Raw genomic sequence first — 72,089 nt, forward strand, 5'->3', positions numbered from 1 at the left:
CAAGAGCAATACACAGACAACGATATTGAATTCGTTCCAATTTTATTAGGTGACATTTTCTTGCCGAGAGAAAGCAGAAAGAGCCGTACTCTAGAACAGAGAGAATAGTTGTTTTTTAAAGCGTTATGAGGTCTCCCGGATGAGAACCCCACCATGTGCCGCAAATTGAACGGAGAAAGTTGATCCTCTGCTGACATTTTTGCTTCAAATACGTAATATGGGTATTCCAAGTGCACTTTGAATCAAACCAGACCCCAAGGTACTTGAAAAACAATGATTGAGTAATGTTTCTGCCAAAAAGATTAAGATGCATTTGGGCTGGGTACCGCTTTCGAGTAAACACTACCAGTTCAGTTTTCTGCGGCGAGAATTCGATCCCTAGATTCCTAGCCCAAGAAGACAAGTTATCTAAGGAACTTTGCAATGGTCCTTGCAAGTCCACGGCATGTGGACCTCTTACGGAAACCACACCGTCATCTGCAAGTTGTCTTAGCGTGCATTGTTCTGCCAAACAGTTGTCGATATCTTTGACATAAAAGTTATAAAGAAGACGGCTGAGACATGAGCCTTGGGGCAGGCCCATGTAGCTAATTCTGGAAGTTGTCAGTTGTCCAAGGGAAAAGTTCATTTGCTTTTCTGACAACAAATTGTACAAGAAATTATTTAAAATTCCGGAAAGTCCACATCTGTGCAGATTGTCTGACAGAATTTCAATGGAAACTGAATCAAAAGCCCCCTTAATGTCCAAGAATACTGAAGCCAATTGCTCCTTGTGCGCAAAGGCCAGTTGAATATCTGTGGAAAGCAGCGCTAGACAATCGTTTGTTCCTTTGCTCTTGCGGAACCCAAACTGTGTATTTGATAGCAAGTTATTTGTTTCGACCCACTGATCGAGTCTCCGAAGGATCATTTTCTCCAACAATTTCCTAATGCACGAAAGCATCGCAATCGGGCGGTATGAGTTATGGTCAGACGCTGGTTTGCCAGGTTTTCGAATGGCTATTACTTTGACCTGTCTCCATTCAGGCGGTATAATGTTGTTTTCTAGTAAGGAATTGAATAAGTCTAGCAAGCGTCTTTTAGCGATATCTGGGAGATTTTTCAGAAGATTGAATTTAATCATATCGCTTCCCGGTGAGGAGTTGTTCGATGAAAGAAGAGCCATAGAGAAATCCAGCATTGAGAATGGTCTATCCAGAGAGCCGCCGCTAGGAGACGCTTCTCGAAGAATATTTTGTGCTGGAACTGAGTCCGGACAGACCTTTTTAGCGAAATCGAATATCCATCGGTTGGAGTATTCTTCACTCTCATTGAAAGATGAGCGGTTACGCATGTTGCGAGCCACCCTCCACAAGGTGTTCATTGAGGTTTCTCGTGAGAGTCCCTCGACGAAATTGCGCCAATAACCGCGTTTTTTTGCTTTGATTAATTGTTTCAGCTTTGTCTCAAGCTTTGAATATTCCTCGAAGTAAGTGGAGGTTTTGTGTCTACGAAAAGCTTTGAAAGCATCAGATTTTTCTACATACAATTTTGTGCATTCTTCGTCCCAACCAGGTGTGGCTGGTCTCCTTTTAAAGGGTGCACTTGGAACTTTTCTTTTTTGTGCTTCCAGTGAGCTTTTGTATATCAAATCGGCTAGGAATCGATATTCTTCCAATGGTGGAAGCGCATCTATTGATTCGACACCGATTGTCACCGCCGTTGCATATTTCTGCCAGTCGATGTTCCTTGTAAGATCAAATGGAACCCGAGATGGTTCTGCAGAGTGAGGGCCACACTTTATTGAAATGATGATTGGCAAATGATCGCTACCATGGGGATCATTGATAACCTTCCACTGACAATCCAATGATAGCGATCTTGAACACAAAGATAGGTCGAGTCAGCTTTCTCGAGCCGGAGGTTTTGCTATACGTGTCGCTTCACCAGTGTTCAAAATAGTCAAATTGAAATCGTCACATAAATCGTAAAAAATAGCCGCTCTATTGTCGTCATATAGATCGCCCCACCCAGTACCATGGGAGTTCATATCACCCAGAATTAATACTGGGGATGGAAGAATCGAAACTAGATTCCAGAGTTGACTACGGCTAATGGAGGTTCTTGGTGGAACGTATACTGAAGCTATGCAAAGATCTTTGTTCTTCACATTTATTTGGCAAGCAACGATTTCGACGCCGGATAGAGCAGGAAGGGAAATTTTGTAGAAAGGGTAGCACTTTTTGATCCCTAAAAGTACTCCTCCATAAGAATCGTCTCTATCCAGGCCTATAATGTTAAAATCGTGGAAGTTGAGTTCTTTATCGGAAGAAAGCCATGTTTCACAGAGAGCAAATATATCACAATCAGAATTGTGAAGTAAAAATTTGAACGAGTCTAGTTTAGGCACTAGACTACGGCAGTTCCACTGTAGCACAGTGATCATATCTTCAACCTCGTTCGACGAATTATCCATCGAAAGATATGATTGATGCAAGGAGGGGCCATGAAACAGTCAATTGCTTAAGATATGATTCTAACGTTGGAAGCAAGGCAGAAACTAAGCTTCTTAGAGGGTCTTGTATGTTGAACATGTTTAATATGAATTCCACAATGTCCGAAAAAGCTAGCAAACCTCGTTCGGACTTGGATTTCTTTTGAGAAGTTTGAGGAGCAGCTTTTTTATTTTTTTTATCTTTGTTGGGCAATGGCGGAAAATTCTTGCTGCATCCAGGGATTGGATCAACAGGAGCCTTCGGTTTTGTTTTTTCATCCCCATTACCCTGGGAATTTGGCAATCGTCTGGAGGTGACTTTAGTTTTCTTACGGCGCACTTTCGGGGAGGGGCATTTTCTTTTTGAGGAACCGTCTATTTTTGAAGGTGCGTGTACCACCGTAGAATCACCTTCATCGGATGAGTCAGAGTCCGATTCTTCAACTGACAAAACCGAAAATTGGTTTGCATCTTGGACGGCTGATGCAGCCTTCAACATTTGAGCATATGTCTGCTTGGAGCGTCCAGAGATTGAACGCTGCACTTTATCGGAGTGCTGTTTGTACATCGGGCACTCCTGCAAGGGGTGAGGATTCTCGCCACAGTAAGCGCATTTTACTGATTCTTTGTGGCAAGAATCCTCTTTGTGGTTTTCACCACATTTGCCACAACGAGTTTTGTTGCCGCAATGGCTGGCCGAGTGTCCCAGCCTTTTGCAGTTGGTACAATTATATACCCTCTGTACAAAAAGTCGCACCGGAAAAAAAGCACCATCAATTTTAACAAAGTTTGGGAGAACTGAACCTGCGAAAGTCACCCGGAACGAGTCTGAATGCTGATAGACTTTCTTGCCATCTTGTAAAGATACTGAATGCAGTTGCCTAACATCCAGTATCTTTACAAGCTCGCTTGTGACTTTTCTGTTTTTAAAACAACCCGAGGCACGTTTCAAGTCCTCGACAGACAGACTCGCGTCGGAGACCACGCCTTCTATCTCCACATCTCGAGAAGGGATGTAGATGTTGTACTCAACGCTAAACAACTCGTGATCAGCAATTTTATTTGCTACATCATAATTCGGTGCTTCTACACGCAGTTTGTTGAATCTCTCCTTATGTACCAAGATTCCCGGATACTTACGCAGCAAGTCTCTCGAAATATCGAGAGTTTTCAAGGGTTTATTTTTAGGCCAAAAAAAGACATCCCATGGTCCTTTCGAAAGTGGTTGGTAATACCTGGTTCGCGCAACGTTGGCATCGGAAGATGCCATAAGTGTTGCGCAAAAGCGGTGCGCAACCGCTTAAGAAGGAAAAAAAAAAATAAAAACCTTCTCCAATTTATTAATTTTAATTACTAGTAATTAAATTTTTGCACGGCGTACAAGCAAATTAAAGCGAAAAAAAATCGAAAAAAAAACTTTTATCTAGTTGCAACAAGTTGTCTCACTATGAACCATACTCCCTTACCAGGGGTGAGAGACAGAACCACGCGCCACGAGGCAAAACAAAACTACAATAGGGAGGCAATGGACTTGCAAAATGTATTGTACTATACTTATGCCGGTTGTGTAAACAACCTATCAGCCGGTGCAGCTAGGTATTCCGTTTGCTGCTGCTACGCTGCGGCTATTGACGGAGATGATGCGATGATGATGGTGATGATTTGATGATGATCGATCACTGGGGTAAAGGTGAACAGTCTATACGTAAGACTCAGCTTACGATAGCTGCTTCCGAAAACCGTGCGCGATTCACCTGAACACTTTTTTTCTACAACGATAGCGATGGAAACGCGGTAAAAAACGAGTGTCGTATGAAGAGACCAGGACGCTGTTAACTGGCTCAGCGCTCGATACGGAATGGGGGATGATCTTGAAACAAGAAAAATTAGCTTGTTGGTCTTCATCTATGTGATTCCTAATCTTTTATTCGTTTTTCTCTAGTTTGAAGTGGTTAAAACTAGGGTTCTGATGCATGGTCATTATCGGTGTCATTCCTTAATTTTGTTCCTAAGGAATCCAATTTTGACTGACAAAGGGGGCGTGTCTTTGGAGGGTGTTCCAACACATTTACACCGAAGGGTATAAATAGCGGGACCTTTCAATTATAGTAGGACGCACTGCAGGACTCTTTGCTCGACTGTTGAGCTGTTCAGTTCGTTTTCTTTTTCGCTCGAGTTCTCGCTTTGATTCGGTTTGTACTGTCGCGTTGCGCCGTGAAAGCGTCGCCACCTTCGCGCGTTCTGGCAAGTTTACTGCAACTTGCCAACACGAAACAAATGGTGCGTAAACGTACCAATGATTCAGCAGCGGGCCCTTCAAAGAAGGTGGTAATCCAGCACAGCGCGTCGCAGGATGACGCTGGAAAACGGGTACTGCAAGCCAACCAGTTTGCGGTGCTCCCCGAAGAAAATGGCGATGGTGTCGTCGTTCCCATCGCTGCAAGAGAGCGGATTCCCTCGCTTTTCACGCCGGAGAAGGATGTTGCCAAGCTGTGTGCCGAACTTGCAAAACACAAGCTGCTGCCTCGCTTCAAGCTTTGCAGCATCGGCACCAAAATCATGTGCTCCAGCCTGGAGGAGTACAATCAAACAGGATGTTTCCTAAAGGAAAACAACGTTGACTTCTTCACGCACGATCTGCCATCGAGCAAGCCACTGAAGCTGGTATTGAGTGGATTACCGTCGTTCGAGGCGGCTGTGGTTAAATCCAAGCTGGAGCGGCTTGGGCTCAAACCTGAGGCGGTGTTCCCAATAAACCGGCGTTCCAACCACAACACCAGCTTCCGTGACCAGTTGTTCCTGGTGCACTTCACGAAGGGATCCACCAGTCTAGCGGCTCAGGTCATCATCAGTTGGGAGCATTACAAATCCCAACATCGTGATGTTACGCAGTGTATGAACTGCCTCTCCTACGGCCATGGCACCAAAAACTGCCATATGAAGACTATCTGCGGCAAGTGTGCTGGAACTCACTCGACTGCGTCCTGTGAGCAAGATGATGACATCGATCCAACGTGTGTCAACTGCGGTGGAAACCACCAAGCCTCCAATCGTGGATGTCCCAAGCGAGTGGAGTTCATCAATATCCGTCGGAAGGCTACGATCAATAATCAGCCCGGTCGCCTCCGTAATCATCGTTCGCCTCCTGCACACACGGAAGTCCAGTACCCAGCTCTCCAGCCCCGTCGACATGTTCCGAACTTAGAACCACTTCCGCTCAACAACCAACAAGTCAAGCATGTGAGTATTCCTAACAATCGAACAGTCCAGCATCGTCTCGCTGCTGCTGCTGCCCAGCCAATGCCAGGTCCCTCCACCGCCCCTGGTTTATCATACGCTGGTGCTGTCTCAGGTGAGCCTGTCGACGATTCTCCGTTCACCTCGGAGGAACTTGTGACGCTCGTGGCCGAGGTCATCATCATCTTGCGCACCTGCAAGACTCGATCTGAACAGCTACATGCTGCCCTGTCCCTTGTCACTAAGTATGGACCGTGAAGCCATCAAGATCGTAAATTGGAACGCTTGCTCCTTGAAGAGCAAAAACATCGAGTTTGTTGAGTTTCTCAATGAACGAAACATCGACATTGCCATCATAACTGAAACCCACCTGAAGCCTGAAACAAACGTCTACCTTCCCGATTTCCGGCTCGTGAGGCTAGATCGAACCAACTCTGGAGGAGGAGGAGTGGCTATTGTAATAAGGAGAAACATCTGCTGTCGACTGATGCCCAGCTTTCAGCTGAAGATCATCGAAGCCGTAGGGGTGGAAGTTTCTACTCCTATCGGCCCCATCACCATCGTCGCGGCTTACTGCCCCAAATAAGTCAACATCAGGGACGGATCGGCAGCAGATCTGCGACGAGATATTATCAAGCTAACACGACGACGGGAAAACTTTATCATCGCTGGCGACCTGAACGCCAAACATCAAGCTTGGGGCAACAATCGGCGTAATCAAAACGGAACCATCCTGTACAACGACCTGCAGGAAGCGCAGTACAACATCTTGAGTCCGGAAACTCCCACCCGGTTGAGTCGGTCCGGTGTTCACGCTACCATCGATATCTTCATCAGCAACATGGACAACAACATCGCTCAACCTATCACCTATCAGGAACTCAGCTCGGACCACTACCCGGTGGTGACTGAGGTGGGATCCTCCGTAAATCCATTCGAAGCTTTCCGGCGCAACTATCATCGTGTTGACTGGGGTCAGTTCCAACATTGCGTCGACACCGCTGTAGACTACGATGTCCAACCGGAATCGGCCGAAGATGTTGACCGGTGCCTGCGCTCCATCGATCAAGCAATTTCCCGGGCCAGGGAGCTACATGTGCCAGTATCCAGACAGGTGAGTAATACTCTGAACCTTGACAGGCCTACTAAAGACCTCATTAGACTCCGCAACACGATTCGTAGGCAGTACCAGCGTACTGGGCTGCCTAACCTGAAGACCAATTGCAACCGTTTGAACAAAATCATCCAAGCCAGGATGGTGGATCTCAGAAATATCGATTTTGCAAACAAGATTCGCTCTCTCCCAGATTGTGCTAAGCCATTCTGGAAAATGGCAAAGATTTTGAAAAATAAGCCGAGGCCCCTTTCCTCTCCTAACCAAAAATCGGACCCATCTTTACTTATAAACCCCATTTGAAAAGGCCAATGCTCTTGGACAACACTTTGTAAATTCACATAACCTTGGCCACGCCATGGTGAGTCCCCACGAGCCTGCAGTATCACAGGCAATGTCTAGAGTCGTTGCCACCCCCGTAGTTGTCCCTGACGAAAGTAGAATATCGGCTGATGAGGTGATAGCAGCGATTAAATCAACAAAGAACATGAAGGCCGCTGGTGTCGATGGAGTGGTCAACCTCGAGCTGAAAAACTTGAGTGTTGACTTCTTCAAGCACCTTGCAGTGGTCTTCAACAAGTGTTTAATGCTTGGCTACTTCCCTGCATGCTGGAAGTTAGCCAAAGTTATTCCAATTCACAAACCTGGCAAAGACCCTACCAGTGCCAAAAGCTATCGCCCCATCAGCCTCTTGTCATCCATCTCGAAGCTATTCGAAAAACTGATACTCAGCCGTCTGCTGGTGTTTTCAAATGATAATAACATCTTTCTCAAAGAACAATTCGGATTTAGGAAAGGCCACTCTACCATCCACCAACTCGCACGGGTTAGTAACATCATCAAGCGGAACAAGTCCGTTTCCAATACATCTGCCATGGCATTGTTGGACGTCGAGAAGGCGTTCGACAATGTCTGGCATGATGGCCTAGTGTACAAGCTGCATCGATACAACTTCCCGATCTTCGTCGTGAAGATCATCAAAAACTACTTGTCGGGCAGATCATTCCAGGTCTTCTTGAACAATTCTCCTTCTGATACGTTCAACGCTGATGCTGGAGTTCCCCAGGGTAGCCTCCTTGGTCCTATCCTCTTTAACATCTTCACGTCAGATGTTCCTCCCCTTCCGGGTGGTGGTATTTTGTCAATGTTTGCGGATGACACTGCCATCATCTATAAGGGTCGAGTGATCCGTGCTCTGACAAGAAAACTCCAATCAGGCCTGTATGTTCTGTCCGACTATTTTAAAAGCTGGAAGATTTGTATCAATGCAGCTAAAACACAGACCATCCTGTTTCCACACTCCAATTCACCCCGGCTTGTTCCGCCTGCTAACTCAAAAGTCCACGGTGATAACACTCCCATTGAATGGTCGAGTGAAGTCGTCACCCTTGACAGCAAGTTGCTATAACGGGCCCATGTGGACAAAACATCCACCAAGTGCAACATCTTGATTAGGTCGCTCTACCTACTTATCAACAGAAAGTCCACCCTTTCCCTTAAAAACAAGCTTGCCATCCACAAGCAAATCATCCTCCCCACCATTGAGTACGGAACGCCAATCTGGGAGAGTTGTGCTATGTGCCATCACCTCAAACTCCAAAGGATCCAGAACAAGATCCTTAGGATGATCCTAAACAGTCCTCCACGGACCCGCAATTCTGAGGTCCACCGCCTGGCTGGCCTTCAGCCTCTCGAAGAGCGACGAACGGTCCCCATGGAAAGGTTCAGAGACACCTGTCTGAGATCAGATCATCAGATCATACGTGATCTGGCACGTTAGGTTAAGTTAGAGCCGTAGTTAGGTAGGTTATCAAATTTTTCAATTAAAACAAAACACACTCCTTAAGGGGTATTCTGCTAACTAGATGAAATACGCAAATGGTAAATTATCCAATTATCCAAATATCCAATGAACAAAAATGAAGAGCCAGATAGGCTAATCAATTAACCTGTAAAATCAATGTATAAATCATAAACAACAGAAATAAACGAAAATTTTACTACTACCATTATAGTAGGATCCTTGCGATAAATGCAAATACTTCATCATTTCTCAATAGTGATATAGTGATACGACATGCACTAAACTAAGGACACGGGATATACTACAATAGATCAAATTACTGGTCGCAGTGGTGTTAGGTCCAACAGAGGAAAAAAAATTGTTTCCCTCTTCCTCTCACTCATTTGATTTAAATGGTGCACTTGTGTGCGCCGATTAATCGTCAAAAAGCTCCACACGGCAAGAGAAAAGTACCCAACGCATTGGTAAAAAAGTACCTAAAATTAGTTACACAGCTCATAGTACACTGTTGGGTAAAAACATACACGTTTATTTAACCCAAATTTGAGTTTATTCAAAACAATCTGATGTCTTTTTTTCGGTTTACCAACATAACATAAATCACATAAATCTAGAAACAATAGTTAGCGTACCATTCATTTTTCCCGTCCACCCTTTTACACTCATCTCACAAGCTACACAATTCTGAGTAATGAACACTCTCAAAACAAGTGAATCAAATGAGTACGAATCTGAACCCTACACCTCTACCTTTCTTTAAATGAAAAAGTTAGTAGAGCCCTTTCTCTTCAAATGACTTCTGTTGATCCTGGGTTTACAATGAGGAAGATTCTCATCTGTTCAATATGCTCTAGTTTAGCCTGCATTTGGACTTTGTTTACCTCACGGATTAAATAGAACAAAAATATGTTATACTATTCCTTGCAATACCACTTCGACGACCACTTTTAAGTATTCCCTTACTTCCACTAAACACATGACCACACTAGATCATACCTTCTTCTAATTCTTCTTCTTCTTGGCGGAAACCACACCTACCCTCAATCTAGAATTCAACGGGCAGTTGATATACCGAGTGCCCTCCATAGCCGCATCTGTACTCGCGTATTATATGGCAAGCAAGAATATCAATCCACGCTCTGAAAAACACGATAACAAAAACTGCAAAACCAAAAACCCGCATTATCATGATGATGTATTACTGTTAACTGAGCTAATGAAGGGTTTTAACATTCCTCTATCTACTATATATACACACTTAGAAATACCTAATTTTACACGTGACGGAATCCATCTTTGACATAAAGGATGAGACGTAAACAAACATGTCATGTAAAATTAAGTGCTCCGAGACTGAAAACTTCGGTACTCGACGAAAAGTACGTTTGATTGAGCTGAGTTTTGCGTCTATTACGACTCAATTTTATGTCAAAAATGACGCTCGTATATGTCAGTCTTAGAGCACCTAAATTTACATGATTTTTTTTAAGTGTGTATATATTTTTTTTCATGAACTATTCCTGGGAAACAGTGAAAACAACATGACATCAGAACACTCGTTTTCAAAATTCAAAACGCAAAATATAAATTAACTCAAAATCACAGCTCGTGTAACTTCAGAGAGATTAAGTTATTGGCTCTCAATTACTGCAAAAATCATACAGTTTTATGTCCATTTGTTCTAAAAGAGTTATACCAGATATTAGTGAGATAGCACGAAATGTATGCTTCTTTTTCGTTTCTTTTCTTTTTTTTACAAGGTGTGAATAGATTTTAGTATAATAATCTCAGTGGAAATCTACTCTTTTTTTTATCAAGATTCAATGTTTTTATTTTCTTATTGTGCTTTGTCGGCTCTCAAATTAGTAGTTGAATTACTTCCACCTCCATCAACCGAGAGCCCTCCATCCCAACCAACGCTTCAACCTACATACTGTGTGGCAAGCACAATTACACATATCCAGGGATGCCGAGAAAACTTCCAACCACCAGACTGCGAAGGAAACCCGCCGTATCCAGACTGGTAATGCCATTCCTTAACTGATAAGGCTATTTATCTGAGGTCTACTTTTTTTAAATCCACGTGTGCCTAATCCTTTACTAATACCTCCTACTTTAAGTCTTCATTTAATTTTTTTTAGATCCTGACTTTTGCTCAATCAAATTAAATCTTAACAAATTTACCTTTTCAACTTGCCATAACCAATCTTCTTCAGTATGCGCTATAAACTGAATTCTGTCAATAATACCTTGATCAATACCTGATGAATATAATTTCAAAACTAGTATCTTATGAAGAGAACTATTGTTTTTTTTTTCTTACATCATGCCTCCCAAATGAAAGTAGCGAGGAAAATAGTAAAATAAATCGAAATAATTTAATCAGAACGCAAGCTGTCGTTGAACCTCTGTTCAAAACTAACCAAGAACTCCTGAATAGCTACGTATATCGATTTTGTTTTGCAAGCCAATGGAAAACTGCTTGATTGTTTTTTAAAATTGTTTTGCTCTTGATTTCCGCCAAAAGCTCTGAGCCCCCATGACTCTATCAAAGTTTGTTTGCATACATGTATCGCCAACATATGTTTTACTACAATTGAAAACTCAACTGACCCAGAAAAATTATGCTTGTTTTGATACTTTCATCACTGAGCCTGTTGTTTTATTTTTCTTCATTTGAGCTTCAGATATGGTATGGAAACAAGTATGGAACTTTATTTTTATAAGCTTTCAATTCTTTACGATAGATAAGAACAGTAACTGCTTTTGTTGTCTTTCCAGAATCCCAAGCCATGGCGTTACTTGCTTTCCAGACATCTTGTCTGGAAATGCCAAGTTAAATAACTTTCCTCTCAGGCCTCTTAGGTGGACACTTTTCCTTGTTTGCACCTGCCTGCAAAAATTTTAACGTAAACAACTCTTATTTCAGGACCTATATCCATGAAACAACTTTACCTTGTTCCCAGACACTATGCCTGCCGGAACTACCAACGTAAAGTATTCTTCTTCAAGGCGCCCGCAAGCCATGGAAAACTTTACCTTGTTCCTTGCGTCATGCCTGCATCAACTGTCAAGTCAAACTATACTTCGTTAAAGTGCCCTCAAGCCATGGATCGCTCTACCTTGTTCCCAGGCACTATGCCTGCATGAACTGCCAAGTTAAACTACTGTTTGTCCAGGTGCCCTCAAGCCATGGATAGTGTTACTTCTCCTTCGACCGGCAACTCGCAACGGTCACAACATTCCTTGCCATTCAGGCTATCGAACGGCAACCCGCCACAGTCATAACTCTCCTCTTTCGACCGGCAACCCACCACGGTTATAAATCTCCTCCTTCTACCGGCAACCCGCCACGGTCATAACTCTTCTCCTTCGACCGGCAACCCACCACAGTCATAGCTCTCCTGCTTCGACCGGAAAACCCGCCACGGTCTCAACACTCCTTGCCATTCAGGCTATCGACCGGCAACCCGCCACGGTCATAATACTCCTCGTTCGACCGCCAACCCACAACGGTCACAACACTTCTACTTTGACCTGCAACCCGCCACAGTCACAACATTTTTTCTTTGACCGGCAAACTACCTAGATCAAAACATCCTGATATTCAGGTTTTCTTCCTCACATAAATCATACCACAAGCACAGCGTTTTTATTTTACATGTATGGAGGTAAGCTCCAACCGGTATTATCTACGAAACTATTGATCGAGAACGTCCGGCTTCTTTGATGTGGACATCAGAGTTAATCAATACTATTCTAAGCATCATTTTTCAGACTCAGATCCTGTGCAGATCAACCAATCAGAGTTGAATGAAGTTCACTGTCATTAGTCACTTCAAACTACCCTCACACACCATCACACGGAATGAAAATGACACGAAAAAACAATTGATTTTGATATGAAATTGCTGTATTAGAAAATCCTATTAAACGTGTCATTTTTTTCAGGTGGCAACTGTTCTCCAAAATATGTCTCTTAAATGATTTTTTTTTCCTTTGATTTGTTTTCCGTCGATCTTGTTTTCCGTGCTGAGCACCAATGCTACCAACGCCAGGGAGGCAGCTCCTACACCTGGACCCTACCTATCGACCCATCAACTCATGAACCGGGGACCAACGGCTTTACTTTCCTTCCAAAGGAAGGCGTGATCAGGGATGTTATGCCTCAGAACATCCCGGCGGTGCCGACTGGGATTGAACCCAGGCCTGCTGAGGTGAGAGGTAATCACGCTTACCACTACACCACCGGCCCCGCTGTCTCTTAAATGATGGTCATATGAAAATCATATGAAAAACAACCACTCCTGTCTAATGGTGGTTACAAACATCCAAATCAAAACAAATGTATAATTACCATAACACGGGTGGATCCCATCCTCGTCGCCAGTTGTAGGGGCTGGGTACCATACAGGTGCCCAACAGTTGTCCACTCGCTTTCCGATCTGTATTCCGGTTTTTCGACGTCGGAATCTTCCGTTCGCCACTCCGTCTTAAGCCGAGGGGGAAGACCGAGGATATGATCTTATTTGTGACGAAGGGCATATAGTTTTGGTATCTGACCATGAAAATGTCAGTTCGATAACGAAAAGAAAACAATGAATGAAGAAAATAAATGGATAGATATTAAAATAAGGAAATAATTTCGTTTGCTACCAGTTCATTGAAGTTTCGGTTATTTTCTTAAATTACTCTGATGATGGCTTTCTGCAGGGTACTTTTCTTTTTGCAATGGTAATTAAATTGACCACGATCATGCTACCGTAGTACAGGACATCCAGATGCTTAGAGCAAGCGAATGGATATTTCCTTCCGGCTTCCAGCTCCGGTGGGAACATGTACTTGAGGATGAATCCTGTGAGGGTCTCGGTTGCTAGGAAAATACAAACGTACAAAGTATTCCCACATGCGCCCCCCTAGCCCCATTTATTTTGTATCAAAACAGCAACGTTATTGCGTGATGTTTGTTTTGCCAGCAGGTTCTCCGATCAATTGAGTGTATTTTAAGGCATAGATCACCGGCTGAAAAAAACTAACGTTCCTTTACACCAAAAACATTGACAAAAAAGTAATTTTTGTAACCATGATAAATGGCTGTTAATGGCTATTCAATATGTAAATGTAAACAGTCAAATTAATAACTTAATCCAAAGCATTTGCGAGTCATCCTATCCTTAAATTGTTGTCCTTTGAGTCATGTATGTTTTACAGCCAATTTTCAAATAAATTGCATCCTTTATTTGGAGGACAGTCATATGGATGCTCATCAGTTGATGACAAATTCAACCATAAAGAAATCATCCGAAATTCGACAGCATATTGTTAAAGGGCTTGAGCAATACAATAATCAGTCGAAGTATTGCGGATGTTTTCGTTCAGTGTACTTTTCCGTTTCCCGTTTCCCGTCCAGACCTCTACACTCATCTCACAAGTTACTCAATTCTGAGTAATGAACACTCTCAACACAAATGAATCAAATGAGTACGAATCTGAACCCTACAGGGTCGTTCTCATTCGCCCCGTTGAGCATGAGCATGAGCATGATTGACCGCCCACGGTTGCTACTCTGTTATTGCCAGACCAGCTGTAATTACACAGAGAACCAATAGACGATGCTTGCGACTAGCAATCATCCTCAATGTGTAAAAACTGGTGATCTCAAACTAGGCAAAACCAGCGCCGGCCACGCCCGAACACAGGTCAAGAAAGGAAGGGGTAGGAATGTGTTGACGTGTCACTCGCTTTGATGGAAGCCGAGAACACCTCTGCACTTCCACGAGGAATCACTGGGATATTGGGTAATAGGGTTGGGTTTGCAGCAGGGTTCGTTTTGGTAAACGATAAGCTGAATTGATGTCCTAACAATCATATAACGCGAAGGAGCTTGGGATTGAACCCACGGTCTTCTGCTCAGTAAGCAAAAACGTTTGCCACTAGGCAGACGAGCGCCTTTTTAATCATCGAGTTGCTGTTATTACCATGTAGTCATGTTAACAAATAAAACGATTGACGAATCTTGAATGTGGATGGGCTTGAGATAAGACTTATGATGTTCTGCTCAGTTTGCTCTAAGGCCACCGAGCCCCTCATATCTCATTATAGCGTTACTCAAGTTTTTATAACTATTCAGACCCGGCACTGAAGACAACGAAAAGTTTTACAAAATACACGATAAACAAGCGATCTTACCATACATTTTTAATATGAAAGGATCTGGGACCGCGTTTTTCTGCTCAGTAAGCAAGCCACTGCAACCGACGATCTTTGAAATCCATTTTCACGCGACGTTAAATGTTTCGATTTTCTCTTTACGCATGGTTCAGGTAATCATAACAAGCTATGACCAACGTGACGATTGTTTAAGACCTGGTTGAACAAGCTATTCAAATGAAATTACGTTCTCGAATTTCACTTGGCATGTAATGAACAACAGAAATACGCGATAATTCATATTTTCAGCGGTTGATGGTTAATTTTAAATATACTAACGGTACTGCCTACGACTACGACGGCGATTACGACAGTTACTACGACGGCGCCTACGACAAATACAACAGCGAATTTGTAACTTACCATTTGTCAAGGATAAACACCTTTGCAGAGGACCTCCACTGGTTCATCATGTCCGCTATCTGTCACTGTTTGCAAAATATACTTCCTGTATTTCAGGAAGCACTTTTGGTTCACTTTCGTTCGAAAACACTTAATTTTTTTCAAAAATAGTTGCGAGTGAACCAACATTATCACCGCGTAAATAACATAAAATTGAAATTATCGCTCGCGATGCCACAAATTTCTGGACTGGAAGAAAAAATCAAACAACGCAGATAGCGTAGAATCTTCTGTTGCTTGCAAACAAGATGAATCATGTTTTCTTTCTCGATTCTAAAACTTCTCGGAAAGCAAGAAAACCACCACTCACACACGTATAACCAACCGGTGAACACTCGTGTTTATTTCAGTTACCGTGGGGACGTAATTTGTGATTAGCCCCGGTCCCTTTCAAATTGTATCATTATTTATGTACGGTCCTTATATTTGAAATGACGTTTCACATTCATCAAGGGATGGCCGATTTTCATTCGAATAATTGATAAATCGATTAACGAACCGAAAAGTAAAATATATGTAATCGGTTATATCGTGCCGATATAAGCATTAACATCTCCATAGGATCATCACCACCGATCGTTTCAAACATGTGCCGCACTCTTATGTATTGGTTGAAAAATGGCAGCACAGCGTACAAAAAATAATCGATTAGTTGTTAATCGAGTAATTAAAAAATGGGACATCTCTGATTTTGGTGTGTTTGTTTTGATAAAAATGAGCGCAAAATTACATCTCTACCAAAGGGGTAGCAAACCAAGCAGCCGTCAGTGGGTCCTGTTCACCAGTTCGTTCGAATGGCTAATAAAGGGTGTCCCACATAAAATTGCAACACGGAAAAAAACGCTGTAGAAACTTACCTAGTTGAACGATCCTTTTCAAACTTTAAGACAATAAAATATAACCCATTAGTAAACTTTTGGCATATTTATTGCATTCAACTTCAATACCATAACCGTACGCTCGCACCTTAATTCAACTCATTAGTGATGTGTTTCCGTTTGGATAGAGATTCTTCTACAATAGAAATATAAGTGTTGACTCCAGTATGTATCAAGCCCAACTGATCAACTCAGCACAGTGTTTATTTCATTTATTCATTCTCCTGAACATCACTTACAGCCTCATTTGTCGTTTTCTCTCTTTCCGTTAAAGGGTGTCCACGATGAAATTGCCACACTATGAAATTGCTCTAACTTTTTAACCGTTGGGTAGAATTTAATGAAAATTTGGGTGGATTTAGTTCATAGTGCATTATTTACATCCTGCAAGTTTTAAAGTCCTGTGATCAAAACTCGCGGAAATGGAGTCGAAAGAACAGCTCGTGCGTGATAAAATCTTGCGCATTCATCACGAGAACAAGGATCTCTCGCATCGTTCCATCGCTAAAACGTTGGGAATCGCGAATTCCACGGTGTCGCGAGTGATTAAGCGGTTCGAGGAACGGTTGACCACCGATCGGAAGCCCAAAAGTGAAGGAAAAAGTATTCCGTACAACACCAAAAATCACAACCGCGTAGTTGGGGCCTTCAACCGAAATCCGAACGCCTCCGTTAGGGATGTGGCTAAGAAGCTGCACCTAAGCCGAAGTTTTGTCCAGAAGGCCAAAACTAAGGCTGGGCTTCGAACGTTCAAGGTACAAAAGGCCCCTAATCGCGACGAGAAGCAGAACAAGTCCACCAAAACCCGTGCCAGGAAGTTGTACCTCAACATGCTGACGAAAGTTGAATGCTGCATCATGGACGACGAAACATATGTGAAGGCCGACTTCAAACAGATCCCCGGCAACCTGTTTTTCACGGCCAAGGATAAGTTCAGCGTTCCGGAGCATGTCCGCACTCAGAAGATGTCCAAATTTGCGAAGAAATTCCTGGTTTGGCAAGCCATCTGCACGTGCGGGAAGCGGAGTGCACCTTTCGTGACCCAGGACACGATGAACGGACAGGTGTACATAAAAGAGTGCCTCCAGAAGCGGCTGCTTCCTCTCCTGAAGGCCCACAACGTCCCAACAATCTTCTGGCCGGATTTGGCCTCATGCCACTACTCCAAGGACGTGCTGAAGTGGTATGCGGACAATAAGGTCAATTTCGTGCCGAAAATGTTCAACCCTCCCAACACTCCGGAGCTCCGCCCCATCGAGAAGTACTGGGCGATTATGAAGCAGCACCTTCTTAAACGACCTAAGGTAGTGAAGACAGTCGAGGAACTGAAGAAAGTATGGGTTTACATGCAAAAAACGGTTGATTCACAAGTTGTGCAGAATCTTATAGCCGGGGTTAAGGCCAAGGTGCGGGCATTTGCGTATGGACTGTAAATAAAATACGAGTAAAATGGTAAAATGAAGTTTAATAGTTATTTCTCAATCCCTGAAAATTTGATGGCAATCGGATGAAAACTCGAATTTTGCGAATCAATTTTGTGTGTGGCAATTTCATCGTGGACACCCTTTATTACCGCAAAATCTCTCAAAGGGTTTAGACATTTGACCGATCATTACAAGCCTTCCTCCTTTGGAACAAACATTAATTCATCAACAAAAAACAAAACTATTTAATTTCGAACTCATGAATTTACATGAACTGAATTAACTAATCTAACTCGTATCATAATTCCAGTTTCCAGGCCGTGACTTTCCCACCGTATTTTGCCGTTCGTCCTGATTTGGAACCTTCTGCACTTTGTACGTATGCATTCCCTCCCGGTCCTTGGCTCTTTGAAAGAAAGACTTGGACAGATCCAACTTTTTGCCCATATCCCTGACCGAAGCATAGGGATTCCGCTGAAACGCTTTCACGATACGCTTGTGATCCATATCATCAATAGAACATCCATTCTGACCGCATTTCTCCTTCCGTTCGATACTCAGAGTTTCGTAGTAACGTTTAATCAAACAACTCACCGTTGACTGCACGATTCCAAGTTGTTTTCCGATGTCCCGATGAGAGAGTTGAGGATTTTCCCACATCTATGACACAAACGTCATTCCCATATACTTTGCGTGAAGCCGAAAAATCCTGGTTCTCTGGTTCGATCGAACCAGAGAACCAGGATTTTTCGGCTTCACGCAAAGTATATGGGAATGACGTTTGTGTCATAGATGTGGATTTTCCAGGTGCTTTTTTCCAACTTTCGAAAAACTGACAGTGATAAAATATAACGTAAACAATACACTCTAAACTACTTCTACCCAAATTTTCAATAGAAAATACCCAATGTGTAATTTTCTACAGCGTTTTTTTCGTGATGCAATTTGATGTGGGACTGTGTGATTCTGAAGAAAGTTACGGTAATTATTGGGAAAGCCTGTCCACCCGTGGAAATATTGCTTGATTAAGGTTCAATTTACTTTGATGCTTTTTGAAAAATTTCAAAAGCAGTTTTTTCCGACGCTTTATTTCAGATTGCAAAAAGCACTATTCGATTCCTTTTGATATTTTACGCAAAATGACGCGAGCTTTTTGCAATCTAAAATAATGCATCGAAAAAAACTGCTTTTGAATTTTAAAAAAATGCATCAAAGTAAATTGAACCTTAATTGTAAAAAAACGCACAAAAATTTATATGCCAACAAGCTTCTTACTGCTTCTGACCGCACTCATCGCCAGAGGGCGAAGAAACTGACGTTAGAGTGTATGGCAAAATTAACTTTTAATTGAAACTAAGCTATCAATAATTATGCTCTTTTAATGTAATATTATTTCTACAAACAGTCGTTATTACTACAAAGAACAACATTTAGAAACTTGTTCATAAAGGAGCAATATTAGTGGAGAAATCACCGATTTTGCGAAAATCTCCATACTGTAAAACTGGTTTAAGTTGGATTTCATCCTGAGCGATATTTCACACACGGGGCAAGATTTTGCGAAGGTACGAGAGGGAGAGAAGTACTCTCTCATTCCAACGCAAATGTTACCTTTGCCCGCTAATGCACGCTCAGATCTGAATACACTAATATCACAGACAAACAGACATAACTCTTAGAAGGAAATTCTTCAAAAATATCGACAAGCATATGTTGCATGCACACTAGTACCCTCTATCATGCACATTCCCTCGTTCATGCACCTTTTTTTTCACAAGTTGCTTTTCCCTCGATCTGTCAACACACCAGATGTGTTGAATAAAAACAAAACAGAAACAAGTCATTGATGTCGGATTGATTGTATTTTGCAGAAATACGGATCCGAAGGAGATATTCACAGAAGCTCAGATTTTTGTTTTAGGGATTTGTTTTGTTTATTTAGTATGATTTTTTTTTGTGGAATTTAAACGTGGTAATGCATCACTAATTAGAACCTTAATGTTTACATAGCAAACAAATATAATATGTATCAATCAATGATATTTATGATGATGTATTTAACATCAACAACTGATAAAAGTTGATAGAATATTGCAGTCATCAAAATGAATTGTTCTCAAATTAGTGTACATCGTACAGCTGACATCTACTAAATTGACCTGAAAAAGAACTGGCATCACTGATAAGTTCAAAATGTGGTGGCTTGCTTAACACTTCAGTGGCGCCACAATGACAAATGCAAGCACATTCGCAACTAGAACCATATTGGCGATGAATGTGATTGTGAGAGTTATGTATGTTTGCCTGTGCTAATATCTACCACCGGCGGGGCGAAATCTGTAGGATTTGATGCTGGAAAGCAGTACCCTATTGTTGGCGAACCTGGATGAAGCGGCGGTGGACACGGCGAACAGGGAGCAGCAAAGCAGGAACTACACCAGTGGTCAGCGAAGCTGGAACAAACGGGGCAACTAGTGGCACAATTCGTGGAGTACTTTTCTTCCATGCAGTGAGGAACACGAGAAAGGTGGTTTTGTGTGTGTGTTTTTGATAAAGACCAATTTTATACTAATTTAAAGAGGGCCAACCGATCATTATCTTCCCTAGCTGGTTGAGTTCGGGGTTTATTAGGCACGATCGTGAAGCGATCGGATCTAAAAGAGATAAAGATATAGAGTGATAAGCTAGTCTACCTACTCTCGGATCTTATCGTTTGGCTCATTCTGGATAGGATGTATAACAATTCAATTTTTAATGGGGTTCTAATTGCAGTATACAAATTTCAACAGTGTTCCCCTACTTATTAAGTTCTTCAAAATGCCGGGCCACGTTGAAAGGCCGCTTTCAACTAATCACAAAGCATGTCCAGGCTCAGTGGATGGTGGGTGGTGACGGTGAGGATGATGGATGTGCATCACGGTCATCTCGCTCGATGGGAAGTGGGCAAACCTCGGTTATTGCCCGTCGATAGGTACCATGTGCGGTTCGAACCTGAACCACACGGACGTGTCCATCCTTACTGGGGAATACCTGCGCGATCCGGCCAAGATTCCAGCGCATCGGTGGAGCGTTGTCTTCTTTGAGAACCACCAGCGTCCCAACATCTATGTCCGGATGGACAACCGGCCATTTCTTGCGATCCTGTAGTTGGGCAACATAATCACGTGACCAGGCTCTCCAGAAATGCTGAAGACGTTGTTGCATCTTCTGGAAGGAATCAAGACGGTTAATGGGAATGTCGCAAATATTCGGCTCGGGAAGAGAGTGAACGGGTTCTCCAATGATCAAATGGCCTGGAGTTAAGGCGATAACGTCCGCTGGGTCCGATGAAAGAGGAGTGAGCGGACGGGAGTTCATTACCCCCTCGATCTGAATGATCAGCGTGTTGAAGTCGTCTATGTTGAGCAGTGTATCTTTCATCACACGGTATAGATGGTACTTGAAGGTCTTCACGGAGGCCTCCCAAAGGCCCCCGAAGTGAGGCGAGCGAGCAGGGTTGAAATGGAATGTGATTCTATTGTCTGCACAGAACACGAGCAGTCCACTCGAATTGTGCATGTCGTTGAATTTTTGGCGATTCTCCTCCAGAAGACGATTTGCTCCGACAAACGTCCGTGCGTTATCGCAGTAGATGTCGGTTACGCGTCCGCGATGCCCGACGAGGCGCTTGAGTACGTTCACGAATGCGTCGGACGTGAGACTGTACACCATGTCGATGTGTACTGCTTTAGACGCCATGCACACGAAAATTGCGACGAATACCTTTACCGACGGACCGCGACGATTCGGAATTTTCACGGGCCACAATAATCAACACCGCAGTTGATAAACGCGCACGACGCCGTTACTCGGGACAGTGGTAATGGTCCCATGATCTGGCAAATGCTCCGTGGTTTGCAGCGGAAGCAGATGATGCACTCCCTGACTATCTTTTTTGCAAAGTCTCGTCCCCGGATTGGCTGATTTGGAGTTCAGTTCGAGAGTCCCGAAGAGTTTCGGGAATGTGAGAAAGAACGGTGGGACTGTTGCTACACCATTTTCGCATATTGAATCCACCTGAGCGAAGAAGATCAATTAACTGGCGGTTTGTTTCCACCAAACGCTGTTCGTCGTCGTCTCCAGAGAGATAGTCGTCGACGTAGAAACACTTTTCAACCATTGGAGCGGCTAGCGGGTAGTTTGCTGCTTCATCTACAGCAAGCTGGTTCAGGACGCGTGTGACAAGGTATGGAGCGGGTGACGTCCCGTACGTCACCGTTTTCAACCGATAAGTTTGCAGCTTCTCGTTGGGAGTTTTTCGAAACTGGATCAGTTGAAGCAAGCAATCTACTGGGTGAACCCATACTTGCCGATAAATTTTCTCGGCATCGGCATTCACAGCAAATTTCGGTAAACGAAAGTTCACGAGTGTGCTCACGAGTGGTGGTTGTACCGTAGCGAGATGGGAGATGACAGGTGGGCAGGAACTCACGGTCTCCCAGTGTTGGTGAGTTCTTTGCCGTTAATGTTCACGAAAAGTTCACTATTTTGCTATACAGAAATTCAAAACAAAAATTTTTATCTGCTTATTTGGACAGTTTTTGACCTGTTTCATACGACCGGAAGGTGTATGCTGGTCACAAATGCCGTGCCAAACTGATTTCCTACGCAATTAGTCAATCTTTGATGTGAATTTCGCTAATAAACACGAGGAGCATTTCTTATAGCAAACTTGCCATAACAAAATGGGCATGGTTCATTTAAGTAAACACACTAACACTTTTTCCGACTGTGGCACCTCTCTTACTCGCCTGGGTACCGTAGGTCCGACGTAGCAAAGGTCGTTCAGCGAAATGTTATTGCTGCCTCTACACGAGGCATCGAAAACCACGCGTGTCTTTGTGGTTGTGCTGTCGCTAGGCGAGTAAGAGAGGTGCCACAGTCGGAAGAAGTGTTAGTTTGTTTACTAAAATGAACCGCCCATTTTGTTATGGCAAGTTTTGCTATAAGAAATGCTCCTCGTGTTTATTAGCGAAATTCACATCAAAGATTGATTAATTGCGTAGGAAATCAGTTTGGCACGGCATTTGTGACCAGCATACACCTTCCGGTCGTATGAAACAGGTCAAAAACTGTCCAAATCCGCAGATAAAAATTTTTGTTTTGAATTTCTGTATGGCAAAATAGTGAACTTTTCGTGAACATTAACGGCAAAGAACTCACCAACACTGGGAGACCGTGAGTTCCTGCCCACCTGTCATTTCCCATCTCGGTGCTGTCGGGTCGCTGGATCGCATGATGAGGAAGATAGAAGTGAGGTTTCAATAGATCGGGTTCAAATTCATCCATATGTCCCATGGTTAGGTACTCGTCCATGAACTTTGAGTACTCAGCGTGTAGCACGGGATCGGATGACAACTTCCTCTCAATTGCCAGGAATCTGCTCAGCGATTTTGAACGACTCTCCCAATGAGTCAAGCATCTCCTCACGAATCGGCAATCGCACCACGTACCGACCGTCAGGGGCTCGTTGGTGTGTCTCTCGAAAGTGATTTTCACAATATAGCTCCTCTAGCGAAAGCACCTTGCCTTTTTCGAAGCTCTCCACCTCCCAGAACTTGCGGACAATCGACTCCAGGTTATCGATCGAGGAAACATTGCAGACTACGGTTGAGGCAGATTTTTCCATGGCTTCACCGGCGACGACGTAACCGAAAACTGTCTTGCGCAACACTGGTAGGCCACTGCCAAGAGTCAATTGTTCATTCTCCAGAATCGAAAAGAAGTTTTTGATGCCGATGATCAAATCAATGTCATGGGCTATGTTGAACTTGGGATCTGCAAGGGGGAGGTGGCGAGGAATGACCCACTTCGAAATATCCACGTTGGCAGTGGGTAGAATTCTTGTCAACATGGGCTTGTTGTGTACGATCCTAATCGTGAGGACACAGTGATGTTGGTTTTGTGCTTCACTTTCTTGACCGATTGACTGATACCGTACACATCGATATTTGCTGGTGTGCGTTTGGAACACAGCCGTTGTGCGAGAGATTCCGTAACAAAATTGGCTTCGGATGCACAGTCTAACAAAGCTCGGGCGAGAATGTAGCTGCCGTTAGAGTGCATGACTTTCACGTAGGCAGTAAGCATGAATACAGACGACATGCATGCTTTCGATACAAGAGACTGGCCAGGCGCGACGGTTTGACAGTTCGTCACTTGTGAGGAGCTATGAGTGGAGCTTGAGGGTATAGACTGCGGAACCGGCGACGGACTGAACGAAATTGAACGATTTACAAGCCCATCCGACGACGACGGGGCTGGTCCCGTAACTCGAGGGACCACGTGACATTGATCGGCAATGCACGAAACCGACGACGGCGATTCGACGACCGTAGCCGATTGTGAGGAGTGCTGACATTGGCCGACCTGAGCTGCTACAGTCTTGTTGTAACTGTCTGTACTGGGGGCAGCTTGAGCATTCAAGTGCAACAGTGTGTGGTGGCGTTTGTTGCAAGTATGACACGAACCAGCCGTGCAATTTTTCATCAAGTGTGATGATTTCAAACAATTTAGGCAAAGGCCTTGCCTTTTAGCCAACTCAAAGCGTTTTTGTGTCGTAAGCTTCTTAAATTCGTCGCACTGCGACAATCTGTGTGGCTGTTTGCACACACTGCAATTAGGCCAGTTATCACTGTTGGAAGAGTGATACGAGGAGGTTTTTGATCGAGGAGACTTAGACTCGTACCTTGGTTCGGTCTTGAAAACAGGTGGCGAAGATTGGGAGAGCGTAATAGATTGGAGTATGCGAGAGGATGGGGGCGACCCCGGCGTAGTGGTTAGCATCCATACCTCTCACGCCAAAGTCACGAGTTCAAATCTCACCCCCGGACAAGTCACAAATGACCCAAGAGCGTTAAAGTGACTATAATAAAAAAAAAAAGGAGTATGCGAGAGCGCTTTTGAATGAAAGCAACCAATTCATCATATGTTGGCCGTATATCATCGTCGAGTTGGTTTTCCCACTCCTTCTGCGTAACTGGATCGAGCTTGCTGCTTAATAACTCGACAAGAAAGGAATTCCAGTGATCTCTGGATTCCTCCAATTTATTCAGCACGCAAATGTGCTTATCGAATTCGTCTGCCAGATTTGAACAGCGCCAACGATGATTCTTTACGCACCGAAGAAGTGGACAGCAAAGCCGAAAAGTGTTGCTTTATTAGCAGATTCCTGTTGTCAAAATGTTTCTTCAGCAAATCCCACGCGATTACGTAGTTGGCCGCTGAGACTGCTAAAGACTGAACAAGTCGCAAGGCATCTCCTTTTAGTACAGTTTTCAAATACTGGAATTTCTGTACTGTCGAAAGTTGCGAATTAGTGTGGATGGTAGTGGTGAAAAGATAATGAAAATTCATCCACTCATCATAGTTTCCACTGAACTCAGGAATCTTAAGTTCTGGAAGGCGAACAGAAGGAACATGTGCAGGTGGAGCACCAGGACTAGGTGGTGGTCTTTCAACCCTTTCATTGGCGATCGCGAGTTTCCCAGCTAGAGAGCCTTTTAATTCAAAATACTGGTTTTCAAAACCAACTCTTTCGTCCGCGAGATCCTCGGACAATTCCTCTTCAAATTCAATCTCAGCCTATACTTCATTAAATTGCTCCCACAGACTGTCTAGCTTATCAAGGCGAAAACTAAGTTGAGGGAAATTGCGATCGAACACAAAATTCGCATCGAATTGTTTGATTAGCTTAGCGGAACCAATAATGTTATTTCGACGCACGAAAAGCTTTTTGGTTTTCTTTGTGTTCCTCATGGCTTGCACAACGTATCAAAATGGGCGGTGAGGTCAATGAAGCGCACAAAAGCCGATGTATTTGTGTGGATAAATGGTCTGGTTGACTCACCTGATTGTTACTAGTCTGCTTTACCTGTGTTCGCTTGGCAGGACCTGCGTTCCTTGTGCAATTGCAACTACGACCACAGCTGATTCCGTGATTCCGTCCAGATGTCCAGGTCAAGAAGGCTGCCGATGCAGCGGAAAGTCCGGTTGAAGATTTCGTGGGGTACACAATAGCAGTGAAAGCGTCCAAAATGGTGACGAATATTGCTCGAGGAGGTGACCCACGCTAACCTTGCAAGCCGGTCGATGATGGTTTTGACCTAGCAGTCCCGGGTTTCGGCACCAAAAATGTTGGCGAACCTGGATGAAGCGGCGGTGGACACGGCGAACAGGGAGCTGCAAAGCAGAAACTACACCAGTGGTCAGCGAAGCTGGAACAAACGGGGCAACTACCCAACAAACAATTTTAGCTGCAGCTTAGCTTATACAGGCAAAAAATAGCTGAATAAGGCAAATTTTGGCTGTATAAGCTATTCTGCAGCTAAAATTGTTTGTTGGGTAGTGGCACAATTCGTGGAGTACTTTTCTTCCATGCAGTGAGGAACACGAGAAAGGTGGTTTTGTGTGTGTTTTTGATAAAGACCAATTTTATACTAATTTAAAGAGGGCCAACCGATCATTATCTTCCCTAGCTGGTTGAGTTCGGGGTTTATTAGGCACGATCGTGAAGTGATCGGATCTAAAAGAGATAAAGATATAGAGTGATAAGCTAGTCTACCTACTCTCGGATCTTATCGTTTGGCTCATTCTGGATAGGATGTATGGCAATTCAATTTTTAATGGGGTTCTAATTACAGTATACAAATTTCAACAGTGTTCCCCTTCTTATTAAGTTCTTCAACACCTATTTATGTACTTCCTCCTATATGAGTGGGCTTCTTCACGGGCAATCGTATTTCCTACAACTACGATTGCTTCAGTAATCCACCGGAAAATAAAGCTATTTTTATTTCACAGCCTGAACCATATTCCAAAGAGCTCCCAAGCAGCAACTGTGCAAATTATTGGCAAATAAATTTCGACCACACTTGTATTTTTTTTTTTTTGATTCCAACGAGAAACTTAGGTACAAGTTTCCATTTTTGCACAGCGCCCTTTGTGGTGGTACTCAATTGTCGAGGACATGGGCTAAGAAGTGCCAAATATGAGTGGTGCAAATAAGTCTTTTCAGTCGCCGTCGCCGTCGGTTGGTTTTATTGTTACTCCTCCATCGTGAAACAATAGGCTTGACGACCGACCGCAAGATGGTGCTAGGAGCGGATAGATTTCTGTGACTGTCGGAGACAAAGCCGATGCAATTTATGGTCCCCAAGCAAGCAGGTTGGGACCAGTTTTTGAGGTGCTCGTAAAAGTCAACTTTCCGCCGCCGTCGCCGTCGTCGCCGTCGTCGCCAAAGTTAAGCTTTGAGGCGTTGAAGGATCGATCATTTTTCCGCTTCGTCTTCCGAGGAACGACCATTTTTAGGTTGTGAAGTATTATGAGTTTTCTTTTGCGAGTGCGACTGAAGGAAGGATTTTATAGGGGTATAAAGTTGACACCGTTGGCTGAATGACTGGCTGGCTGGCTGGTGCAACTAAAAGTTTATTTTTTTTCTGTGGGTTCCAGTTGTGTGAAATTGACGCGCGGTGACGACGGTTAGAATTTATAGACCATAAAGTGAAACTTTGCGAGGGCTTATCTTTAGAACGGACTTTGATTTTATTTGCTGGCATTTAAGGAAAGTTTAAAATCGTAGGTGAAGCTTAAATTTGTCAATTTCAAATATGTCGTCGGTTTCATGCAACAGACTTTACCATTTTACGTTTTATCGGTAAAAAGCACACACAATCCGAATAATATCACACGGTATCACCTTATTTTCTAAGGTCGTATGTTTTTCTAGCGGTGGATAAACGATTTTTATTGAAACCGACGATATGGCAACCAGGATCAGTATTTCTTCGAAATTTAGCCAAGAAAAAATCTGCTCACTATAGCCAGTGTAACACACTGATTGCCGTAATTTCTCAACGTTAACCGCAAACAAAGTACTCCCCGGGCACAGCTTGACAAGCTCGTACTCACACATCGCTGTCGCTGTTCCGGAAAGGTTAGTCGGTTCTCCGGACCGGATGCGAATTACGACGGCAACGACGGCGACGACAGTCACAACTGGGATCCGAAAATGAGAATGAAAACCTGCAAATTATGTGACACCGTAAATTTTAAATATTAGCTCCTGAATTTTCATTACACTCTCAGACCAGGGACCCAAGGACTACGAGCAGCTGACAGCTGCTGCTTGCTTCATGTGTATGTGTGGGTGAGCGGGCGTTCTCTCTATCCTTGTCGCAGCAAAACTCGAGCACAACCTTAATGGGTCAGAGATGGAAATCCCCAGGCATCCATCAGCGCAACGTTTTCTGTTCTTCGTGTAGGGAAAATTTCCGCTGAATCCGATTCTACCCGAGAGCCTGGCGAGAGGGTGGCGAAAGTTAAATACAATTTTCTCGATTTGTTTCATGGGGATGCAGAACAGAAAAGAAACAAAGTTGAATTACTTGGTAACAATGGGCAAGACAGAAAAATGAATCGTGCTTGTGTTGACTGTTTACATATCATTCGTCTTACTTATAAGAGCGACAATGCCATCAAACATTTATGAAGAGTAAACATTTGCTTCCGCGAATGGATATTAATACGAAAAATTCGAATCCAATTTCGTTTGTTTTAAACTTGACAAGAAGGCTATATGACACGTAAGATCCATCTGGATGGAGCCTGACATATGAGACGGTAAATACAGTTGCGCTCGGAAGTCATTCGACAAACAGTTAGGGATACCATCCGTCATGATTTAGCAGGACATGTCCTGATTCGCACGATACTGTATGCCGTCCGGATTTATTTATCAACTTTACCGATTTTTAAGGAAGACTACTTTTTATCAAAACAGAATGAAAGAAACATAATTTTTAAGAGTAATGTCGATTGGGCTGTCGATGAGTAGTGAGATGATTGCATGTTCGTAATATGCATAAAATGGTGCCGAATTCCAAAAATAAAAAATTAAAGGGTTGTGTCCTAAACAAGACCGCAATATGACGTAGAACTACACAACATTGATGTATGTCATGCATTATCTTTAATTTTTCAAGTATTATATTTTTTCGGTTATGGTGCAATGTTGGTTCAAGTATTTTTCCTGGAGTGATAATTCGATCACTGATATCGATCGCGCTACGACGGTGAACTGGGTGAAGATAGTGACTATCGCTGCTAGTGTGTTGATCGCGGGAGAAAAGCAGAACGATCGATATACGGTACATTTTCGCCGTCGGTACTAAATAAGTGCGTGTATTTTGTGCGGGACAAGAATATTGCGCTTGAGAGTGCACTAAGCCGAGTGTTACTCGGTTGTGTGGAGAAGAAAGGACATTGTGTCTGGCCATTGTGGATCGTGGCCATTGCTGGGAGGAGGTGATTAACCCTTCTACATCATCACGTCGCTGCCATCTTCTACGCTTGCCTGCGTTGCTTGGGAACGCTACTGGACGCCATCGCTCGCTGGTGCCATTGGATCAATTTGGCGCAATACCGTTGTGCCTGAAGGAAAGCATCCTGTCCATTGGACTGCTCCCGGTGAGTCCGTTCCAAGTTATTCTGCATGTGGCTAGCAGTAGCTTTTATAACGTAAGAAAGTGGGTAGCCAAGGGCTATTGTGGCTGGTGGTTGACGATCCGCATATCGAGTGGAAAACCGTTCGCGCCCTCGATTTGCGAAACCGCGTAGAAGTGGGTACGTTCGCGACGGGAAGTAGAGATCGATTTCGATTATCAACGACTCACTTCCGTTCGATTATAACGTCGCGAAGGGGTTTATACACCGCGTCGGGAAGGAGCAATACGTTTCGATTGTGTGTTACCCTCGTTCGGTATGGTTTCGCGTAGAAACGGTTAGTTCGCGCCGGGAAGGATTTTTCGATTTCGTATATAAACTACCGTTTCCGTTTCGATTTCGTCCGCGATGCCGACGAGAGAGGAGAAAAAAACTGGGCGATCGTATGGCCGAACGTAAGGGACTTCTTGCGATTCGCAATGCATTGGAGAAGTTTGTTCGCGAGTACGATCACGATCGCGATGCCAGTCAACTGTGTGTACGATTGGATTCGTTGGATCAATTGAACGCAAACTTTTTGGATTGTCAGGATGCCATTGAACAGTTGGATAAACCGGAATCACTGGATGAGCATATCGTCGAACGTGTGGAGTTTGAACAGCGGCTCTGCAAGGCAAAGGGCTTTCTACTTACGAAATGCACTGGGGATCAAAATCAGTCGATGAACAATTCTATGCTCGCTCCGCAACATTTCACTTCAAACTTCCACCTCCGTCTACCAAAAATAGATTTGCCGAAATTCAACGGTGATTTTTCTCGTTGGATTTCATTTCGGGACACATTTACGTCAATGGTCCATGCAAATGGTGATATACCTACAGTTGCCAAATTGCAGTTTCTTCTCCAATCTCTCGAAGAGGATGCCAAGAAACCCTTCGAATCAATTGACATCGAAGCCGACAACTATGCTACAACATGGGACGCTTTGATCAAGAGGAACGACAACCGACGATACCTCAAAAAGCAACTCTTCCGGGCATTGTACGACTTGCCAGCAGTTAAGCAGGAGTGTGCGAAACGCATTCACGGTTTGGTCGACGATTATCAACGTCATGTTCGCGCCCTCGCCAAACTGGGTGAACCCGTGAATCATTGGGACACGCCGCTCATCAATTTACTGTCGTACAAACTGGATCAAGCAACGCTACGAGCCTGGGAAGAGAAGGCAAGTCAACGGGACGACGTGACTTACGAGTTCGGATTCTCAATTCCGTCGGGCCTGATTCACAAAAATTCGCCTCAATGAAGGTGGCCGGCATCCATAATAAAGGATTCAAGTCAAAGGTATCAGCTAATGCAGCAACAGCTTTGTCACCACAGTATTTATGTCCACTGTCTTGTTCAGACAGTCATTCGATTCGAAACTGTCCTGTGTTTCTTGGGAAGGATGTCAGCCAGCGACGCGTGCTGGTTTCCCAGAAACGATTATGTTAGAACTGCTTAAGCTTCGGTCACCAATCCAAGAAGTGTGGTTCCAAATTCACTTGTCGAACTTGTCACGACAAACATCATTCTCTCCTGCACGATCCTGCTCCAATGAAGGTATCACCGATGCCTGCCATGCTATCCAGTTCAGTTGAGTCTCGAAGTTCTACCGTGTCACCGAATCTTGCTGTACCATCAGCTTCCCCGGTTCAACAATCGCTTCCTTCCACGTCACCAATCGTGGAACCTTCTGGCTCCCGCCAAGTCAGCATGGCAGTCCAAACTGCATGCACCATGACATTGCTGGAAACGGTTGTTCTTAACATTATCGACGATTACGGTAAAACGCACAAGGCCTGAGCTCTCCTCGATTCAGCATCGATGTCGAATTTCATTTCGAAACCGCTAGCTAAGAATCTCTACAGTCGCCGATCAACAGTCAACGTGTCCGTCGAAGGCATTGGATCATCCACACAGAAGGTCAGTACTGCCATTACCGCAACCATCGAGTCGGGAGATCAAACGATCTCGATGAAATTGCAGTTTTTGGTATTGAAACAACCATCATCGGAGCTGCCAACAACGCCGATTGACATTTCGGCATGGAAAATTCCGGATGTAAGGCTAGCAGATCCTCAGTTCAGTATTCCCGGAAGTGTCGACCTCGTCATCGGCAGTGAAACTTACTGGGAACTCCACACGGGTAGGAAGATTTCTCTAGGTGAAGGTCTTTCGTGGGTAGTCGAAACCCCATTTGGTTGGGCGGTTACTGGTCCCGCAGCTCGCACGGCTACCTGCATTCCACGGTTTTGCTATCTCTCCACCGTAGATGAACGGCTGGAATCCACTCTACAAAGGTTTTGGGAAATGGAAACAATTCCATCGGATCCGGTCCAGTCTACCGAAGAAAGTCGTTGTAAGGAGCTGTACGCTGCAACGACTACGCGTGATTCATCAGGAAGGTACATCGTGCGTCTCCCACGGGTTGAAGATCCCGAAATCATGCTCGGAGAATCGAGATCAATAGCAGATCGATGCTTTCTGAGCTTGGAACGTCGACTCGAGCGAGATCCTGCGACCAAGGACTCGTATCATAGGTTCATGGAGGAGTATCTGCAACTTGGACACATGAAGAAGGTGGAAGAGCCTGTAGATGACTACATTCAACACTGCTATATTCCACATCACGTCGTATTCAAGGAATCCAGTACGACCACGAAAGTCAGGGTTGTCTTCGACGCGTCATGCAAGACTTCGTCGGGCTATTCCTTGAACGACACTCTGCTTGTTGGACCTGTTGTTCAGCAAGATCTCTACTCGATCTATTAGAGATTCCGGACAAGAGTTGTCGCCATCGTAGCAGATGTCGAGAAGATGTATCGACAAGTGCTGCATCATCTGATCGATCTAGTATTCCTCCGCATACGATATCGTAGAAGTCCTACCGATCCAATCGCCACATACGAACTACAGACTGTCACCTACGGAACAGCAAGCGCTCCTTATTTGGCAACGAAGACACTTCAGCAGATCGCGAAGGATTATGAGCATTTGTATCCAGCTGCAATCAGTTCGGTTGTTCAAAATTTCTACGTCGATGATCTTTTGTCTGGAGCATCGGATGTGGAAGCTGCGATTATTCTCCGCCGAGAATAGCGGAGCGATTATTCTCCGCCAAAATCACTACCATGCTCAGCTCCGCTGGGTTCATGCTGAAGAAGTCGGCGTCGAATGCCCATGAAGTGCTAGAGGATGTTCCGCCAGAGGATCTTGCAATTCAGCCTATCCATGATCTACAGGATGAGCAGACAATCTCCACACTTGGTCTTCTTTGGGAGCCAACCGCCGATATGCTACGGTTCAAGGTTGATTTACCTCTTCCTGCTGCCATCCTTACAAAGCGGAAAGTGATGTCGTATATAGCTCAAATATTCGACCCACTGGGATTATTGGGTCCAACGACAACCAAGGCAAAGCTCTTCATGCAACATTTGTGGACGTTGAAGCGCAATGGTGTTTCCTGTGAATGGGATTCTCCACTACCAGAGAAACTTCAAGCCGATTGGAAGCAGTTTCACTCTACCCTCCACATTCTCGCTGATATCCGTATTCCTCGATTGGTGTTGGCTTCCGGAGTCAACAATATCCAGCTGCATTTCTTCGCCGATGCATCCTCCATTGCATACGGTACGTGCTGCTACGTTCGCACGGAATCAATGGTAGGAGTATTTGTACACCTTTTGACATCTAAGTCTAAGGTCACCCCGTTGTCTACACATCATTCCATCGCTAGACTTGAGCTCTGTGCCGCTCATCTAGCTAATCAACTTTACAAGAAGGTAGAAGCGACCTTGAAGGTTTCAGCAACGGCATTCTTTTGGTCGGATTCCAGTACCGTGCTTCAGTGGTTGCGTGCATCTCCAAATCGCTGGAAGACATTCGTCGCCAATCGCGTGTCTAAGATCCAGACCACCACGGATATCAATCACTGGAGACACATCGCAGGCTTAGAGAATCCTTCAAAGGTGCTTCGCATGCCTTGAATAGGATTTACCGAATGCTCAAGATTGAAACTGCTGACCGTGCGCAAATCTTCGATTGGTGCTCCGAAAATTAAATCGTCTGGAAGTTTATTCCACCCCGAGCTCCACACTTCGGAGGCCTCTGGGAAGCCGCTGTCAAAGCTGCGAAAACGCATCTGATGAAGACCGTTGGTAACGTCAACTTAGCCTACGAGGACCTGTTGACATTGTTATCACAAGTCGAGATGTGCCTCAACTCTCGTCCGCCTTCGCCGATACCCGAGGACCCATCTGACCTAGAAGTCCTAACGCCAGGACACTTCCTTGTTGAAAGCAGCCTACAAGCGGTTCCTGAACCGAACTGGAAGGATACTGCTGATAATCGCTTGGACCATTGGGAATTGACCCAGAAACGGCTGCAGGTGATCTGGTCGCGCTGGTACCCGGAGTATCTACAACAGCTACAATCTCGTGCAACTAAGGGTTGCAATCCGCCAGTCACCATCGAAGTTGATGCCATTGTCATTATAAAGGATGACAATGTTCCACCAACAAATTGGCCGTTGGGGAAAATTATCAAGCTTGATCCTGGAAAAGATGGTGTTGTACGAGTGGTGACTCTTCGAACAGCATCAGCTAAAGAAGTCGTGCGCCCCGTAGCACGAATCGCGTTACTTCCGTCGATGAAATCATCATCAACCTTGTGACCAGGTAGAGCAACCCATTCCGGGAAAATTTGCTCGATGCGCACTTGCACATTGCACAGGTAATTGTAGGTCCAATAAATTACACTTGCCTCGTAAGATCTACCTGTTCCTTCTCTTGTTCCCGGTCTCCGTCAAGGAATAATCATCCCACATCTACCACTGGATCAACCCGTGAACCCGTGGTTAAGCGTGCAAATGGAGAATCATGCGCAGCCGGAATTCTTGCAGTGAAAGGGAAAAGGGATGGTTTTTTTGTAAATAAGTAGATTAAAGATCAGTTGAAATATTCCATATTTCAAGGTGGCCGGAATGTTAGAGTTAATACATTAGAAATTTGAATTTATACATAGTAACAGTTTCAAATGACATGGATTGTAGTTTTAATTGAATTTGTGAGCACAGAGAGGGAGAGTGTATTATAACGACGATAGCCGATGGTCAACATTTGGATAGGTAGATAAGGGGTCTGCACAATTTGTAAATAATCCCATGATCTCAGCATCATTCGGCATTCTCTGCTTGTTCGTCAAGCAGTACAGTCCGGTATTTGCTCGCTCTGTCGAGTTGTTCGATAGTTATTCCAAACGTTTATTCGCGTCGTCAGTAGTGTCGGTCGCATCGTGTGATGGGAAGACAGCGCTCCCGGAGCAGGCTCCGTGAGAAAGCGGAAAAGAACAGTGGTGAGTGTAGCACGAGTGTACCTATTTCAAATAGGTACGCTACTCTTCCCACCGATGTTGGGAATACCACCTCCGCCACGGTGAAGCGATCCAAGAAGAGGAAGAAAAACCAAGGCCAGTCCGATGGTGCGAGTGGACGTGATGACGTCACAGCAACGAACGCCAGCGACATCGGTGATTTCGGCGACACCATCGACAACGAAAATTCTGCCGGCCCGAGTGCGGCAAAAGTGAAGCTACCTCCATTGGTAGTTAAAAATGCTCATCTTAATGAGCTCATCGCGGATCTAGCGACGCTGGGCGTTAAAGCCGAATACAAGTTGGGCAGAGTCGGCACCAAGGTGGTGCTCCGTACCAAAGCGGAGTATGACTTGGTCGTCGCCCACCTGAGGACTTCCAAGGTGGAATTCTTCACCCATGACATTCCCGGTGAGAAACCATTCAAGGTCGTCATCAGGGGCCTACCAAACTTCGACCCGAAGTTTATCGAAGCTGAAATCAGGGACCGGTACAAGCTGGCCCCAAGTGCCGTCTATCGGATGACAAGAAGAGACGAGAATGTGAAGGCGTATCCGGATTGCCTTTTCCTGGTACATTTCCAGAAGGGAACGGTGACGCTCAACGCGCTGAAAGCCATCCGCTCCATCAATTGCATCATCGTCCGCTGGGAGCCATACCGTGGCGGCCATCGCGATGTGACTCAGTGCCAACGGTGTCTAAACTTTGGACACGGCACCCGCAACTGTAACATTAAGCCACGCTGCGGCAATTGCGCTCAAGACCACGCCACTTCCGACTGCCCTACGGATGAAGCCGTGGCGTTAAAATGCGCCAACTGTGGTGGTGCTCACCAAGGTTCCGACAGACAGTGCTCCAAACGCGAGGACTTCAAACGCATCCGAAAACAGGCGGCAGTTAGCAACCAACCAGGACGCAAGAAGGACAAAGTCCCGGCATTTCGGACGGAGGATTTCCCGCCTCTTCGTGCTCCTCAGCAAAGGCAAGCGAATTCGCGGGTGCATTCCGCTCAAGCAACTTCTGGTGATTCTACTGGCCAAAGCTCTCCATCCCCCCCTGGATTCTGGAGACAACCACCAGCGCAAAACAACAACCCCGATCTGTTTTCAGCGGATGAACTGATGGAAATTTTCGTCAACATGACCGGTGCTCTACGTAAGTGCCGCAATAAGCCCGAACAGATCCAAGTGCTCGGTAAGTTCATCATCCAGTATGGTGTCTAAACCGCTAACCATCGCTACTTGGAACGCTTGCTCTGTAAGAGCAAAACAGATTGAGCTTGCCGACTTCCTCCGCAAGCATAGCATCGACGTGGTTCTTCTAACCGAGACCCACCTAAAGTCCGGTGACAGCTTCTGGTTGCCTGACCACAACATTATCCGGCTTGATCGCACCAGCTCCAGGGGGGGTGGTGTAGCGGTCATCGTCAGAAAGGCAATCAAGTTTTGCACTCTGCCCCACATCCGCACTTCTATCATCGAGGCCGTTAGTGTGGAGGTGGAATCACCAACTGGAAACGTACGGTTTATCGCTGTTTACTGCCCACGCCAGTGTACCGCAAGCAATGGACTAGGAATCCAATTCAAAAAGGACCTGACCGCTATCACCCGTACTAGCTCCCGATTCATCGTTGGGGGCGACCTGAACGCCCGCCATGAAGCTTGGAGGAACTACCAGAGGAACCGGAACGGATGTCTATTGTTCGACCACGCACAACATGGTCTGTACACTGTGCAATTTCCGGACGAACCAACTTTCATCTCTCCGGCGGGAAATCCCTCCACGCTGGACTTTTTCCTGTCAAACATCGGACTATCCAAGCCGGAGGCGCACAACGATCTCAGCTCCGACCACCAACCGGTGGTGACTGAAGTCGGTGTCAATGTGGTTCCTGCTAGAAGCTGCCTGCGTAAAGACTACCACCATGTCAACTGGGTGCAGTACGGACGAATGGTGGACAGCAACATCGATGAAAATCCACTACTCAACACCGTAGATGACATCGACCGGACGTTGGAAGGGCTCCAACAGGCCATATCCATGGCTGACGAGGCATACGTTCGACAAGTTCCTGTGAGGGGTAAGTTTGTTGCTATTGATTCCCACACCCAATTACTGATTCGGTTGAGAAATGTTCGTAGACGCCAGTTTCAGAGGACTGGAGATCTGGGCAAAAAACGTGAAATGGCCGATCTGAATAGGCAGATTGCTTCCAGAATGGACTCACTCCGAAATGAAAGTTTCGGGCGTGTTGTCCAGAATCTGGATGACCGCTCCAGACCATTCTGGAAGGTAGCCAAGGTCCTGAAAAATCATCCCAAACCCGTTCCACCTCTCAAAGTCGAAAATGATGACGATCGGCTTTTAATTACCCCACAGGAGAAAGCAAATGCGATCGGCGAGCATGTCGCTTCATCGCATTTGCTTGGCTCGACTATCCAAAGTCCGCTCGATGATCAGGTTGCGCAATGCGTTCAAAACCTAGATACCTCCCCTTGTGTCGTGCCTCCGGCGGATATGATTACAGTACAACAAATTTGCTCAGCGCTGAAATGCACCAAGAACATGAAGGCTCCCGGGTTTGACGGTATATTCAACTTGATCTTGAAGAGACTCAGCATGAAAGTGCAGTCTCTTCTAACCGCTATCTTCAACAGATGTTTGGAACTGCACTACTTTCCAAGCATCTGGAAAGTAGCAAAAATCATACCAATCCGCAAACCCGGTAAGGATCCAACATTGTCTTCAAGCTACAGACCAATCAGCCTCCTTTCAGCGCTGAGCAAATTGTTCGAGAAACTCATTCTCAATCGTTTGCTCAAGTTTGTGGAGGAAAGCAACATTCTCCTTCCGGAACAGTTTGGATTCAGAAAGGGGCACTCTACCAATCATCAGCTAGTACGGGTGATGAATAACATCCGAAGTAGCAAAGCTGTATCCAAGTCCACAGCCATGGCCTTGTTAGACGTTGAAAAGGCGTTTGACAATGTTTGGCATGATGGACTTGTGTACAAGCTTTGTAACTTCAACTTCCCATTACATCTGGTTAAAATCACCCGAAACTACCTTCAGCAAAGGTCGTTTAAGGTATCGTTGAATGGTTGTCTTTCCGACACGTTTTCCATCCCAGCAGGAGTGCCGCAAGGCAGTCTGCTGGGCCCCTTGCTTTACAGCATTTACACTTCCGACATTCCTCCCCTCGGTGACGGTTGCGTGTTTTTCCTGTTCGCAGATGATACCGCAATAGCCGTCAAAGGAAGGATGCCTCGCGAAATAACGAACAAACTTCAACGATGCCTTAACGCCTTTGCTGATTATGCCACCACGTGGAAAATCAAAATCAATGCCACCAAAACACAAGCGATCATGTTCCTCCATCGGCAATCGCCCAAACTGAAACCGGCTCCATCTTGTACTGTAATCATGGATGGCACAAGGGTTGAGTGGTCCGCCGAAGTAACCTATCTCGGGATGTTGTTCGATGAAAAGCTCCTCTTCCGTTCGCATGTAGAGAAAACAGTAGTCAAGTGTTCTGCCTTGGTTAGGTGTCTGTATCCGCTGATTTGCCGCAGATCTCGCCTCTCAAGGGTGAACAAACTGGCCGTCTACAAACAAATCATAGCACCTGCGATCCTCTACGCAGCTCCGGTGTGGGAATCATGTGCACAGACTCACAGGAACAAAATTCAGGTCGCACAGAATAGAGTGCTGAGGATGGTTCTTGATCGTCCTTTCGACACTAGAATAACAAATTTACACGAAGAGGCAGGAATTGCCAAAATAGATTCAAGAATTAACGAAATTAAGACTAAATTTGCAGAAAAATGTAATTTATCAGAACATGCTTTGATAAGCAATTTGTATATAGTAGGTTAGGTGTATATAGTAGTTGTAGGTTAGTTTTAGTTGTAAATAGTAGTTATAAGTAATCTCCTTTTTTTCCAATTCAAATCAAACCAATCCCACCAAGGTGGTCATACTTTAAAATAGGCCTGATAGGACTAGTAACTGTAAATAATAATTAAAATCTCAAATGAACTAAAGTTGAAAAGACGCATCTGTGTCACTTAAAAAATGCATAAAATGTAAACCACACAAACACAAGAAATAAAGATCATTTTAAGTCTAAGTTGTAAATAATCCAGTAACAATATACACGTTGAAGAGCACAGTACGGCCGGTTTGGTGTCTCATTTTTTCTTTGGTCCTTCGATGACTGAATCGGTGTGTTTGAACGACAAAGTCCTCCCGTAAAAAGGGACTTGGAAGAATTTTGTGTGGTTAGTGAAGCATTTCTAGAGAGTGCATTTTTCGGTGCTACTTCACTTGGCTAGTGAAGAAAGACCTTCGAGTACGGCAAGGCGAGTATCGTCATCACGCTCAAAAATGCGTCCCACTCCGATTTCGACTTCACAGCCCTGCTCAAATGGTACCTTTTATGATCGCTTCCTGTTCACTGTTTTCGATGGCCCCTGTGGTTTAATAATCATGGCACATTTTTTTCCCGCAATTCAGTAAATGTTTCCCATTAATTGACTGTCAATCAAATTTCACTTTTCAACCTCACTGTTCCCATTTTTTCCCCTTGACGACCGTATTCATAACAATCGGGCGACCCACAAACGCCATCTGCAAACAATTTCTCCTACTGCACGGTAAGAAAAAAGTACCCAAGGGCCAGTTGACTTTGTCCTACTTTTGACTAGTTTGTCTCCATTTCTCCTTCTAATGTTGTGAAAAACGGAGGAACAAAACCACCCAACAGAGGGGGGAGTGTGACAAACCAACACTGTGGGGCCGAGATGAGTGAAAAGAACTTACTTTTGGGTGCTTTATTCTTACCGTGCACCTTTCTTCCCCGTACAGCTCGCTTCTTATTTTGCATAATAGCTGTCACGCGTTTTCCACTATTGTTATGATTATGTTTACGACAAGTCATTATCTGGGGAAATCCTCGCCTAGTGGTGGGAGTCGTTCGATTTTTGTTTTTCACTTTCGGTCGCAACGTTGGCAGACTGGTGATAGGCTCTCTTTGAATGACCACCAAAATGTCCGACTGTGCAATGGTACGGGTCAGTGAAGGTGTCATGAATTTTTATTCGACTGTTTCTCTTCTTCTTGTTGTGGCCACGTGACCAATTTTATTCCCATGGATGTGGATGCGCTCGGAATCGATAATGAGGCGATAAAAAGCCGTAATTACTTTAAAGAATAGACCGCTCAATCTAGCTTTAATACAATCACGAAGTGCTTTGGGAAATCCGCACCCATTGCTACTCATATTAATCCAATTCTTGGCCGATCCGGGGCGTCATGAGAAGCGCTATCAGTTTGAACCCCCTCATTTGGGGTTAATTTATACGCCATTTAGCCTCTGATTGGATAACTGATGTGATATCTCTCTAGTGGGAAGGCTGCCCGAAACAAAAGGAGATAAATTTTCGCGATAAATTAGAGAATGGGCCCACTATGTTCTCAGAAGGCAACCAACCACCAGTGACAACACGTGCCCAGTGCCTGATGAGCCTCTGGTCCATCAGTACCACCACCAGCCGAGTGGAAAACCGCATCCACCAGGGTTAGGCTGGTCTCAGCAAAAGTTGCTACTTGTGGCATTATTCAACCGTTTATAAGGAAGCTCCAAATTCAATGAACCAGCCTTTCTTGCTGGGCTGTGAGTGAAGGCAGATGAAATTCCAGACGGTGGAACGGAAAGATCGTTAGGTCACATGTGTCTTGCTGTAAATGTATCATCCCGAGCTGCGGTCCTCCGATTGAGCAAAAAGCAATTGGAATGCTTTTTTCTCCTCATCATCAGGAATCTCCAAGGCACACAGACACACCCAATGCCAGCAGCGGGGATAAAAGCCAGAAGTAATGATTCACAATAAACATAACTAATGGCAACAATAAACTCTTTTTATTACGGCGGCCCCGGTGCCAAAAGGTGAAATACGGCGCAACTTTTTCTTTTTATCCTCTCGAGATGTATGGGATCGGAACGGTACTCGTGGAAGGCAAAATGTTTCCCGAAGGCTCGAGCTTAAAAGTTTGTTTTTCTTCGGGAACATGAATTGTGTTTTTCGAGTTTTGCTCCACGTTCACTTGGAGATTTGCTGGGATTCTGGGAAATTTTCATTGGAAATTATTTTAATTATTCATGGCAATTAACAACTACATTTGTGATGGTAGTAACTGTGTGGTTCAATGTTAAACTGTTTAATCTTTAGGTGCGATCCAAAATCAGCAAATCTTGTCTACCAAGATTTCAGCTCGGATCATTATCCGTCGTACGGAGGGGTATTTGTTCTACTCTAGCTGGCCAAAAGTCGATTTCTCAAAATAAGCCAAACCAGATTTTGAATGCATGCATTGTATACTTCAGAGATAGGGTAACAATGCCCTGTAATCATTGTTTATTTTTTCTAAACTGACCGCGTTGTGGCATCCTTTCCTGTTGTTGAATCGTGTTGGTTTGTTCGAAAAAATCGTTCCGCAGTGCCATTGTTTTCGTGTCTCTACTTGTTGTTGGGATAATCACATTAATTTGGAAAAATAGATAGTGATCAAGCAGGTATTGAAATATGTACTCCACATGACATCAACTGATTTCACTTAGTTTTGCTTCTACGTCAGTTTATGAAAACCCAGACAACCAGAAGTCGTATAACAATGTGCAGACAGTATCGTAAATTGTTACAGTTTAAGTCACAATCGCATATAAGAATGGCATGCATCGCATTATGTTGAAGTTAAATCGCATAGAATGCTAATTTCCGACCCATATGCGATGATTCATTTTTTCGTCGTACTGTATCACAAATCAAATCGGATTGCATCGTAAGAATTTTCAAATTGAACTTGTTATTACATATTAAATCGTATATGATGTTAAATCTACTCGTTTAAAATTAATTTATAATTTGCACGTATATGGCCACCACTTTTGTACGTATAAGCCATTTCTTTGCATTATATACGATTTGTTGGTTTGTATATATGTTTGTATATCACGAAAACAACTTTAAATATACGTGCATTCTGGTTGTCTGGGAATCTTGTCTTCAAGTGCTGTTTAAACTATACAATAAATGTATCGTGATAAAAAAGTTGACTTATCCTGTAATACCCTGTAAAGCCGTATATGAGGCATTGTATGTACATATGTATAGAAGATTATAGCAAAAAACCAGCTGCGATTATTTGCGATCTATCGCAAAATTGGACAATGAAGAGAGCGTGTCCATATAGGTGAATTTATCAAAAAAAAGTACACAAATGCAGTTATTGACATTTTCATTCATTATATGGCGGTCAAAGCGGCAGTCAAGGCCTTGTTTTGGGAGGGAGAAGAGGGGGAGGGGGCTGGGTTGCCTTTCAGGTATATTTTTCTTGTTTCAGAATTCCATCAGGTGCGTGTGGATATGGATTCTTTTTTTGTTTTCTTTATTTAAGAGGTTTTCAGGATATGGATTCTGATACGAGTGTATTCCACAGTTGAGAATAGTTTGTGGGTAGTTGGTGACTTCAACCAACGCAACGCAGACTTTATTACAGACATTGAAAACGAATCACTTTTACTTCCAATCGTAGGTGAAGACGAAACATTACAATTTCTTTTTACAAAATCTCATATTTAGGTCTACATCAAATTAACCACGAGAAAAATCAGCAAAATACATATTTAGACCTTTTATTTACAAACTGTACTGAAGACTTCTGTGTGTATGCATCATTATCACCTTTATGGAAAAATGAAGTGTTTCACTCAGCAATTGAATATTCAATCTTCATACAAAATACTTCTTCTCCCAGCGACTGGGAGTACGAGGAAGTGCCGGAATATCATAAAGCAAATTAAGAAGAAGCCAAACGTAGACTATGTAAAATAAATTGGGAAAATATAATAAGTATTGAAGGAAATGTTGACAATGAAGTTGGCAGATTTCATTCAATTATTCGTAACATAATTTCAGAAACCGTACCAATAAAAAGAAGAAGGCGAACACAAAATAACAAACTGCCAGTGTGGTTCAATCCACAACTAAAACATTTGAAGAACAAAAAACAGAAAGCACACAAATTATACAAAAAGGAAAGCACTAGCACAAATTTACAACACTATCATAACATATGCAACCAACTCAACACAGCCATTAACACTGCACATGAAGAATATAATCGTAAAGTCGAAAATGAAGTCAAATCATATCCTAAGAACTTTTCCAATTATGTAAAAACGAAATTGAAAAGTTAAAATTTTCCGTCACGAATGCATTTTGATGGAAATGTAGGTGAAAATCCTTCTGGAATCTGCAATCTCTTTGCAAATTTCTTTCAGGAAGTATACACCACATTTTATGAAAAAGACCGCGACTGCGACTTCTTTGCATTCATTCCCGAAGTCTCTAACAACATATCTGTCAATCAAATATGTCAACATGAAGTCCTCAATGCACTAAAAAATTTGGACGCTTCTAAAGGACCCGGATCTGACGGAATTGAACCTGTATTCTTAGAGAATCTTTCAGAACAACACACTTAGAAATAACTAATTTTACACGTGATGGAATCCATCTTTGACATAAAAGATGAGACGTAAACAAACATGTCATGTAATATTGATTAATTATATAATGATGATTTTGTACACATAATCCTTCAGAGGGCGCTGCTAGGCACAGTAGTGACATCTGTTGCGAATGAACCACACCATAAATAAAGCAACAGATGGCGTTACTGAGCATAACGAGAAGTACCGTAGTGGATGAGGGTTGGATCTTATTTGAATTATAATGTTAAATCCTCTAAAACATCATTCTTGCTAGGCAAATGCTTGCTTGGTATATAAAAACATTTCATATGAGCGATTCAAATTTTAAATTTGTACAGAAAGCATTGTTCATCCTGTTTTCAGATACATTTTCATCTTTATTTTTAATCATACTATCCGGCGATCAGACCCTTACCATTGACTGTGATTGTTTACATTCCGCATCAAAACATTCGGTGTTCGATCAATAAAAACAAAAACAATTGGTTGATTGAGCAAGTTCATTCGATTACTTTTATCATGCCTACGAGTTGTTGTGCATTCGGATGCAAAAGTGTTAGCCTTAAATCATCAAGTGTTTCGTTTCATCGCTTTCCATCTCCTGATTATCGTTTAAGGAAGTGGTTGTGGGCGCTGCGAATAGGAGGAAAATTTAAATACCGATCAGCTCGTGTGTGCTCACTGCATTTCTCGGATCGGCAATATTTGAAAGGTAACACAAATACCATTAATTTTATATTTATTTATCTACTAACTATCTGTTTGTAGATGGGAGATTGCAGCCACTAGCTGTTCCGGATTTCAATCTTCCACTTCAGAAGAAAAGTAAAAATGAATCAAAGGTAAGTGAATTGTCATGTTATATATTTCACTTCAGTTTATTGTATTCTTGTTAAAGGACTTTTCACTAGTGGCGATATCACCATTCGCCGAAACGAACGATAAGGAGGAAGTTGATCCACTTGGTGAATCCATACTGGATAGTATTATCAACGATGTGCCATGTAGTTCCAACTATCCTGAAAGTGTGAACCTCTTCAACGGTCGAACATATGAAGGTAAATACAATTACACACTAACCGGAATAAGCTCACGCAAACCATCAAGGGACTGTCCATTAACTACGTAGACAGTTTTTTTGTATCATTGACCCCCCCCCCCCTCCCCTTGTGTAGACAATCGTCCATAAAAAAAAAAAATGTGTATGGGTCGTGGATAATTGTCAACCCCCACCCCCCTAAAATGGCTACGTAGTTTATGAACAGCCCCCAAAATTATCTGGTAGGGGAAGTTCTCCCCTTTTTGATAGTGGTATTGGTTTGCGTGGGCGTACTTCGGTTTGCGTGAAAAGGGTCTTACAATTTTTTGTTATAAAAGATTTTGTGCCGTTTTCAAATTTTACGCCTCATTTATTAGCAGTCTGAACAATAGCTCAACAGAACTTACTAACCATTTTCAGCCCACTCCCCCAGAAGTCCAAGGAGCAATCCAACAGCTACTGACCGCGTTCCTATAGTCATTTCGGAAAACGAAGATGTTGCTGGAGAATGCGAGGTAGAAGATGACGGCAGAGAAGCAAGGTACGTTTTTTGACGATTATGCTATAATAAATGTTATAAACCTTCTATTTAATATAACTAGTTGAATTCTCGCGTTAAATTTGAAAAGAGCCTATTATCTATTTGGTAAATAAAACTTGTTACGCGTTTTTTGCGAAGGTGAACTTCGATTCTAACGAAAAGGGCATTTCAAGTGTTGTTTATAAAAGCTATCACAATTGGTACGCGATAATTATAATTTATGCAGTTATATTAATTAAGGTATTTCATGGAAGTATGCTTATTTATTTACATAATTTCTTACAGAGACACCCAAGAATCAACGGATGTACATTTGGAGTCTACTGAAGAACGTGAATCTTGCCTTAAGTTGATAAATTTGGCCACTGGAAAAATGGAAAGCCTGTCGGATGACGACATGAAATATCTCTCGGGTCATTCTATTTCGGAATTCAATGCTATTTTTTGTTTTACCGTTTAGAATCAATTGGACGCGGATTGGCCATTCCAAAATCTACCACTAAAGGCACAGCTATTACTTACGCTCATTAAATATAGATAAAATTTTGATTTTAGTTTTCTTGGCATCATGTTCAAAATTCATTGCAGTAGCGTTTCAAAAATATTCAAGTATTGGACAATATTATTGAGTGACAAATTTAATAAGGTCGATTTTTGGGGGATGAGAGTAAGTGGGGAAAATTTGTACACGGTTATATTAGACTGTACAGAAATACCAATACAAAAGCCTACGTCGCCGGAAGAGCAACAGGCGACATGGTCCAGCTATAAAAACTGCAATACTTTTAAATCTCTAATCGGAATTGATGAGGCCGGAACTGTTACATTTGTTTCTACACTCTACGGAGGAGCAGCTTCCGATAACGTTATTGTGGCCAAATCAGAAATAATACAGAAAATGAAAGAAGGAGATTGTATACTGGCTGACAGATAATTTGATGCTACGGATTTGCAAGCAGAAAAGGGTGTTATTTTAAATAAACCGCCGAGAAAATATGGGAGTCAGATGAAAGAAAACGAGGTGGTGCAAACCAGAGCTATTGCAAAAAGAAGAATTAATGTTGAACGAGTTATTGGTTTAGTTAAGAAAAATAGAATTTTAGCTCAAAAAGTTCTTCATAGTCTTTTTGAGCTTATGCCGCGGATTTTCAAGTTGTTATTTTGGTTAGTTAATATTAAAAAATCTATTTGTAAATCAGTTGATGGAAATTGTAAGTGTTGTGTGTGAGCAAAATAAAAACAAATATCGTGAAGTCATCGAAAACGAATTAATGCACATGTATATTACTATGACACGTAAAATACATGAACAATTAACCCATGGCCCCACAAAGCCTGACGGTCATCATGGAACGCCATCAAAGAACAAAATTGAACACTTTTATATTTAACAAGTGTGTTGATAGGTTTAGATGGTTTCTCGTATTTTTTCGTACATTTGATTTTTTAGTATTTTTATTTTAAGTGTTTTCGTTGTACCGATATTTAAACAAATTGAAAGTTTGACAACTAAATAAAATTATAGCTATTATTAACCATCTCTTACTAAGAAACACCGAACTCGTATTCAATTAGTTGACAATGAATACCTTTTAGCGTATATACCATAAAATGGCAAATCTTTGCTCTCACAACATGTAATTGAAATTGTATTTGATAGTAGTATTCATGCGATTTCAATAAAACTCCTTCTTTATCCAAATATTTCACTCTAGTTGGTACGTCGAACCTTATACTATAAGGACATTTAATTTCTAAAATGTCTTCTCCACAACAACAAATACCATCTGGTGATGCCGCTAGGTAGTTACTGGTTATATCAACGTGGATTCCACTTTTCCGAAAGGTGTTGTCACCTTTATACATTTGAACAAATTTCTCAAAAGCCATACTTTCGTGAGACTGGCCCCAGGTAATTTGAGGAACCTTAGACAAATCTTTCTTATAGAAATTGAATCTGCATGGAGCTGTATTACACAGAATATTTTTGGCTTTACTACTTTTTACTGCAGTTAGTATGCTTTTAATTTTAGATGCCGTTATCCTAGATTTCCTTACTTCAAACCATAAATTTGAAGAGCTTTGTTCTCTTGTGTTTAGTTCAATATCAATTGCCTTTGAAGGCGCAATATTATTAATTGTCTCCATAGTCATTTCGTATATGGACTTTTCAGCATAATCGTGGTCATTCGCTAACCCAATCATATTAACGACCCTGTTGGTGTTCATAGTGCTGCTCAACCCAGCATTTAAAGTTATATTTATGAGTTCATCAGTTGTTTGCTTGCATAGAGCGTTATCTTCAAGAGCAGGCACAGCACAGTTGATTCTCAATGTTTTCTGCTTTCTTTTTGACATAATATTTTCGATGGATCGGAGGTTTGTGCCAAGCCTGCAGAGCGTTCGTACATCCTGGGTTTTGAATGACTTGTCCTAAGAGTAAAAACATGTTATCAATTAAATTTAGACACTAAAACAAACAATTGTGAAAAGTTTCATGCAAACAATAGAAGGTCGAGTTTGAATGTTTTTTTTTTTGCTTTTGATCTGGAACATTAATATTAACATTTTCATATCATAAATGGATAACCTTTATTAGAAAATCTCTTTAATAACGACAATCAAACCAAACCAGTAGTTACAAATTCTTCCACACAACAAAGCAGCGCTGCAACGTGCTTGCATGCAGAGAAATTTCCTGCGCCTGCCACACATTCACAATTTGATTTTGTTATCTGTTGTCTCTTGCTGCATATCTCAAACTTTACTTGATAAAGCTGTGTTTTTTTCATGGTCGCGCTACAATAAGCACGTACCTGGAAAACATCATCTGCAATCTGAAATCCATACATATATAACATCAATACTAAAACATTCAACATAATTATGTCTACCAGAGGATAATCAAAATAATTAAGAAGAAAATACAGTTGAATTCATGTTCTGAAATATCCTTTCTAATTTTTAAACATAGTTTCTGTTATTACATGTGTTTATCTTCTTAATTTATTTATTTATTTGTCAACATCGACAGGCTCAATGAAGCCCAATGATTATTCAACTTACCTGAGCAAAACATACATTTTTTAGAAAATTATCTTTCAGCAGCTCTCTTCCATGTTTGTATCCAGCTAGTGCTTGTCGAATTTCAAAATAATTGTATACTATTGTAGCTACAAACCATTGTACATCAATCCTGGTCATCTCATGTAGTAATTTATAAGGCGGTAGATCTTCAAAATTCGTTAGATCAAGTGCTGGTATGAGCTTAACGGGTGAAATCAAGGTGGTGTTCAGATTCTTTTCTCTATAAAGCTCTATCCTGTTAAAATATGAAAAAAAAAACAAAATATAATCCAACAATATATCATCAATCGTATGCGCTGCAAAGGATAGCGAAAATTAGTTATATAATAGTAACTATTATCCTATATTACAACTAGTGCTAGGCCAAAAATTAGTGCACTTACCGTATAAAAACTAACTAGTTTTCGTTGCGGGAAAAGTACATTGAGAAAAGCTAGTATACGCTAGAATAAAGGTTTCCGATAACAGCGCATGTACAGTAAAGAAACAAGTTGCTTAGTCGGTGGAATCACATTCTAACTTGTGATAAAATCGTATTTTTAGAAGAAGCTTTCCTATGGCAATAAGTGATGCATAGATAATAGTGTGGGACGTTCACGTTTCCGTTGAATCGTTTTGGTTTCATCGGCACACTTATTCTTGCTTCATAAAAAGTTTAATGCAAACACCAAGACGTAAGATGCAAACTCGCACTTCTACAAATAACAAACGGACTTGTTTTCCAGTTTGATGGGAAATGTGTATTATCACATCAAATTTGGTTGATTTAATGACCAATTATCGCTATCACGGGACTAAGTGATTTTCCTGCGCAGCACTAATATACGTCCTGTCTTACCTTCTTTCCAATTCCGCTTTGGTCCCTTTTGTTGGAATTCTCAGGTTACAAGCTTCTTTCCGTAATGCTGCCGCTGTTTTTTTGGCACTTGTAGTTTTCAAAGCTGGCATCTACAAAATGATTCATGTTTTGTTAGCTAATACAAACTATAGCAACACATTTAAAGGTTACCTGTGGAACCGGCAGGTTGGATGGATTCCCGGAGTTTTTATCCTGAACGGTCAGTTTTCGTTTTCGAAGTCCAACCATCGTGTAATAATATAGAATTCTGCTATCTAATTTCCAGATTTTTATTTACTTTAATTGAGGAGGAAAAACAGCAGCGAGCCAAACCAAAATGAAACTGACGGAAAGCTGACGGATGACAGGTATTTTTGACAGTTCTGACTACAGAGAAAGACAGAGAGAGAGGACTTGAACCTTCTCTCGCGCTCAATTTGTGCTGGTAGGAAAAGTAGTTCATTATGTATGGGAAAGATCAGTTTTAATTAATTATGTTCACATAGTTTCAATATTACGAAATTCTATCTCACCGCATAGAATCGGAAAATCAAGCTCTATGTTCTCGGTGATTTTTTTTCCATGATAATCTTGACAAAAAGTAAATCAAAATCGTTTTTTTTATTTTCTCTCATAGATTCCGTCTCGCACGCTGAGCCGATCAAGTCGCATCGGTCTCGTTGTACGACACTATTATTTAGTTTTGAGTTTTTCCCCACGCGAGGGTTTTTTCTCGCCAAAGTTAATTGGCATAGTGTTTAGACGACTAGTGCGCGAGTGAGGAAGCCGTTAATGATATGCCGAGTGCTTTCATTACGGTCCAGCTTTAACCCAGCATCATCGCAACATCATCAGCAAAATCATCACCACTATCGGTACATCACCCCACCGATAGCAACAACGAAAGAGCGTCATATTGCCTACCGAGTCGACCGAGGCACACCAGCATCGAGGTTATTGACTCTGCAGCAGTTGGATCAAACAATTATATCTCTCCAGTCTGCTGCCGCCTCAGTGCGTTAGGTATAAATCGTGTCGTTTGTATTGTTCTCGCCAGTATAGCATCTTCCTTGTTTCCCTGGTCCAATATTAGATTGGTGTTTAATTAGGGTGATCCAAAAATCCAATTTTTTTTTTCGCTTGATTTTTTTTTCTTGATTTTTTTTTTTATTATTAGTTTTTGTATTACTTAGGGTGATCCAAAACTCTGTAAATAGTATATAATCATTATTTTTTTTTTTTTTTGATTTTTTTTTTTGCATGTATTACTCGTTAGTAGAGTGAAACTATATATATATATATATATATTTTTTTTTGATATTATTTGAAATTACTGCAATTATTTGTAAAAATTTTTACAAAAAACACCATTGCGGCGATATTTAACCGCAATGGATGAAAATGATAAAGGCGGGGGATGGTCGCTTTCCATCTCAGACGACGAAACTCTTAATTCCACCTCACACGAAAGTCTCGAGGAAGTTGTGGAAATGGAAACCCTTGACGTTCCAGTTGACTCGCTCTCCAGCAAAAATACTGGAGCATATCCCAAGAAAAGGTATCGCCCACAACCCTCTCCCCCACCATCTCCTCCTCGTCCACCTGCACCCCCCACACCATTGCCCCCAAAAACCTCTGCTCTCCCCCGCCTAAAGGCTTACCCAGAAGCCTCGAAAGGCCCATGGGTTGTTTTTTTCCGGCCCAAACAAAAACCTTTGAACATTCCGAGGATCTCTAAGGATCTAACAACACATTTTTCGGCCGTTACCGATATTTTCAAGGTAACACCAATAAAACTGCACGTTACCGTTGATGACCGGAAGCAGGCTAACCAAATTGTTGCGTGCGAGCTTTTTTCATTGGAATACCGAGTCTACATACCCAGTAGTGAGGTAGAAATTGAAGGAGTGGTCACCGAAGCGAGTTTGACTAGTGATGATTTCTTGGGTCCCGATTCCTTCGGAATCTTTAAAAACCGTGCTCTGCCGAAGGTGAAGATATTGGACTGCCTTCAAATGCAGTCAGTATCCGTAGTAGGCTCCAAAAAAACTTATTCCTTGTCAAACTCGTTTCGTGTGACGTTTTCGGGTTCAGCGTTACCTCACTACGTCGCTATTGGCAAGGTTCGGCTGCCTGTACGTCTGTTTGTACCTCGGGTAATGAACTGCTCGAAATGTAAACAACTTGGTCATACATCGGACTACTGCTCGAACAAACCACGCTGCGATCAGTGTGGCGAGCAACATCAAGAGGGCCCTTGCGGTGCTCCACCAAAATGTGTGTACTGCAAGGAGAGCCTGCATACCCTGACTAACTGCCCGAGGTATAAACAGCAGGGAGAAAAACTTAAGCGGTCTCTGCAAGCTCGCTCCAAGAGAACACTAGCAGAACTCTTGAAGAATACCGCTTCATCTTCTCAGACCACACCAAAAAACAGTAACACGTTCTCCATTTTGCCAGTTGATGATCTAGACTCTGACTCAGAGGGCGGTGAGGGTAGTCCGTTTGTCTTTAAAGGCAATACGAGAAAACGAGCAAAACAACACACCACCGAAAAGCCTCGTAAGGCCACTCGTACGGACCACCCTTCCACCTTGGAAAATTCAAGAGGTAACGGAAATACACCGAAACCCATTCCACCGGGTTTTAAACCTTGTAATTATGACAAGAACTTTCCGTCACTTCCAGGATCATCTAAAACCCCAGATGTCCCAGTTTTTCGGCCAGAAAAGCAGCTGAATAATCAGCAAGAACATGCCCCCATGTTCACGTTTTCTGGTATTGTGGATAGCTTCTTCAGTATATTCAATGTCTCTGACTCAACGAGGAGCATTATTAATTTAGTGCTGCCAATGGTGAAAACTCTTTTGAAGCAACTAGCTTCTAGGTGGTCCTTCCTTGCATCGATCATATCTTTCGATGGATAATTCTCCGAATGAGGTCGGGGATATGATCTCTGTTCTTCAGTGGAACTGTAGAAGTCTTATGCCAAAACTTGACACATTTAAATTTTTAGTTAACAACTCACTTTCTGATGCATTTGCCCTTTGTGAAACATGGCTCTCTTCAGACAACGATCTTGCTTTCCACGATTTCAACATTATTCGCCTTGACCGCGCAGATTCGTATGGAGGGGTGCTTCTGGGGATCAACAAGCTCCATTCCTTCTACAGAATCGATCTGCCTTCGGTGACAGGCATTGAAGTTGTTGCATGTCAGGTTAATATTCGAGGTAAATGCCTCAGTATTGCCTCAGTATATCTTCCACCGCGAACTGCGATTTCTCGTCAAAGTTTCTCGGATATCTGCACGGCTATGCCGGAGCCACGGTTGATCTTGGGAGATTTTAACTCTCACGGTACAGGCTGGGGGGAACTGTACGACGACAACCGCTCAACCTTGATATACGACATGTGCGACTTCTTCAAAATGACAATTCTGAACACCGGGGAAGCAACACGAGTAGCCAAACCTCCAGCAAAAATAAGCAGATTAGACCTCTCACTTTGTTCGAGTTCACTATCGTTGGATTGCTCGTGGAAAGTAATTCAAGATCCCTACGGTAGTGACCATTTGCCAATCAAAATTTCTATTACCAATGGTTCATCTTCTACTCGTTCGGTCGACATCGCGTACGATCTTACAAAAAACATTGACTGGCGAAAATTCGCGACCGCGGTTCTTGATGCCAGCCAATCGGTTGACGTACTTCCTCCGCTGGACGAGTACTCCTTTCTCGCGCGTCTTATCATCGATTCTGCGCTGCGAGCACAGACGAAACGTGTTCCGGGTATTTCCGTCCGCAAGCGGCCTCCCACCCCGTGGTGGGATAAGGATTGCACCGACGCGAACAGCGAGAAGTCCGCCGCGTTTAAACGGTTCCGCAAACACGGCAAGGTCGGGGATTTCGAGCGGTACACCGACCTCGAGAAAACTTTTAAGGACTTAATTAAAGCAAAAAAACGCGGTTACTGGCGTCGGTTCGTCGATGGTTTGTCGCGAGAGACTTCCATGAGAACACTCTGGAATGTCGGCAGGAGAATGCGAAACGCGTCATCACCGATTAACGAAGACAAGGAGTACTCGGACAGTTGGATATTCAGCTTCGCGCGGAAAGTTTGCCCGGATTCGGTGTCGGTTCAAACCAACGTTCGTGATCGTCCGTCGGGTAATAACGAAATAGATTCCCCGTTTTCGATGGTGGAATTCTCACTTGCTCTCCTTTCATGTAACAATTCAGCTCCAGGAATGGATAGAATCAAGTTCAACTTGCTTAAAAATCTCCCAGATGTCGCGAAGAGACGCTTGTTGAACTTATTCAATCAATTTCTGGAGCACAACATTGTTCCAGATGACTGGAGGCAAGTAAAAGTTATCGCCATTCGAAAACCCGGTAAACCCGCATCGGATTATAACTCGTACCGTCCCATCGCGATGCTGTCCTGTATACGGAAATTGTTGGAGAAAATGATTCATTTTCGTCTAGACAAATGGGTCGAGTCGAATGGTTTACTTTCAGATACGCAATTTGGATTTCGGAGAGGCAAAGGAACGAGCGACTGTCTTGCGTTGCTTTCAACTGAAATTCAACTGGCTCATGCGCAAAAACAGCAAATGGGTTCAGTTTTCTTGGATATTAAGGGGGCTTTTGATTCTGTTTGTATCGATGTCCTTTCGGATAAACTCCACGATAGTGGGCTTTCACCAATTATGAACAACTATTTGAGCAACTTGTTGTCTGAGAAATATATGAGCTTTTCTCATGGAAACTCGACAACTTCACGAATTAGTTACATGGGTCTCCCCCAGGGTTCATGTTTAAGCCCCCTTCTTTATAATTTTTATGTAAAAGACATTGATGGTTGTCTTGATGAAAATTGCTCGCTAAGGCAGCTTGCAGATGACGGCGTTGTATCCGTTATAGGGCCAAGTGCACCGGACCTGCAAGGACCATTGCAAGATACCTTAGACAATTTGTCTACTTGGGCTATGAAGCTGGGTATCGAATTCTCTCCGGAGAAAACTGAGTTGGTTGTTTTTTCTAGGAAGCATCATCCTGCACAGTTACAGCTTCAACTAAAGGGTAGAACAATCACTCAAAGTATATCTTTCAAGTATTTAGGTGTCTGGTTCGATTCCAAAAGCACATGGGGAAAACATATTGCGTATGTGAAACAAAAATGCCAACAAAGAATCAATTTTCTTCGTACAATCACTGGAACTTGGTGGGGAGCACACCCGGAAGATCTGATCAGGTTGTACCGAACAACCATCTTGTCGGTTCTAGAGTACGGAAGCTTCTGCTTTCAATCCGCGGCGAAAACACATATCCTGAAGCTGCAACGGGTTCAATACCGTTGCCTCCGAATCGCGCTTGGCTGTATGCACTCGACACATACGATGAGCCTCGAAGTACTCGCGGGTGTTCTCCCACTGACAGATCGTTTCGCGGAACTGTCCTTCCGGTTTCTTATCCGTTGTGAAGTAATGAACCCATTAGTAATAGAAAACTTTGAGAAGCTGCTCGACAGAAATCCTCAAACAAGATTCATGAGTCTCTATTACGAGTACATGACGCTGGAGATTGGCCCTTCTTCATTCAATTCCTCTCGTGTTTGCCTCCAAGACTTTTATAGTTCCTCTGTAAATTTTGATCTGACCATGTTGCAAGAAATCCGTGGAATACCAGATCACCATCGATCGATGGTTGTTCCCTTAATTTTTGCAAACAAGTACCACCATGTTAGTAACAATAAGAGTTTTTTCACAGATGGGTCAACTATAAACGCTTCCACTGGATTTGGAGTATTCAACGAATTTCATAGCGCCTCATATCAACTGCAAAAACCCTGTTCCGTATACGTTGCGGAACTAGCAGCCATATTTTACGCAGTAGAGCAAATTGCCTCACTACCATCTGATCACTATTTTATTTTTACTGATAGCCTTAGCTCGTTGGAGGCTACTCGATCAATGAGGCCGATGAAGCACTCCTCGTATTTCCTGACCGAAATCCGAGCTAAATTGAGTACTTTATCTAACTGCTCCTATACTATCACCTTAGTTTGGGTCCCATCTCATTGCTCAATTCCGGGTAATGAGAAAGCGGACTCGCTAGCTAAGGTGGGCGCTATGGAAGGCGATATTTTTGATCGACAAATCGCCTTTGCGGAATTTTTCTCAATTACCCGTCAGCACGTCCTCACCAACTGGCAACAAAAATGGAATGAGAGTGATCTGGGAAGATGGTTACATTCTATTCTCCCACAGGTGTCGAACAAGCCATGGTTCAAAGGATTGGACATGAGCCGTGACTTTATACGTGTCATATCAAGGCTCATGTCCAATCACTACTCGTTAGACTCGCATTTCTTCCGAATCGGGCTCGCAGGCAGCAATTTGTGCGCTTGTGGTAGTGGCTATCACGATATCGACCACGTGCTTTGGTCATGCACCCTACATTGTGTTGCTAGATCCGAGTTATCCGCATCCCTCAGGGCCCGAGGAAAACAACCTATGCGGCCCGTTAGAGACATCTTGGCGAGCCGAGATCTCGAATATTTTAATTTAATTTATGTGTTTTTAAAACGGATCGATCTGAGGATTTAGTAGTTAGTGTCATCTTGTGTTCCCCCAAGTTGTTAGCTGCCCATCAGTGTACCCCCATGTTTGTCTTTTTCGTCAGTTGGTCGCTTAGTTCGAGATAAAAAGCACATTGCTCTCCAAACCTTGTGTTCTCAATCCCTACCCTGCCATCCATTTGTTACAATTTGTTACCCCTAATCTCGAGATAGCCGCGAGTAATCGGCCCCCGCTTTACTAACGTTAGTTTTAAGAAATTTTGTCATCCAAACAATGAATATCGGCTCCGCAAAGCTACGGCAAATGAGCCTGGAAAAATAAACGCATTTAAAAAAAAAAAAAAAAAAAAAAAAAAAAAAAAAAAAAAAAAAAAAAAAAAAATTTCTTTCATACTGATTCCTGAGGTTTCCTACCAGCAGATTAGCGCCATCTGTTAGAAAATGAGCGGCAATCGTATAATTAATTCCTCCGAGACTGAAAAGTTCGTTGCTCGACGAAAAGTACGTTTGATTGAGCTATATTTCGCGTCTGTTATGACTTAAATTTATGTCACAGAGCACCTAAATTTACATGAATTTTTCTAAGTGTGAACTTACCCTTCCTTTAGAACGCCTTTTCAATATGTCTCTGAAAAATGGGAAATTCCCTGAAATTTGGAAATCGTCTCATTTGGTGCCTTTTTTTCAAATCAGGCAAGAAATCTGACATCCGTAATCATCGTGGAATTGCCATTATCTCTTGCATCCCAAAACTTTTTGAATCAATAGTAAACGACTAAAATTTTCAGCAAGTAAAAAATCAAATTACAAACAAATAGCACGGCTTTTTTAAAGGTTTAAAGCTACCTCTAATCTTCTTGAATTTGTAACCTTCATTCTTAACGCAATGGACAATAGACTGATGCAAAATTTGACTTTTTCGCTCCACAGTGCTTAAATGGTTTCAAATCGGGTCCTGATTAGCCTCCCAAAGCTACAACTCATTTGGTTAGGAGCAGACTTCGCACAAGCCATTTGAAGTTTACATGTAAATTACTATGGGAAATCTCAACTTTTTGTTCATTGCCTTCTAGCCTTTTTCCATTTTGAGCTGCGAAACAGTTCGATAGCCATTATTAAAGAAAATTTTCTCAGCTACAATTTTGCCCAAGATTGTTTTTATGTAAAACGAGACAGGAAAAAGTTATTAATTATTTAAGAGATTGGTAAACTTATGACATGATCAAGTGGCTGCTCTGTAGGCAACACTGTATTTTGCAGTGTGACATAGTAGCCATGATTTTTGTGTCATATTCTACGCCCCAGAAACACCAATGTTGCCTTCATTAGACATCAGCGCATTGAACCATTGATAACTTTCAATCCTTGCATTTAATCAAAAAGTGGTCTTGCGCAAAGTTGTAGCTGGGAAAATTTCCTACAAGTACAGTTGAAATTTTTTGAAGCAGACCGATGTGGTGAATTATTAGATAGACATGAACAAAAAACTTGGTTTTACCATAGTAATTCCCATACAAACTTCAAATGGTTTGTGCCATCTCAGTTTCTCACCAAAGGGATTCCAATTTTGAGAGGTTAGTCAGGATCCGATTTGGAATCGTTTAAGTATTGTGGAGCGAAAAAGTCATATTTTGCATCAGTCTACTCACCAGGGGACGCTAGTGTGCATTACGGGACAGGAGGTAGGACGGGAGGCAGTGTATAGACCGGAAATCGGGCCAAACAGCCTGCATGCCGTATCGATCACGTTCTAATCGACGGGAAATTCTTCTCTGACATTAGCAATGTCCGCACGTACCGCAGTGCGAACATAGATTCGGACCACTACCTAGTTGCAGTATGCATGCGCTCAAAACTCTCGACGGTTCATAACACCCGTCGAAGTCGAACGCCGCGACCCAACATTGAGCAACTACGGGACGCCGGAGTTGCCCAGGACTACGCGCAGCAGCTGGAAGTTGCACTACCCACGGAAGAGCAGCTTGGCGCAGCTTCTCTTGAAGATGGCTGGAGGGTCATCCGTTCAGCCATAGGTAGTACTGCTGCAGCGGCACTTGGTACTGCGATCCCGGACCGAAGAAATGACTGGTTTGACGGCGAATGCAAACTGTTAGTAGAGGAGAAGAATTCAGCACGGGCAAGAATGCTGCAACGCCGCACGAGATTGAATGTGGAGCGATACAGACAAGCGCACAAACAAAACTCGGTTTTCTGAAGGAAGAAGCGTCAGCAGGAAGACCGAGATCGCGAGACGATGGAAAATCTGTACCGCGTAAACGACACACGGAAGTTCTACGAGAAGCTAAATAGTTCGCGCAAAGGTTACGGCCGCAAGCCGATATGTGCAAGGACTTGGACGGTAACCTTCTCGCGAACGACTGTGAGGTGATTGAGAGGTGGAAGCAGTACTATGACGAGCACCTCAACGGTGAAGCAGCAGAAAACCGAAGATGGTACGACAACAGACTTTGAAGCACGCGCAGAAGACGACAGGCTACCGGCCCCTGATCTTCAAGAAGTTGAGGAGAAGATCGGTCAGCTGAAGAACAACAAAGCAACTAGTGTAGATCAACTGAGCTATTAAAATACGGTGGTGAAGCACTGGCTAGAGCGCTGCACTGGGTAATTGCCAAGAATTGGGAGGAGGAGATTTCACCGGAGCAGTGGATGGAAGGTGAAGGACGATAAGTTGGATTACTGCAACTACCGCGCGATCACACTGCTGTGCGCCGCCTACAAGGTACTCTCCCAAATTCTATGCAGCCGCCTGTCACCATTGGCAAGAGAGTTCGTGGGGCAATACCAGGCGGGATTCATGGGTTCCCGCGCTACCACGGATGGAAGGTGTTGCGTACCATCTACGGTGGAGTGCAGATGGATGACGGAACGTGGAGGAGGCGAATGAACCACGAATTGCACTAGCTGCTGGGAGAACCATACATCGTCCACATTGCAAAAATTGGGTGACTACGGGGGGCTGGACACGTCGTAAGAATGCCACATGACGACCCAGTGAAAATGGTTCTGGAAAGCGACCCAACAGGAATAACAAGAAGAGGCGCGCAGCGGGCAAGGTGGATCGACCAAGTAGGAGGCGACTTGCGGACCGTTCGCAGACTACGAGGCTGGCGAAGTGTGGCCATGGATCGAGTAGAGTGGAGACTAATTCTTCGGACAGCAGAGGACAACAAAGCCTTAGCCTGATTGGAACGGCAGGTTGCTGTCAACACGACCTTTTGTGTAGTGGACGGCTCAATTCTGAATTATCTCAACCGGCAGCGCGAGTATACGATTTGACTTGCTTTAGCTTGAAAGCTCAACTAGATAGATGATTGCTGTTTTTGGCAAAGTTGATCAGATTTATAAGACCTATTATGGTGGCTAGTTTAGTTGAAAATTTCTTAACCATTCAGCACTAGCGTACGAAGTGAATTGGTGCCTTTGGCTGACCTATTGGATGGTACACGTACAGTTAGGTCCAGGATTCTGGCACCATGAAAGTAAGTGTGCCTTTGAAATAATATTTCTCTTCATCGAAATTTTGATAAGTTCCTCTTATTCTTCATAGTTATTACATCCCAACTGGAACTTTGTTTTTGTCTCCTACTTTCATTTCATCTGCTGTTTTGGAACTACCGTCATTACTTGTGCAATTGAGATTACACGAATGTAACGAATTGGCTTAAAACGTACTGTTTTGTCACACCGTGTTCAACTGGAATAGTCTGGAAATGACCGGTGTCTACGCTACATCTAGGAGGCTCGGGCCAGAGATCAACACGTGTCAGAATCCAGACATGTGAGCAATACTTAGAACCTTGATAGATCTACTAGAGACCTTATTAAACTGCGTAACTCCATTCGAAGGCAGTATCAACGTATTGATCTGCTGGTCTTGAAGACCAATTGTAACCGTCTAACTTAAATTATTCATATCGGGCTGGTGGACCTCAGTAGCTATGACAGCCATTCTGGGAATTAACCTCGGTTCATTGCTGCTTCCACTGAATCATTCTGACGATTCTATGAATCATCTATTTTAACCTCTTTACATATTGGTTTTACTACAAGGGCTCGGTGACCTACTAGCGACCGTTTTTGCTTACTAAGCAAAAGTTCGAGGGTTCAGTCCTACGCTCCATCCCATTATAAGGTCGTTAAAGTCAAAACATTTTTTATTATCATGAGCACTTCAATTCACCGTATCGTTTACCTAATCGAATACCAGTTTTTGCACATTGATGATGAATTCCAAGCAGCAGCATCTGTTGGTTCTCTGTGTAATTACACGTGGTTTAGAAATAATGGAGTGGTAAGCGCGAGTTCGTGCTGATTTTAATTTTATCATATCTGGTCATCAATGTTGGTGGGTCTGTTGATTTGATGTTAATCCTACTCTACTCTCCCGGCAAGGTCTCCTTCAACTTAAACCGTTTCATCTTTACCGAAAATCCAATATCTAAGCCCATTAGCCATGCCTCATCTGCCGGTGCCACCAGCCTTTTCCAGCGAAACCCCGAAGTGGCCACTTTCAGCCGTCGTCAAGTTTGATCCATTAAACCTCCACCTCGAGAACCTAGCTGCAGACAATTTTTCCGGAAATTAGTTCGGCCCGAAGCCAAAAATCCCAGGCTCAATCTCATTTCGGTTGCGACCACCATCCATAGTCATCGACCGCGAATGTCATTCGGATTTCATGACGCGTAAGAGTTCAAAAAGTTGGAAAGTAATTATTTTCCACCGAACCGAGTGATGAATATGCTGGCTGGTTGGTGAGCAAGGATCGCGGTGGGCATGGTGATAATAAGAAGGGAGGTTGGCGTAAAAGTTTGTTCACAAAAGTCAAGACACCGAGCAGCCGTGGTGGGGTGAGGGGCAGCGGTGTGGTGTTTGAGGATTATTTTGAAGCCATATTTTTAACGATGTCATCAGCGTAAAAGCCTGCGTTGGATTTTCCGGCGGAATGAGTGAAGGGAGATTTTGAAATTTCGGTATGCGGGCTAGCTACGAGGAAGGGCTTAGGAATTTTGAGCAATTAAAAATAGAGCATGGAAAATTTTAAACTGATCATAGAATGTTCAAAATTTAAGATGGATCAAAAGAAAATTGACGAACTGTATTAAATTTAAATCTGATTAACTGAACATTTTAAAATTTAATCCCGCTAATGCGAACCGACTGTCAACCGACATAGCTCAAAAAGTACAATTAGAAGCAATTTCCACGTCGCGAAGCTCCACCGTAGCCAACCGTGGGAAAGTTCGCCATCACCACCACCGCAGTAAAATGGGAAGCACCACTCATTCAATTCCGTGCGCGTTGTTTTTCACCGACCCCGACCGGGGTGGGTTTGGATCTATAAAGTTTAATGGATCTCGGAGACTGAATGTGAAAAATATGCACCGGTGTATTTTAGGGGGTCGAATTACACCAAGATAGACACTGATAGCGCCGAATTGAGGCCTCGATTACCGGTGTGGGGGAATTTGCCCAGCGGGAAAAGAATGGTGGCGCTAATAATCGGAGATTTATCCATCCTTTAGAGCAGAAACAGGCATCGTTCATCAGTCAGTGCCACTTGCTAAAGAGGGTGGTGGGAGGGGCCGCGATGTCGTCGTAAAAGATAATGAGACCCCATCATTGAGTGATTTAAAATTTATGCTTTAATTAGGAAAACTTGGTAAATGAGCGGATGTTTCGTTTTGTGATGGGAGCGAGCAGGGGGGGGGGGGAGGATGCTACCACGAATCAAATTACTTCGGTATTTGGGACGGCATCGCTGCGATGAAACCACTTTGAATGGTTATTAAGGCGCCCGGATTGGAACGACAATTTCTACCGGGATTTTCATCGATTTACTGACCTCGGAAAAGTTTATCTAATAGAGTTAATTATGCCAGTCTGAAGTGTGCTTGAAGAAGCGATTTGGAGTAATCTTTCGCTTCAGTGCACTGACCCGTTGGGAAAATTTGCCGATTATGAATGGATGGTATTTTACCTGCAAATAGAAGGAAAGAAAAGTTGATTGTAAGTTCTGCTGGTAACTATGTGGAGTTGATAAATTTTCTATTTTTCTGGAGGAGGAATTTTGTTTTCAGTTGGGAGGGTTTTTTTTTTGGAGAATTCTTTATCAACATTTCAAAAGGGTTAAAATGCTTTAGTAAACAATGGCTTTAGCCGTCGATTTCTCACGAGTAAAAGCTCATACATGCAATCTAACGACATCAACAGGTAGATAAATGTTTCTTCTACCAGCTGATATCGTTAATTTGCAGTGAGATTTTTGACGTTGACTACGTCTTACGGGAAGGTACTGGGGGTAAACCGAAGAAAATCTTAAATTTTGACCGTCACGAAAATGTGTAAGGTTTTGAACGCTTATAACTTTGTCATTTATAGATAAAATTAAAATCCAAATACACCAATCGATAGGAAATAACTCTCGTAAGCTACTACAATAAACGCTTTTTCAATTTTGTAGAAAAAAAAAACTGTTGAAAAATGCACAAATAAAAAGTGACAATTTTATCACTGTTTTCATGAAATAAACGTTCTTCCCAAACCTAGTCGTCATAATCGAGTACCATTTGGTTGCACATCGTGCTGCTTAAGTTTTAAAAGTTATAAAACAGCGCTGCTTTTCTGGCTCAACTCATTCCCACCAAGGTGGTCATACTTTAAAATAGGCCTTATAGGACTAGGAACTGTAAATAATAATTAAAATCTCAAATGTACTAAAGTTGAAAAGACGCATCTGGGTTACTTGAAAAATTCATTTTGGACCAACCATTAATGACGTAGAATTTTTTAAACCAATTAACCCCCTCCCCTCCCCCTCGTTGCGTGTTTTGCTATACCTTATACATGGCCGGTCACAACTTCTGAAACCCCTCTCCACCCTCAACTACTACGTTATTTATGAAAGTTCCCTAATAATTGGGTAACAGTGAAAATCAGCAGCATACACACAAAACGGGTTGGTCATTTACGCTAAATTTCGGTATTAATCTTGAATATCTCGCGATCAGAACATTTTAGCTTGAACTCCCTCTATTAAATTCTAGGTACATCTTTTATGTATTGATTGAATTGAAGAAAACACTAAATATTGTTTTTTATTTTTTAGGATCTCGTGCGTTTAGTGAACGCACATCCATTATTTAGCATTAGAAAACGGGGTATTTCTGTGCTGAAAAAAAAAAGGATTTCCCTACACAGATTACAGATTTCTGTACCAAGCACTGAAAAGCTATGAAAGTCCACCCTACTTGGAAAATTAAGGCCCAAACGCAATGTGGGCGGAAGCGGAACGGGAACGGAAAGTTTGACGGTTGTCAAAAATGGCATCAAGTGCCTAACCGAAGTCTTCTTCTTCTTCTTCTTGTTCGCATTTCAAGCTTATTCCTTAGCCGCATATTAGCTTATCTGCTACCGTTGCCGTTCCGCGTTTGGGCCTTTATGCTATAGAACAGTTTATAAAATCCCATATTTTTCGCTGATAGGGGCGAGGCATAGCAAGCCGTTCGATTGAAAAATTCTCCAAGTAGGCGGGAATTACAATGCTTATCTCTCAGCATAAATAGAGGTACACCGTTTGAAAAATTCATGTGAATTTCTGCGAGATATAGCGCATATAAAATTTACGATCGATTTGGCATAAATTTACGCGATATTTCGTGTAAATATTAGCTTGTAAACGATTTCACTGTTTATGCCAAGTATAGCTCAAAATTAAACGAAGGGCGATTTTACGCAATAGTTAATTTTTTCTGTGTACAGTCGAGTTTTTTTTCCGTGCTAGGTACTGAAATTCGACAGTGAGCGTTCAAAAGGGCCTACTTGCAATGATCGATTCTCTTCATCGGTTTTCTCTTTTCATTGCTACAGCTTAGCAAAACAATTCAAGCTGAATATTGCATTAGTTCCTAATAAGCATTGATAAGATTTTATTCGTCGACTTTCTTCTTGTATCCGTTTGGCCATGTATAGACATTCCCAAGAATTTTCGGCACATAAATCGATAAAAGAAGCTTTTATCTAGCATCTAATACGACACACACAACATGAAACGGCTATGTGCTCAAGTTATTAACGAAAGAGAAAGTCGACGAAGAGAATCAATCAATTTTATTTAGGACTTAATGCAATGTTTAGCTTGAATATTATCTGAAATTGTTTCAATGTAGTGCTGTAACAGGTTGTATTGGCTATCAAAAGCAACAGCAAACTCACGGAGAAATGTTAATCCACACACTTAGAAACAGGCTCGCAATTGCTCATTACAGCTTAGATGCTAATTGATGCTTCATAAATCTGAAAAATAGCATTTTAGCTGTAATGAGCATTTGCTTAGAAATAACTAATTTTACACGTGACGGAATCCGTGTTTGACATAAAATATGAGACGTAAACAAACATGTCATGTAATATTAAGTGCTCCGAGACTGAAAAGACCATTGCTCGACGAAAAGTACGTTTGATTGAGTTATATTTCGCGTCTGTTATGACTCAAATGTATGTCAAAATTGACGCTCGTATATGTCACTCTCAGAGCACCTAAATTTACATGAACTTTTCTAGGTGTGCAAGCGAGTGCTCCAAATGACAGTTCGTGACAGCAGCCGTCTTGCTGCATTTGACGTTCCATTTTTCTCTCTTCGCGACTCTCCCGCAGATAATGCCTAATCATTTTTCTTGTCAACAAACATCAAAACGGCCAGGTCTACTGCGTTGTATCGGCCGCAAAGATGATTCTGCGAAATGATTCGAGTTATGTAAGAATGAATGTAACCTAGGGGCATCCCAATCTAAACTTTGCATTGCTACCGATGTACTCAAAATAACTAGGATAGGCAAATTTTTGGTCAACTTTGGAGTGTTGTAACTTCGTCAAATATGATCCGATTTTAAATCTTTCGAGAGCATTAGACTGAAAAACTAATATTGTTCTACGGTGTACCCACGAAAATAATCCTGGTCACCGGATACCGTAGATATTATGGGTTTCCGGAGGGCTTGTCTAACTTGCAAAATTTTTGGTGAAATTTTATTTATGATGCTGGTTAAATATATATATTTTTAGTAAATACAACGAAAGAAGAACCATTTCTTAACCGAATCATATGCCAAGAACTAAAATCGGCCTATAATCAACTGAGATATGGCCATTTCCCTGGAATCGGTTCTGGTGGAGGGTTTTGAATGCGGGCAGATCATTTAATCACTCAAAACATGCCGTGCGACAGCTCTTTCTTCATGGTTTCTCGGCAATAGACTTTCGATAAACTTTAAATGCATCATTGACCACATTGGCCACTCTCGGAACATCCAGTATGCCCCCGGGGGAACCTGGAGCAGGGGACAATTGCATTTTTACACCAAAACATGCCGTGCGCCAGCTCATTCTTCATGGTTTATCAAGAATAGGCTTTCCATAAGCTTCAAATGGTTCATTGACCACATGGGTCGCTCTTGGAATCACGGGATACCCCCGAGGAATCCTGTAGCAGGGGTCAATTGCATTTTTACACACAGCAAAAAAATAATTTTGATATCACGTCAAAGCACTACAATCATGTCGAAAATATGGTGTAATATTACTTGCTAAAAAGGACAAAATTATAATTAATACAATGCATGAACTGACATTACGCTGCTTTTACTGCATTTGTTTATTTATGTGGTCATAAAAATTACATGAAATTTTCGACATGATTGTAGTGCATCCACTTTGATGTAATATCAAAATTATTTTTTTGCTGTGCACCAATACATGCCGTGCGACAGCTTCTTCTACAAGCTTTTTCATGAATAGGCTTTTGATAGACTTTAAATGGATTAGTGACCACATTGGCCGCTCTCGGGACCTCCGGTATGCCCCCGAGGGAACCTGGAGCAGAGGACAATTGCATTTTTACACCAAAACATGACGTGCGACAGCTCATTCTTCATGGTTTTTCAAGAATAGGCTTTCCATAAACTTCAAATGGATCATTTACCACATTGGCCGCTCTTGGAATCACGGGATACCCCGGAGGAATCCTGTAGCAGGGGTCAATTGCGTTTTTACACCAATACATGCCGTGCGACAGCTTCTTCTGCAAGCTTTTTCATGAATAGGCTTTTGATAGACTTTAAATGGATTAGTGACCACATTGGCGGCTCATCACGGGATACCCCCGGGGGAACCTGTAGTAGGGGGTAATTGCGGTTTTACTCAAAAACATGCCGTGCGACAGCTCTTTCTTCATGGATTTTCATGAATATTCTTTCTATATACTTAAAGTGAATCATTGACCACATTGGCTGCAGTCGGAACCACTGGATACCCCCGAGGGATCCTGTAGCAGGGGTCAATTGCGTTTTTACACCAAAACATGCCGTGCGACAGCTTTTACTGCAAGCTTTTTCATGAATAGGCTTTTGATAGACTTTAAATGGATCAGTGACCACATTGGCGGCTCTCGGAATCACGGGATACCCCCGGGGGAACCTGTAGTAGGGGGTAATTGCGGTTTTACTCAAAAACATGCCATGCGACAGCTCTTTCTTCATAACTTGACCGACAATTATCATAACCAAGAATCCACAAAGAAATGTACAGAGCTTTAGAGAAGATCTACTGAAAAATCAGTAGAATTTTATTGAGGTTCTTGGATTTTAAGTGAATTTTGCGGAAGTTCGCTGATCTTTATAGATATTTGCACAACTCCAGAAAAATTAGTAGATCTTCAGAGAACTTAAAAATTTCTAGATTTTCTTATACTTAAGGGAATTGATGTTCAGATATATTTGCAGATATTAATTGAATCATGATAATCTACAGAAAAAATAATATATAGCTTTCGAGTAGCTTTCGAGCAGCTTTCGAGCAGTTTGTAGATTATTAGTCATTTAGTGAATATCAGAGACAATTGTTGATATTTAAGGATCTTCAATCTGAATGGATTCAGTAACTTTGAATTTTTTTTAGAGAAACTTGCAGATCTTCTAGAGAACACACAGGACTTCTAAGAAATCTGCAGAACTACCGAGAAATTTGTAGATCTTCAGGAAAGTTTGTTGATCTTCGAAGGTATTTTACCAGAGAACATAAATAAAACTTCAGGGACGTCCGAAGGTCTTCAGAGAAATATGCAGAATTGAGATCTTAACAGAAATTTTCAGAAGTCAAGGAATTATGTATGTAGATCTATAGAGAACTTTTCCCACTAGCTTGTCGAAAGTTGGTATTGACATTCTGGCGAAGTTTTGAAATCCTTTCTCGTCTTAATATCGCAGTTCTTGAAGGACAAGATGAGCCAAATCCCTGCTGGTGTTGCCTCTGTGAAACCATTTCCTACTCCACAAAATTCACCTTCTCCTTCTCATTTTATTTAAAATAATAAAAGCAAAGCCAGAGTAGTTTTCCGGTAATTAATTATGGAGGCATTTACTTTTGATTCCAGAGACAATTTTGTTTTGAAATCTAAATTGACAATTCTTTCGACATGTGCAAGCAGTGTGAACACTGTAGAAAGTAAAATCGAGCAGATTTTTCATTGGGGCGGCCATCAAAATCAGACTAAGAAATCAGATAGTCTAAACGGACTTTAAGCGGGAGCTTGCACTCAGTTGCAGCTATCAGAGAGATCCAGAAAATTCATGACCATCAATACGATAAAGGGTTATACACGTATTACCGGCTGCGATTTTTCAAAAGGTCACGGACCAAGTCCTAGGTCCAGTAACGCCTGGTAGATTATCTTTTTGTGGTGCGTTACTGGCTTTAAGGTGAAAGTGGATCGGTTTGGAATGACTCACTTCAACGATTTTTAATAAAACAACAACAAAGCTCAATAAAAAAAAAAACTCAATCGAAAAAAAATTAAAGAACTAAAATTGCTATCTCTTGCCATTTTTGCAAGATTGATTTATTGTTTAAATTTTGTGAAAACCATTTTCTAAGTTCAATTTTCGGACCACAATCATAGCGGTCGCTAACTTTGCTCATCAATTACACAAGTATTTCGTATGAAAGGTCATATTTCACTCCCGTAGATCGTTTGAAAACAACGGCGCCGGTGATGTAGTGGTAAACGTGATTACCTCTCACCCCAGCAGGCCTGGGTTCAATCCCAGTCGGCACCACCGGGATATTTTGAGGCATAACATCTCTGATCACACCTTCCTTCGCAAGGGAAGTAAAGCCGTTGGTCCCCGGTTCATGAGTTGATGGGTCGATAGGTAGGGTCTAAGTCGGAAGCATTGGTGCTCAGCACGGAAAACAAGATCGAGGGAAAACAAATCAAGGAAAAACAACTATCCTCGATTTTCACAAGTATTCATGATATTCAGTTAAAATTTCAGCCTTTTTGATGAAGGTATTCTGACATATCTTGGTATTTTAAAAGATAATTAGATAATTCAATAAACTTCGGCAGAACTTCCCTGAACTTCGGCAGAACTCCCCTGAACTTCGGCAGATCTTCTCTGAACTTCGGCAGGACTTCTCTGAACTACGGCAGGACTTTCCTGAGGTTCGGCAGGCCTTCCCTGAACTTCGGCATGAGTTTCCTGAACTTCATCAGGACTTCCCTGATTTCCAAGAATTGAAATTAAAGGACTTCCTTGAACTTCACCAGCCCTTCCCTGAACTTCGGCAGAACTTCCCTGAACTTCGGCAAAACTTCTCTGAACTTCGGCAGGACTTCAGCAGGAGTTCCCTGAACTTTGGCCAGACTTCCCTAATCTTCGGTAGAACTTCTCTGAACTTCGGCAGGAGTTCTCTGATCTTCAGTAAGAGTTCCCTGAACTTTGGCAAGACTTCCCTGATCTTCAGTAGAACTTATCTGAACTTCGGCAAAAGATTTCTGTTATATGGGTTTCTCAATCTAGGGTAATCCAAACAGTCAGGTTTGCATTTCCCTGTTTGGATTACCCTAGACTACCACGTACCAGTCGAAAAATCTAATAAATCACTTCGGCAGGATTTCCCTGAACATTGGTAGGACCTCCCTGAAGTTCAGCAAAACTTCTCTGAACTTGGGCAGAACTTCCCTGAACTTCGGAAGGATTTTCCTGAACTTCGCAAGGACTTTCGGCAAGGCTTCCCTGAACTTCATCAGGACTTCGCTGAAGTTCAGCAGGCCTTCCCTGACTTACGACAAGACTTCCCTGAGTATTAGCAGGACTTCCCTTCCCTGAACTTGGAATCTTTGAATTGAAGTTGTCGTTTCAGTAGTAGAATTATTATAATTATACAATAATATTGTGTTTACGAATACGGTCAAAATTTCGATACTTCTTATTTTTCTAATTTGCAATGCTTGTTGGTATTGATGCATTTTGAATTTGGGTGTGTTTCGAACGGGTGTGGATTCAGTATCAACAGAAAAGCATTAACTTTCACCTCTTTATGCCTTTTTGATAGTTAAACGACTAGGATTTGTCCACCGAGGATGATCATGAAACGAGGAAAAAATTAAAAAGGTAGTTTTTTTTCATCTATACGTGATTTCTAGGCTATTATTCGCTGTCTTATAGTTTCAAGTGGTTTAGAATAGGATTCTGATGCATGGTCATTATCGGTGTTATTACTTAATTTTGATGCGAAGGAATCCGTTTTTGACTGACAAAAAGGTCCACCTTTGGAGAGTGTTCCAACACTCCGAAGGGTATACAGAGCGGAACCTTACAATTAGAGTAGGATCCGTGCAATAAAGTCAAGAATAACAACTGTATCAAAACCGAATACTTCATCATTTCTCAATAGTGATGGAGTACTATTCTTTCTGGTATGTAAATACTCCTAAACTATCCTAAAAGCCTGTGTAGAGGTGCAACTTTTGCTAAAAAAAATTGAAAAAAAAATATCATGGAAAACACACTGCCAAATTTTTGGATGAAGCATTTGCACAACTTCATCAAATGAATGAAACAAGCCAAGTAGAAGAACATGCATGGACTACCATCTTTAAAATTCTTAAATATCTAGTTAAAATTGTTTTTCATTAAGGTCACGGCATGTAATTCCTTCTGAATTTGAATGCCGAATCCAAAGAACTTTCTAACAAATTTGGCATTTTGAAAATCATTATGAGGATCCTAAAAGTCCCATAAAATGGATTATCGTCGATTTCAACACCATTGTTTCCCATTCAAGCTACACGATAGATAAACATGCAAAGCACCCATCAGACATTAAGCATTAAACTTTATTAGTGTTTCTTCTGCCAATAGGACCAAACCGCAGCTTGTGATAAACGTTGTCATGTAAGTTGTACTTCACCCATCACAAGCCTTGATCAACCATATACCGAAGAACATCATCCCCAAAGGCGCAGGAGAAAGGGAAACTCGTTAAAACGCCACAACATGTTCTTTTCACTGCTACCCCACGCACCGAGCCCCCCCCCCCCCCCTCACCCGGTCCGTCTCATCAATCACGAACATATGCTAAGATATTTATTTTTCAAGCCGTACTGCCAAGCACTTGGAATCCCCGAAATGAAACCGAGAGTACACAACGCACATATCCAAGAATCCGAGCAAATCGCAAAACCCTCCGTCAGCACAATCACCATTCATCATTTGAACGCATTTTACTCGTGTTTCTGTGCTGAGTCTGGGAAAAAGGTCTTATTCCCTGCCCCTCCTTGTGCGATGCCACTCTGACCATTGCGCGGGGAGGATGCAAGAACTCCCCGTTTGCTCCACGGCACGAACCTGTACCGGGTGTTGCTGGGTGTTCGTTCGGAGATAAATCTAATAATAGATAAATATAAGATTTCCTCTTTTTGCCAACCTCCTCTGCAAGCATGTTCGCTCTCACATGGGAGTTCTGCTGGAGTTCTACCAGGTAAAAGTCCCAAACACACACACACGCGCCCACCCAACCAGGCCATGGCAACGAGCTGCGAAACACACAAGATAAATCCCGGTGTTCGTTCCCGATGCGGGAAGCAGTGGCACTTTATAGCTCGTTTCGAGCCACACCGGCGTGTGAAGTGAAGGTTCCGGGAAAGTAGGACAACGATAATCCCGCTGATTGCCAGGAAGTCGAGCGCAAAGGTGAACATGAACACATCACTGTGCCTTCGGCATGTCCCATTTGCTGTTCCTGTTCCAGCGCCACCACCACATGGCAATTACCCCGCCGAAGCTCCACAATTAACCTTCCATTCCGGAGCGATGGTTCCGTTTCTAGCGCAAAAGCTAGAACACACTGCTGCCAAGATGATGTGTTGACGATAAGAGTCTCATGCTTGGTTTAGCCTGTCGTAGCACACCTCGGGAAAGACCTCGCGGTTTGTGTATTTATTTGATATGGAACATCCTGAATTCACACAGTAAGATAGAAGGCACCAAAAGTGAAGCATCACACCTTCCCAGTCTATGGCGACAGTAGGAAATTCTTGAGACGACTGACTGCCAAGCTCACGTAGCTAAATATTTATCTACTCAAAGCAAAAGACGACGACGCCGAGGACGACGACGACGACGACGACGACGCTGATGATGATGATGGTATGACATACATACCCTAGATTCGTTGTTGGAACCTAATAAACTCTTCCAACTGAACGTTGCGGAAGAGATCCCTGCGGGGAAATCCTACGGAGTCATGGGTTGGCGTTTTTTGAAGCAAGAACACGCATGGGATGGGTGGTTAAGATTGCCACTTTGATGGTATGATTATTGCAGGGTGGGATCCATAAGACGTGAGGCAAGCATTGTCAACATTCGTGCTCTTGATTACGAATTAGGTGTGTATTACACAAAAATAATTTGGCTCGCTGTAATTCTCTCTCTCTTTCTCTCTATCTCGAAAGTCTAACCTCCTCGCATCGTTGTTTCGTTGTTTCTAGCTTATTTACCGTTGTTCTTAAAGCTTATAGTTTGCAACAGGCCGGAACAAATATCAAGTTTTTCTTTTGTCACTCCCCCCTTCAAAATTTTGGAATATCACCAAGGGGGAATTAAAATAAAACTTTCAGCGTTTATTTATTTTTCGAAAATTCATTTGGGTATGGATACTCGCTTTGCTAGATTTTATTATGTTGTTGTTGTTGTTGTTGTATCACATTGTTCTTTTAAAGAATTTTCACATAAATTGGTACTTCATCGAACAGCATTCCTAATCTTGTTTGGCAACTCACTAGGTAAGCCACCTTCAATCTGATCGATCCCTCTTGTTCGTTGCGCACATCTTCGTCTTGCTCCAGTCGGATCACTACCAAGAACCATCGACAGATTTTTGCATTCCATCTAAATTTCTTAACTTACAAACCTTCTGCAATGATACTTAATGATTCACTTCTTTTCTACAGTGATTCAACAATTTCCGAGCTAATTCCAATCTTTTCAAAATTGGTTTAAAATTTTTAGAAGTGAGACCAAATCAGAAACGATTCAGGAAATTCCTAACTGAGGTGACACTTTTCAAAGCAGATTCAAAACTGAGTCTGAACTTTCGAATAAGTCATCAATATTTTTCTAACTGAGTCTAAACTTTTTTGTTATGTTATTCAATCCTTTTTTAAAGTTTTAAAAACTTTCCTGAAGTGATTCAACATATTCCAAATCCAATCTTTAAAGAATTTGATTCGCATTTTCTGAAGTGAGGCAACATTAGCTGATTAATCCTTTTCCTAAGTGAATCTGCATTGATTCAACTTTTTTCGAACTGAAACCAAACTTGTCAGAGCGGGTTTGAAATTTTCCTAAGTGAGCTCCAGATTTTTGTTAACTGCTTTGGAATTTGGCAAGGACACAATCTTGCTTAGTGAAAGTGTAGAAAGTTTTCCGAAATGAACCGACAATTTTTTTACGTAGGACTACGTTTTTGATTTCTATATGGGGGTACACTTTGTGAAAACCGAAAATGGAACATGTAACAAATTAAGAAAGATTTTGAACGTTAATAACTCAGCTGCCCCTGGTCCAATTTCAATAATTTTATCATCAATCGATCAGAAATATGGCTACGCATCAATAGCAATGCTTTCGAATGTTGATTTTCAACAAAAAACTA

The 72,089-nt window shown here is 42.6% G+C and overlaps 3 protein-coding genes, 1 long non-coding RNA gene and 1 pseudogene across 4 annotated transcripts; 2 read left to right on the forward strand and 3 right to left on the reverse strand.

Annotated features, from left to right (window-relative positions):
- Window positions 1-20,413: 20,413 nt before the first annotated feature.
- Window positions 20,414-21,253, reverse strand: LOC135702581 (uncharacterized). The gene has a single exon (XM_065223637.1). It carries the CDS (start codon window positions 21,251-21,253, stop codon window positions 20,414-20,416), a length of 840 nt encoding a protein of 279 aa, XP_065079709.1.
- Window positions 21,254-22,946: 1,693 nt separating this feature from the next.
- Window positions 22,947-23,647, reverse strand: LOC135702582 (uncharacterized). The gene is made up of 2 exons (XM_065223638.1): window positions 23,434-23,647; window positions 22,947-23,359 (listed from the first exon to the last, which is right to left on the reverse strand). The coding sequence occupies exons 1-2, from the start codon at window positions 23,645-23,647 to the stop codon at window positions 22,947-22,949; spliced, it is 627 nt and encodes a 208-aa protein (XP_065079710.1).
- A 7,155-nt stretch (window positions 23,648-30,802) lies between these two features.
- LOC135702583 (uncharacterized) lies at window positions 30,803-31,837 on the forward strand. Its single transcript, XM_065223639.1, has 2 exons — window positions 30,803-30,848; window positions 30,918-31,837. Exons 1-2 carry the CDS (start codon window positions 30,803-30,805, stop codon window positions 31,835-31,837), a joined length of 966 nt encoding a protein of 321 aa, XP_065079711.1.
- A 13,105-nt stretch (window positions 31,838-44,942) lies between these two features.
- On the forward strand, window positions 44,943-45,797 carry LOC135702585 (uncharacterized; annotated as a pseudogene).
- Window positions 45,798-47,656: 1,859 nt separating this feature from the next.
- On the reverse strand, window positions 47,657-48,751 carry LOC135702431 (uncharacterized). The gene is made up of 3 exons (XR_010517700.1): window positions 48,666-48,751; window positions 48,495-48,604; window positions 47,657-47,891 (listed from the first exon to the last, which is right to left on the reverse strand). It is a non-coding gene; the product is annotated as an uncharacterized LOC135702431 (long non-coding RNA).
- Window positions 48,752-72,089: the final 23,338 nt, after the last annotated feature.

The sequence above is a fragment of the Ochlerotatus camptorhynchus genome, unplaced genomic scaffold, assembly GCF_037179485.1.
Source record: "Ochlerotatus camptorhynchus isolate MF236.1 unplaced genomic scaffold, CSIRO-AGI_Acam_v1.1 ptg000193l, whole genome shotgun sequence".
Taxonomy (NCBI): Eukaryota; Metazoa; Arthropoda; class Insecta; order Diptera; family Culicidae; genus Ochlerotatus; species Ochlerotatus camptorhynchus.

Bases quoted from the DNA above. Each gene is read 5' to 3' on its own strand.
- LOC135702582 (XM_065223638.1), bottom strand. From the start codon at position 23,647: ATGCACTCTAACGGCAGCTACATTCTCGCCCGAGCTTTGTTAGACTGT. The intron at 23,360-23,433 runs GTTGACAAGAAT...TCCCCCTTGCAG, and splicing joins ATCGTACACAACAAGCCCAT to ATCCCAAGTTCAACATAGCC.
- LOC135702583 (XM_065223639.1), top strand. From the start codon at position 30,803: ATGACATTGCTGGAAACGGTTGTTCTTAACATTATCGACGATTACG. The intron at 30,849-30,917 runs GTAAAACGCACA...CGAAACCGCTAG, and splicing joins TAACATTATCGACGATTACG to CTAAGAATCTCTACAGTCGC.
- LOC135702581 (XM_065223637.1), bottom strand. From the start codon at position 21,253: ATGGTGTACAGTCTCACGTCCGACGCATTCGTGAACGTACTCAAGCGC.